The 72,089-nt window shown below is 41.5% G+C and overlaps 2 long non-coding RNA genes and 1 pseudogene across 2 annotated transcripts; 1 reads left to right on the forward strand and 2 right to left on the reverse strand.

Moving 5' to 3' along the window:
* LOC106508867 lies at nucleotides 985–12,560 on the forward strand. The gene is made up of 5 exons (XR_001305956.2): nucleotides 985–1,075; nucleotides 1,165–1,451; nucleotides 1,635–2,304; nucleotides 2,434–2,492; nucleotides 12,007–12,560. It is a non-coding gene; the product is annotated as an uncharacterized LOC106508867 (long non-coding RNA).
* Nucleotides 14,889–36,406, reverse strand: LOC102161201. Its single transcript, XR_002343275.1, has 5 exons — nucleotides 36,193–36,406; nucleotides 33,106–33,256; nucleotides 27,672–27,831; nucleotides 20,914–21,095; nucleotides 14,889–15,203 (listed from the first exon to the last, which is right to left on the reverse strand). It is a non-coding gene; the product is annotated as an uncharacterized LOC102161201 (long non-coding RNA).
* Nucleotides 16,661–19,840, reverse strand: LOC110260279 (annotated as a pseudogene).

Raw genomic sequence — 72,089 nt, forward strand, 5'->3', positions numbered from 1 at the left:
TGAATTCTTTGTGGTTATGGTGTGTCCTGCACACACAATCTAATTTCATCCTTATGATCACCCCCAGAATAGCTGGTAGTATCAACTTCACAGATGAAAAAAGCAAAAGTGTCAAGAAATTAATTACCCTATATCACATAGCTGACAAGAGACAGAACCCAGAAGTAAACCTGGTCTCCAGACCCCAAACCTGAAGTCCGACATCCAGATTTTTCCCACTTTGTAGTGATTCGTGTTCCAAATATGCTGCTGTCTAAACATTATGTTGTACTGTCTCAATGTCAGGGAATCCTTTTTGTTTTTTTCTTGTTCAAGTACTTGACATGCGAAAGTTCCTGGGCCAGGGATTGAATCCAAGCCAAAGCTATGACCTACACCATAGTTTCATCAGCACTCAATCCTTAATCCACTGTGCCGGGCCAGGGATAGATCCTGTGCCACCAAGAGACAATGCTGAGTCCTCACCCACTGCACCACCAGGAATCTTGGTGCATTGGGTTAAGAGAATCTTGAAGGCCTCATGCCCCTTCTTCATAAGATGTGCCCAGAAATGACAGAACCCTAAAACAACCTCCATTCTGTCCCCAACTTCTGTTCTTATGTGTAAAAGTGTTATGATGTGGCCAAGGAAGCTTTCACTCTCTAGACATGAAGAACTTGGTGTGGACACATGCTTTGCACATATTGGCTTAAATTCATGACCCTGATATTTCTATCCTCTGCAACTGGCTAAGAACCATTTTCCAGGGTTGAGAATTGCCTGGCGCTAGCAGGCTTCTTCTTTTCTTCTCTTCTGTAAGGCTCAAAGTCCTCTCTCTCTTCTAGATCTTTTCTAAAAGACATGATTAAGCCTTCTCTGATTTTCCCAGGCAGAGCATGAACTCTCCTTACCCTGTGAACTTATCCCCTTCTACAAACTTCTCTCAACCTTCAGAAAACATTGCTTCATCTGTCTTGCTCAGCAGAATGTGAGGTACAAGAGCACATGACTGTATCTTAATCGGGGTATAGCCCTAGTGTCCAAAGACAATAGGAACCCCTGGAAAACCCCATAAGTGATACTTGCTCTTTACAGGTAGGTAACCAATATTTTGTTTAATGTTTTCTAAACCTTACTTCCTAAGCAATTTATTTCATACCTCTTACCTAACATTACTCTGACAGCAGAAGTCTGTGTCCAGAGGGTCAAGAGGCCCAAATCGACACAACCTACTTGCCACGTAAGTTCGTATTCTGACATTTTTTTTTTTTCTTTTTTTGCTGCATCTGCAGCCTGTGCCACAGCGGTGACCCAAGCCACTGAAGTGTCAGTGCTGAGTCCTTAACCACTTGGCCACCAGAGAGCTCCTCTGACTTCTTGGTTATCTTTTTGTTTCCATTTTGCTCTGCCTACTCCATAATCCAATGTACACAATATTGTGACAGATGAGATCATCTGGAATGATATGTAGGTAAATACATTTCTTATCTATTTTCTTAAATATGAATTTATTTTCAGGTGTAAAAATATTACCAACTGACTAAACTGTTGTTTCATGGATGTCATCACTAAAAATTAAAACACATCAATTTTACGTTAAATAAATTTTTATAAAAACAAAGGTAATAAGTATTTAAGGCGTTTCCCACTGCAGCTCAACGGCATTGGCAACATCCCTGGAGAGGTGGAATGCAGGTTGGATCCCCAGCCTGGTACAGTGGATTAAGGATCCAGCACTGCAGCAGCTGCAGCTCAGATCTGATTCTCCATATGCCACAGGGTGGCCAAAAAAGGAAAAAAAAATTTAAACTCATCCCTTCCTGATGGGTCCCCTGCCTTTCGATGCCATTCATGTCGTGAGTTTGTCTGTGTCCGTGTCTGCATCTGCATGGGGAAAATGCTGTGTGCCAGTGGTTACCGTTGCACAACTATCTCCAAACCCATCTTCAGTGACAGAAATCTTGAAATTGGCCATGGTGGGAGTTTGACAAATGCAACAAATCAGGGCTTGGTTTATTGTTTGTTGATGGTCACCCTCAACTTCAGAAAATGATGAATAAAATGTCTACAATGCAGATGGAACTTAAAATTGTTTTATAATATAAATCACACATTTTTCTTCACAGAGCCAGTTGTTAAGCATTTACCAGCACAACACAGGGTAAACCTCTCTAATAAAGAGGCTTTGATTAATAAAGTGAGGAAGAGATTGCAGATGAGAAAGAGCCTTGAAGATGTCCTGGGGAAGAGTTTTGGAGTCAGGAGAAGCAGAAAGTGCAAGCCGGTGTGGCTATAACCAAGGAGAAATACTTGAGATCAGAGAGGTAAACAAAGCCAGCTCTTGTGGCACATTTTAGATCAATACAAGCCTGACTTTTTAATCTGGGAGAGATGGGAAACCCCTGGAGAGTTCTGAGTGGAGAAGTAACCTGATTTGACTGAAATCTTATCAGGCTGCTGTAGTGGCGATGGAGAACAGACTGCCAGCGGGAAACAGAAGCAGAAATATCAGGTAATGCACAGTAGTCCAAGGGAGAGGTGATGTTGGCTTTCACCTTGGTGGCAAGGGAGATGTTAAAAAAAATGGTCAGCTCTGGGGAGTTCCCTTTGTGGCTCAGTGGGTTAAGAACCTGAAGCTGTCTCTGAGGATGCACGATCCCTGGCCTAATATCCATGAGGATGCAGGTTCTATTCCTGGCCTCAATCAGTGGGTTAAGGATCAGGCATTGCAGCAAACTGCAGTGTAGGTCACAGATGCAGCTCTGATCTGGCCTTGCTGTTGCTGTGGCGCAGGCCAGCAGCTGCAGCTCCGATTCAACCCCTAGCCTGGGAACTTCCGTATGCCACTGGTACAACTGGAAAAAAGAAAAAGAAAGTTCAGCTTTTAGATATATTTTGATGAGAGAGTTAACAGGACTTGCTGAAAGGTTGGAAATTGGAGATGAGAGAAAGGAAAGTCTGGGACAACTTAAGGTTCAGGACGAGGCAACCGGAGGATGAGCTGGTGTTCACCGACTGAAGGGGACAGGATGATGTTTATCAAGACTGTAGGTTAATGTACAGCACAAATGAACTTTCCACAAAAAAGAAACCCATGGACTTGGAGAACAGACTTGTGGTTGCCAAATGGAAGTGGGAGGGAGTGGGATAGACTGTGAGTCTGGGGTTGATAGATGCAAATAATTGCATTTGGAGTGGATAAGCAGTAGGATCCTGCTGTATAACACAGGGAACTATATCCATCACTTGTGATGAAACATGATGGAGGATAATGTGAGAAAAATAATGTGTGTATATATGAATGACTGGGTCACTTTGCTATACAGTAGAAATTGACAGAACACTGTAAATCAACTGTAATGGAAGAAATAAAAATCATTTTAAAAAAGGCATGAGACAGACTGAGATCATGGTCATGCAGAGAGAGAGTTTACATAAGGAAGGAGATAAAGGGTTATGGTCTGGGGTTGAGCTCCCTAGTGCCCCAATACTAAAAGATCTAGGGGTAGTTCTCATTGTGGCTCAGCAGAATCAAATCTATCATCCATGATGATGCAGATTCGATCCCTGGCCTCACTCAGTGGGTCAAGAATCCAGCATTTCCATTAGCTGTGCTGTAGGCCAGCAGCTTCAGCTCCGATTCAACCCCTAGTCTGGGAACCTCCATGTGTCACAGGTGCTGCCCTAAAAAGACAAAAAAAAAAAAAAAAAAAAAAAAATCTAGGACGTTTCCATTGTGGCTCAGGGGTAACAAGCCAGACTAGTACCCATGAGGATGTGGTTCGATCGATGGCCTCCCTCAGTGGGTTGGGGAGCTGGTGTTGCCATGAGCTATGCTGTAGTTCAAAGATGGGGTTCAGATCCCACATAGCTGTGGCTGTGGTATAAGCGGGCATCTGTAGCTCCAATTTGACCCCTAGCCTGGGAACTTCCATATGCCGCAGGGGTGGCCCTAAAAAGAAAAAAAACAAAAACAAAAACTAGGATATTAAAAGGAACAGAGGCTGAGAAGGTGAGCCTATAAAAACAGATCTGATTTATTTCTTTGTACTCTGGTTCTTTCCTACAAAGTCTTTGAGGCAGCAAACAAGGAAACCAAATAATAAGCTAGTAAAATTGCAATAGAAAGAAGTCTGTGTCACAAAGGAAAGACTGAAAATATGCAAACTGGGAGAAACAACAGCAGAATTACTATGAACTTCATGTTTGGTTCTGAGTTTCTTAGAAGTTGCAGCAAAAAGGAAACACAGTCAGTGTATGCGTTTGCTAGGGGTGCCATAAAAAACAAAAATTGAGTGGCTTAAAGAACAGAAGTGTATTGTCTCACAGTTGCAGAGGCTGGAAGTTCAAGATCAAGGTGTTGGCAGGTTTGGTTTCTCCTGAGGTCTCTCCTCTTGGCTGGCAGACAGCCACACTTTCACTGTGGCCTCACAGGGCCTCTCCTAGGTGTGTGTGCATCCCTGCTCTTTCTCTTCTTAAAAGGACGGCAATCCTATTGGATTAGGGCCCCACCCTTTTGACCTCATTTAGCCATAGTAACTGTTTAAACTTCCCATCTCCAAATGTATTTGTATGGAGGATTAGAAATTCAATTTTGGGGGAACACAATTCAGTCCATAGGATATGATAAATTCATTTGGGTAATTAAAAAAAAAATTCAGTCCATAAGAATCAATGACGCTATTTTTTACTAACAAAATTCTTAAAAAATAGACTCTTTAAGTCAACACTATTATAGGATGCTTGGTTTGCTCAAATATTACTTTTTTTTCTTTTTCATTTTTGGCTACCCCAAGGCATATGGAGTTCTAGGGCCAGGGATCAGATCTGAGCTGTAGTCTTGACCTAAGCTGCAGCAAAGCCAGATCCTTCACCTACTTGTGCCAGGCAGTGGATCAAACCTGCGACCCAGCACTCCCAAAACACAACTGATCTGTTGCACAGCAGAAATTCTTATTAAAATATTACTTTTAATGACTTTATTGAAGGTACATGTGAAGATAGGTCCAAAGAGAAGGTCTCCAGTTGAGCAGAGAAGCTGGGAACAGAGTGCACCCCAGGGTGGTGTCTCCAGAATTGCAAATGTCCCCTGCCCTTACTCTGCTTTTATTGCATCTTTAGGCTTTGATTCTGGAGAAAAGAAACAGGTAGTCAAGCAGGAATATTGTATAGAATCCTTACTAAAAAGAGTTCCCAATATGGTGCAAGGGGATTGGTCGCATCTGTGGAGCACTATGACACAGGTTTGATCCCCGCACAGCGCAGTGGGTTTAAGGATCCAGTGTTGCTGCAGCTGTGGTGTAGGTCACAACTGTGACTCAAGTCTGAACTACATATGCCATGGGGTGGCCAAAAAAAAAAAAAAAGGAATCTTACTAAAGTCCAAGTCATTGAAAGGCAATGCTGTAAACATCACTAGTAAAAAGAAAAAGTCAAAGGCCTGAAAAAAGTGTGTGGACCAGGACTGTCAACATTCAAGATAATAATGGGGCATCACAAAGCCTTTCAAGAAAATTAGCTATGGAAAACATGACCCCTTTATATGGTCAAGGAGATGTGTAAGTATTTATTTTTACTTTAATCTGAAAAAATAAGTATATAAAGATTCTAGAGACCTGTGACTTCTCATGGTTTACTGGAGCATTTTATCCTCGTCTGCTAGCTTGACTGGATAAGCTGGAAGCCTTCAAAATAAAAAGTGTCTTATTTATTTCAGAGGAGAGGGGAATACAGAAATATCGCTGTAGACTCTGCCCACTTTGAGGTCATCTTAACTAGGAGCACGAGAAGAAGTGTCAACTGTGCATGGTGGGCAATTTACCTGGGAACTTTTTGTTTATTTATTTATTTGCTTTTTAGGACTGCACCTACGGCATATGGAGGTTCCCAGGCTAGGGGTCAAATCGGAGTTGTACCCGCCAGCCTATGCCACAGCCACAGCAACACAGGATCTGAGCCTCGTCTGGGACCTACACCACAGCTCATGGCAATGCCTGATTCTTAACCCACTGAGCAAGGCCAGGCATCGAACCTGCAACCTCATGGTTGGGGACTTTTTGAAGATAACAGTTAATTGAAGATCCCAATCAAAATGATGACCTGAGGATTTACATTTATTTTACTAACTGTGTTATGTGCCCCATAATACTAGTTTCATGGAATGCTCTGTGCAAAAAAAGATTTCCACATCAAAGAGATTGAAAAGATGCTGCATACTATACCACATCTGTTATATATATAATATAGTAGATATTATAGCATATCTATTTTAATACTGCATCTGCTATAACTTCACTGTTTCTTTTTTTCTTTTAATGATTTTTATTTTTTTCCATTATAGCTGGTTTACAGTGTTCTGTCAATTTTCTACTGTGTGAGGTGCCCAGTCACACATACAATTTCACTATTTCTATTAGCACATTTATTCTTTTATAATATTCTTCAGTTAAAAATGTAAAAGGCTTTTAACTTTGTTTAAAACATCAAATTGACTTGACCAAGGATAATTTTTTACTTTTTTTATGACACCTATTAGTATCTTTTTTTTTTTTTAATGGCTGCATCTGCAGCATATGGAAGTTCCTAGTCCAGGGATTGAATTAGAGCCACAGCTGCAACCTACTCCACAGCTGTGGCAACCCTGGATCCTTTAACCCACTGGGCCACCTGAGCCACTGCAGTCAGGTTCTTAACCCATGGTGTCGCAGCAGAAACTCCTACTTATTCATATCTTGATGAACTAAAATGTTTTAGAATAGTGACAATTTTTTCAGCACAACCAACCATATATACATTTTTCAACTCATGACACCTTCACCTCAGTATAACAAAATCTTCACAAAATAATACCAAAAATATGACTTTTTCCTACTTATTTTTTCAAACATAAATAACAATCATACTAAATTGATTTCATGACAAACTATTTTAGCTCACAGTTTAGGAAACACCACTTTTGATGATGCTGCTCAATGTAGGGAAGATGAATGAAAAGATGTAATGACTATACAGAATGTAATAATAAGTTCCACCCCAGTTCTTTCAGTTAGTTGATCCACCCTTGTGACCACACACTTACTGCCCACTAAAGCAGGCCCAGACCACTCTTTGATGTTTTCCTTATTGCTTCTCAGACTTTCCCACCAAAACATCCTTTATAATCTTTATAAGATCAAAGGAGAGAGAATGTGTACACAACCCTGCATGGCTGTAGCATAGCCCAAAGCAACCACTGGCAAAAGTAAATTGTCCTTGAAGCCTTAGGTTTTAAGACTTAAGTCTTAGTCTTAAAAATTCATGCAAAATTTGCATTTGACTCTATAATGTAAATGATGAAATGGAAACTATCACTAAACACAACTGACATTCCAGCAAAGTGCTCCAGGAAGGTTTTCTCTGTGGATTTTTCCTGTGGTGCCACTAAGAGGTTTTTTTTGTCATGCTGTTCTAACATTTGATCTTCATCACTTATTCTTCCCCCAGTCCCACCCCAATTTGATCCAGGATTGTTTGTTTCTACATCTTTCTAATCCTCAAATTCTAACAATTTCATTTCTTGCCTCTGCAACCATAAATTTAGCAATCCTTCTGATTCCCCTCCTTGCATTTTTTTTAATCTTTGTATTCCTTTACGGTTTTTGTTTTTGTTTTCTTTTGGGGGCCATACCTGCAGCATATGAAAGTTCCCAGACTAGGGGTCAAATTAGAGCTGCACCTGAGGTCTACACTATAGCCACAGCACCACTGGATCTGAGCCACATCCGTGATCTACACTGCATCTCGTGGCAATGCAGGATACTTAATCCACTGAGCAAGGCCAGGGATCAAACTCATATCCTCATGGATACTAGTCAGATTCTTAATCTGCTGAGCCATGATGGGAACTCCTACTTTAGGGTTTTTGGTGGTACACCATCTTAACAATTTTTATGTCCAATGAGAAGCCTTACCCTAGTTTCTGCCTAAAGAAATCCCACCTCAAATTCCAACCCTTTGGTCCACACTGAACTTAGTCTGGCTTGGCCCCATCTTGGTGGCAAAATTATTCAAAAATAGAAATGAGGGGAGTTCCTGCTGTGGCACAGAGGGTTAGGGATCCAGCATTGCCACAGCTGTGGGGTAGGTCACAGCTGTGGCTCAGATTCGATCCCTGACCCAGGAACTTCCACACACTGTGGGTGCAGCCAAAAAAGAAAAAAGAAATGGGGAATGGGAAGCAGATAAAGAAATGTTATCAAGATTCCAAAATTCCTCAGGACAAAATGGACTGGATTTTATTGATGCTTGCAGTACTTTGACATTGAATGACAAATAGGCAGCAATCAGGGCTGTCACACTCATGTATCAGCAGGAGGAACCTCCGTGAGCTCCCTGAAGAGATTCAAGGATCACTCCATGAGCTTTCTGATACTAGTGCCAGATTATACACACATCAGCAATCCACTGTTTTGGGAGAAGCCTCTTATTCTACCAACTGAAGGCAAAAAGGCAGCTCCCTCCCTGAAAATTATGCTCTATTCCAGGCTATGCTTAAACAGTTTGGACATTCCTGCCAGTCAGGGTGTGGTAAATAATGGAATCTGTCAGTTCAGCAAGGGGTAAGTCTGCAATTAGCTGCCTCCAGGAAAGGAAGTTTGGCACACTGTCCTGAACTCAATTCAGGGAGGCCACAAGAGGACGTCTCCTTTAAAAAGTCTCTGACCCACTGCCATTGTGGCCCATGCTTGGGTTCAGCTGGACCAACATCTCAGCTGCACTAGCCCTGCTCTCCTGACCTTACCATATACCTCATAGACATAAAATTGTCTAGGAAAAACAGATCACAACAGATTTTAGATCTATTTTTAGATCCTCATGACTATGAAACAGGTAAAAATAGCTCTTGGCCAATGTGGTTGAGAAGTCATTGCTCTTTTTCTTTCTTTCTTTTTTTTTTTTTTTTTGTCTTTTGTCTTTTAAGGGCCACATGCTCGGCATATGGAGCTTCCCAGGCTAGGGGTCCAATCGGAGTTGTAGCCACTGGCCTACGCCAGAGCCACAGCAACGCCAGATTCGAGCCACATCTGTGGCCTACACCACAACTCACAGCAACGCCAGATCCTTAACCCACTGAGCGAGTCCAGGGATCGAGCCCACAACCTCATGTTTCCTAGTCAGATTCGTTAACTACTCAGCCATGATGGGAACTCCAGTCATTGCTCTTCCAGAGTCCGGGTCGTCCTCATTTCACCTATTCCCACCTGTATCTGCCACAGGGAATTTGTTTCATGCAAGTCCTTCTTGGGATGTCACCTCCCTGTTTGAGATTCATTCTATCTCTAGAAAACTGTCCTTGCTTAGTGTTAGTTATAAATAACATTATTCATGGTAATTATGTAACAAGGCCAGGGCCTAGAATTCTGTCTCACAATCCCCCAGGTTCAGAAACAGATACATCCTCTGAACCCAAGATCCCCAGAGGACAGCCCTCAAGCCATGTATTGGCTACAGTGTGCTGTGTTAGACCTGCACATTTGTTCAGAATTTGACTTGGTCACCAATGTTTGGAAATCAGAAGGTTTTTATCCAAATGTTCAATTTTTCATGGAAAATCAGAAGAACTGATAGAGCTTGGCCAGTATTCTGACATTTCTATTTGACATATCTGGAGCTAAGGGGGGACATCTCCTTCCAGTGCTGCCTTCTTTCCCCATTTTGACCCAATAATCACCACTTTCTCTTTGCTCTCTCACTCACAATCCAAGTGTGAACTTCCATTTATTAGTATATTTGCACTGCTGATTTCCTTAGAATTCAAAAGTATTTTTTTGCATTTATGAATATATCAAAAGTAGGAGTTCCCATTATGGCTCAGCAGTAACAAAACTGACTAGTACCCATGAGGACTCGGGTTCAATTCCTGGCCCCATTCAGTGGGGTAACGATCCGGCAACACCATGAGCTGTATTGTAGGTCAAAGACGCAGCTCAAATCTGGCTTTGCTGTGGCTGTGGCATAGACGGGTGGCTATAGCTCTGATTTGACCCCTAGCCTGGGAACTTCCATATGCCAAGGGTACGTCCCCCACACACACACAAAAAAAGGGGAGAAAAATGAGTTCCCCGTTGTGGTGCAGTGGGTTAGGAATCTGACTGTAGGGGTTCAAGTCACTACAGTGGTGCAGGTTCGATCCCAGTCCTGGTGGCACAGTGGGTTAAAGGATCTGGTGTTGCTACAGCTATGGAGTTGGTCGTAGCTGTGGCTCAAACTCAGTCTTTGGCCCCGGAACTTCCACATGCCAAGGGCGCAGCCAAAAAAAAAGTGGGGCAATAAAAGATAGACTTCCTCTCAGGTTTTGTGAAAAATTAGATAGGACTATATGTTGGGGTGACAATAACAAATTATCCCTACAAGTTTAATGTGCAAAGTGTGTTTTAAATTGAAGGCATTCAACTTAAGACCTCATTATAAAACAAATTGGTATAAGAACTATGACCTATACAAGGAAAAAACAAGTGTGGTAAAATAAATAATAATCAAGAGCACTGAGGTGTCGGGGCTTGTTTGGGGCGTGGTAAATCTGCTGTGAGTGGGTTTATAAAGCTGGCTGTGTTCATTGATATAGCTCACCATAGCCCCCTACACCGGAACTTTCTACCTTTATCCCCATCCCACCCACTGGCTCTTGAATTTGCAACTTTTGTCCTAAAGGAGTAAATCTACAGGAGTTCCCATCGTGGCCCAGCAGTAATGAACCTGACTGGTATCCATGAGGATGTGGGTTTGATCCCTGGCCTTGCTCAGTAGGTTAAGGATCCTGAGTTGCTGTGGATCCAACATACCTGTCATCTGAAAATACTATAATAACATGATATTTTTCTTGTTAATAGTAATTACAAATCATGGTGGCTTGATATGTATATACATTCAGGTGCCAGATAAAAGCTCAATGGCTTAATGGTGAAACAAAAAATGAGATATTTATTCCAAACAAGTTGGTGCTGAATTTTGTCTCCCACCTTAGACCAACACAGAGTTACATGGAAATGAGAACTAAAAAGAACTAAAACACATTTCTAACATTTGGGCTGATACTTCAAACTTGATACAGAGTATTGCAGATAGGAGATAGGCTTGATGGATATGGCAGGAACACATTTCTAACATTTGGGCTAATGGTAGTGAAACAAATCCCTCGACCACAGATTAGGCAAGAAGGAGGAGGGAGTTCCCGTCGTGGCACAGTGGCTAACGAATCCGACTAGGAACCATGAGGTTGCGGGTTTGGTCCCTGCCCTTGCTCAGTGGGTTAACGATCCCGCGTTGCTGTGGCTCTGGCATAGGCCAGTGGCTACAGCTCCAATTCGACCCCTAGCCTGGGAACCTCCATATGCTGCGGGAGCGGCCCAAAGAAATAGCAAAAAGACAAAAAAAAAAAAAAAAAAAAAAAAAAAGAAGAAGAAGAAGAAGAAGGAGGAGGAGGAGGAAGAAGTGGCAGTGCAGGTGGCTGGGCTAAATAGGGAGTTCCTTTGTGGCTCAGCAGTTTAAGGATCTGGAGTTGTCACTGCAGTGGCTCAGGTCACTACTGTAGCACAGATTCTATCCCTGAATTGCTAATTTTCCACATTCACTGGGCACAGCCAAAAAAATAAAATAATAATAATGTCGGAAAATATTTTGAGCAGATCAGCATTTACTCAGACTTGTGATGGCAGCAGGTCCCACTCAGGACAGTCTTCCCAGAGCACTGTGAGCACAGGCTGTTGAAGGACTGGCAGCCCCAGGGGTCAGGGGGCACCCATCAAACAGCCCTCCCCTGGAGGAGGAGAGGGCAGGGGTCCACAGCAAAGTTTAAGCAGGTAGAGTATAGACCCCTTCAGTCAAACATCACTCAGCTGGAGAGCAGAGTGAAGGTAAAGGACATTATTATGTAAAATACTTTTCTCTGTTATTTGTAATAAAAACACCAGAGACAGAGGCTTAAGGAGGTTCTTAAGAGGCTTGACCATTCAGGTGGTTAATCCAAACATCTGCATCCTGTCTGTCAGGGTGGCTGGGTCTTCCACCGCATGGCTGCTGGATTCCAAGGGTCATTATCTTAAGAGGAAGCATCTAAAGAGCCAGACAGCAAATATTCCAAGAGACGAGGAAGAAGATTCAAGACTTCTGATCTAGCGCTTGAAGTCACTCAGTGTTACTGAAACTGAATTTTATTGGCCAAGGAAATCACTAAGACCAACTCGGAATCAATGGATCCCATCTTTCTATGAAAGGAGTATCAAAGAATTTGCCATCATCTTTAATCCACCATGAATACCTTTCCAGCATTCTTCTGTAAATCTGCTATAATTAATTCTTCTACCTTTCATGTGTTACTCGTTCCTACCTAAATTTGGAAATTAACATCCTTTACCAAAGCTTTAGATTTTAATGGAAACTCTTCTTTGGTAGTCAAGCCTAGAGGTATAGAAAAGCTTCTCTATGTTTTGTTTGTTTCTAACATTCCATGTAATGTTTTGCGATACCAAAATCTTCAGAAGCAATATTTCTCATCCACAATTTGTGACAGAAATGTTATTTTTGAGTTAAAATTTAATATATAAAATTTCAGGAGTTCCTGTCATGGCACAGGGAAAATGAACCCGACTAGGAACCATGAGGGTTCAATCCCTGGCCTCACTCAGTGGGTTAAGGACCCAGCCTTGCTGTGAGCTGTGGTGTCGATCGCAGACGCAGCTCAGATCTGGCGTTGCTGGGGCTGTGGCATAGAACAGCAGCTACAGCTCCAATTCGACCCCTATCCTGGGAACCTCCATATGCTGCGGGTGTGGCCCTAAAAAGACAAAATAGAGAGAAAGAATTTCAGTTAATCTTCCTTGAAGAAATAATTCTAAACAAAGTTTTTTAAGCTTGGAAATCAGGAAAGACAGGCAATAGACTTCTCTTTGTTACACGCTGTTCTAGTACACTTGGTATTATATAGTCTGTTCCTAATTAATCACAAATTACCTTTGCACAATAAAAATTCATAACATCACTTTTAATCAAATTCTTTTTCTTTTTTTCACCTGTAAGATGATGTTTCTGATCTCTAAAAGATATTCTTATTCTCCCCAGTGTGATGAAATTGCTGTATATTCTTTCCTCATGGCTAATAAGACATTTAAAATCCACACCCCAAATCAGACGCCTTTTTTTTTTTTTTTTTTGTCTTTTTGCCTTTTCTTGAACCACTCCCATGGCATATGGAGGTTCCCAGGCTAGGGGTCTAATCGGAGCTGTAACCACAGACCAGAGCCAGAGCCAGAGGCCGTATTGAGAGGAATTAGAGCTTAACAGGGAAATGGAGGGTTTCTTTGAAATATGCCTTGGCGACATTGACCCAGACTGTGAAAGTTAAAAAGTATTTTTCATCATGAAAGATCTTGTTCTATTTTTTTAATCCCCCCCCTTTTTTTTGGCAGAATGGGGGTGTAGGGTGATTTTTTTTTTAAAGAATCAGTTAGTTTCTGTTTCTTCTTTAGTTTCTTCAATGTAAATTTCTTTTCCCTATGATACTGTCATATTCCTCCTCCTTTCTCCTCTTTCCTCCTTCTTCCTCCCCCTCCCCTTCCTCTTCCTCATTCTGCTCTATATGCTTTTTATATTCCTTTTCCCTTTTTTAGTATTCTGTACGCTTGAATTGGATTTATATTGATGAAAAATCAAAGTAAAAGAGGGAAACCTAAATATGAAACTCTGTATATCTTTCACTGTAAGAATTTATAGAATCAGGAGTTCCCGTCGTGGCTCAGTAGTTAACGAATACGACTAGGAACCATGAGGTTGCAGTTTCAATCCCTGACCTCACTCAGTGGGTTAAGGATCCAGCGTTGCCATGAGCTGTGGTGTAGGTTGCAGACACGGCTCGGATCCTGTGTTGCTATGACTCTGGCATAGGCCAGAGGCTACATGTCCAATTCAACCCCTAGCCTGGGAACCTCCATATGCCGCAGGAGCGGCCCCAAAAAAAGGCAAAAAGACAAAAAAAAAAAAAAAAAAAAAAAGAATTTATAGAATCAAGTGCATGGTTCTTCAATGAAATTTCCTAAATTAGAAGTGTTTCAGGAGTTCTTGTTGTGGCTCAGCAGTGCTGAACCAGACCACTATCCATGAGGTTGTAAGTTCAATCCCTGGTCCCATTCAGTGGGTTAAGGATCCAGCATTGCCATGAACTGCAGTGTAGATCGCAGATTCAGCTCAGATTTGCCCTTGCTGTGGCGTGACGTAGGCCAGCAGCTGCAGCTCCAATCTGACCCCTAGCCTGGGAAATTCCATATGCTATACCTGCAGTCTTAAATGGAAAAAAAAGGGGGAGAGGGTTTTCAGCTTAGTACACAGCCCTTTAAATTAAACTAAAAGGCTATTTTAAAGCAAAGAGGGGGGATTTTAAATGTTAATAAAGTATTAAGCTAAAAGAGATATAAAATATGTAGTAGGTAATTGGCAAATCCATGGTGACAGAAAGTAGATTAGTGGTTGTGAAGGATCAGGGGAGGGTCATAGGGAATGACAATTGGTGCAGGTTTCTTTTGGAGGTGATGAAAATGTTCTGGTAATAAAGTTCAACTCTCATTTTCCTAATACTCCTATTGGCCTTAGGACCTCTTCTTATTCTGAAGAAATCCTAAATTTCCATCATCGACCTTAAATATTACAGTTATGTTCCACCATCCTTGTGGGGTTGTGAGAGATAAGCAAGAAAAAATTGTTCTAAGGGACAAAGAGACAAAAATCATCCTGAGCTGAAAGTGCTGCCTCATCACCCCCATGGATGGCTCATTCTAGTCACACAGATGATCATAGTTAACTCTATTCTAAATACTCAAGAACTTAAACTTAGTCCAGTTGCCAAAATGTGGCTTCTGTCTGCTGGTGCTGAATAGAAACACAGAGAGAGAGTTTTGGGCCAAGGAGAAAAAAATAGCTTTTATTGCTTTGTCAGGCAAAGGAGGCCACAGCAGGCTAAAGCTCTAAAGACTGTGTCCTCCTTTGGGAGAGAATAGGAGCTGGTTTTATAGTTTGGGAGTAGAAAATAGGGCTAAGGGAAAATAGGGCTAAGGATCAGGGTAGGTGCAAGCTTGCATTCTTCTCCAAAGTTGATGTTTAGCGGCCTCCAGGACTGGGTCTGGTGTTTCTTCTTCTTTCTGAATTGAGGAAGCTTCATCAGGTAGTTAGCATCTTCCATTTGTTGGGTGTTTTAGTTCTGTAGAGAGCTCAGAGATATTGTTATGTATGTTCCTTGAGAAGGAACCGGGACCCTGCCCCAAGGCTGCACTATTGTTTCTTGAATGTTCCTCCCTTGTCTCTGCATCCCCTCCCTTCCCAATTAGCAACTGTCTGAACCTGCCCTTTGGAACTCAGGAAAGGAACTTATGGAGGCTAAATGAGGCCTATTTCCTACACACAAGATATGGGGGACAGAGAAATGTTTTTGTGCCCATGATCCCCACAGGGCCCTGCTCAATTTCATTTTCTTTCTCCCCCCCCCCCCCCCGCTCCTCCACACACCCCATGGGTACTTCTTTATTAGAAAAGAAATTAACCATTCAGACTAGAGACTGTGGAAAGGAATTAACTTGACCCTGTAATTCTAGAACAAACTGCACAATAAAGAATTCTTAAGTTTTCATAGAGTGGGGTAGGGGGGAGGACAGAGAGAAAATCATTTAGAACAGTTTTTCCCAAATTTGACTACTTTCACAGACATATTCTTGGGGGAGGGGGTTACACCTTTTCTATGATAACATTTAAATCTAAACCAATTAACACACACCTATTCAGGATGCCCTGGATGACCATCAAGACCACAAGACCACAGCACCTGCTCTTATAAGTCTGACCCCTGTAGCACCAAATGAAGATCAGCCTTGCTTCACTTCCTCAAATTGGGTGCTCAGACCCTTCACAGCATTGTAGAACATTTCCTATGAGTTCTGTAAGTTGTCAAGGACACTGGTTCACAGCAGTTGATTCTCAAAGTAGGATGAGGTAGGGTGGGGATGGAGGCCAGGGAGACACATGAAGTGTGAAAGGCACATTGAAACTACCTATTAATTTCATAACACAAGTTCTATAAAGTCAAACTCAACAAAATAATTTTCAGGCAGTAGCAGAAACCCAACTATATATTCACATGAGTGGGCCTGGGATAAACTTAACTGAGAAACACTGGCAGAGACATGGAGGAGCCCTGGCACATGAAGAGCAGTTAGGAAGAACACATGCCTAGCATGTGCGTAAGGAACATATTTGGGGTCAATAGCGAATCCCAAGCCATAACTTCTCATGGGCTTTTGGACCAAAAGGACCAATCCACAAGAAACCCAAGACATCCATCAAAATTCTCAGACCTGTTTGGGGCAAGTAGATTCACTTTTAATACTGAGTCAGAAGAAGAAAAAGCTGGTTTTGCACCCCAAAATCCCCCTCTCCAATATTTGGGTTAACATGTTTCCGAATTTATTTATTTATTTAGTTAGTTAGTTAGTTAGTTTTATTTATTTTTTGTCTTTTTAGGGCCTCACCTGCAGCATATGGAGCTTCCCATGCTAGGGGTCAAATCGGAGCTATAGCCCCTGGCCTATGCCACGGCTACAGCACTGCAGGATCCAAGCCGCTTCTGCAACCTACAGCACAGCTCACAGCAACACCGATTCTTAACCCACTGAGCAAGGCCAGGGATTGAACCTGTGTCCTCATGAATGCTAGTCAGATTCATTTCCACTGAGCCACAATGGGAACTCCCATGTTTCAGAATTTTAAGTAAACAATTGCTGCAGCTGGGTGAATGTAGCACCAGGTCCATCCACCAGAACGTGCTGTCATTATCTGTCATTATTATAGCTCTCGAGGAGGATATCTGCCTGGGGTCGGCTCTGTAATTATCTCACAGCTCCAGTCTGCTTCAGGTGAGTCAACAGCTCGCATCTCTTGTGCATGCTCACTAAATGGGTGCATCCACCTATGCACTCTTTACCCAAGGTACCATTCTGGTTCCCATGAGCTGTTTCAAATAGTCTTGAATCTTGCTGGTGTCACTGGTGGCTGTGATGTCGACAAATTCCAAAAGCCCTTGTATGAAGGGCAAGTGGCAGAGAAGGTCCCGACTCCTTCTGCAGTAGGGCAGGTGGCTTGATGATCACTACCACTTTCCCAGGCTGGATTTTGCTGCTCACAAATGCTTGAGCCATGCTGACAGGTCGCTGCCTCCCAGAGAGGAAACCTCAATTGCAGGTATGCTTTGGTGTAAAACCTCAATTTCATTGTCATGAATACCTTCTTTCCTGTGTCCTATATAAATAAAATGAGGACCTAATTTTGAAATGATTTCCCTTTGTGAGGAAAATTGAGTTCTATAAGCATCTTCTCCTTGAGCTTGTTTCAAGGCCTTGTGCTTTCTTTTGTATTTAGGAAGATGAGGTTGAGGGGATATTGCTTATTTTCCATGATTAAGTTCCATAATCTCTTTATAACTCACAGTTTTGAAGTCCCAATAGATCAATTGGTGTCCTAAGCTGGACATAGCTGTTTTCTTCTCTGAGAGTCTTCAATATGAAAGTGAAAATATGTGAGAAGATTGCAGCTAAAGAAAGGAAGAGGAGAAAGAATCAGAGGGGGAGGAGGAGGAGAAAGAGGAGGAAGGGCGAGAAGAGGAGAGGAAGAGGGAGGAGGAAGAGGAAAGCGGAAGAAGAGAGAAGGGGGAGGGGAGGCTTGTAGAAAGCTGGAGCTGAGATATGGAATCTGAACTTGAAGGCTGGTGGAGCACATCCTTGAGATTGGGAGCATCCTAACAATTTTTCAGTGGGAGAAAGCCCATGCCTCAGAGTCCTAGAAGATCAAAGAAGCATGTTGAATTTACACCCTACTTCAGAATCAGAAAAACCTCCATCTATGTCTCTTTTTTTGACTTATTCCTCTCTGGGAAGTTTCTGACTACCTCCTATGAGGAAGCTCCTACCTAATACCTTCCTTAGACCAGCTCTGTACCACCCTTAGCTGGTCCCCTTGGGATGGCCACACAAACCCAAGCAACTCTGTTCTGTCCCTTCTTTCTATAGCCACGTTATTACCATGTGGGTAGTGGTCCAATGGCCTTCCACTTACAAGGAAATGCTCTTCCTTCAAGTCCACAGGGCTCCTTCCCAACCACAAGTTGGCTTCTCTAGGAAGCTCACTCTGAAACAGACTTCTGATCACTAGTATTTATGAGAGGTATTCTTGGAATCAGTTGTGGAAAGGAGGGAAAGGATATGAGGCAGGGTTAGCCACCTCAGCCAGCCCCAGGGGGAGACTCTGAACCAGAAATCCCCTGTCAAGTAGGTCTTGTTTGGGCTTTTATATCCCTACTTTGATGAGTTACTTATAGTCCACCCTCAGGAAGGATGCAACCTTGAGAGGCCATCTGGAAAGTTCCAAAGACTTTCTGGTGACAGGTCTCCAGCACAGACTGAAAGTCCCTCCTTGAAGGCACATGACTCCCGGGTAGCACATGAGTGCCTTCTCCATTTCATGCAGACTCTTCATGAAAGTAACCTCCTCAGAGAGGAGGACCATTCTCTATAAAACACTCCCATTCTTAGCCCCCAGATGCTGAGGGCATCAGCAGGGTTGGTTTCTTCTGAGGCTCCTCTCCTGGCCATGGAGATATTCATCTTCTCCCTGACTTCACATGCTCTTCTGATATGTCTGTGTCCAAATTTCCTCTTCTTATAAGGATACCAGTTGGATAAGGGTGGGCCCCAATGACCCTAATGATCTCATTTTAAGTTAATTACCTCTGTAAAGACTTTATCTCCAAATAGAGTCACATTCTGAAGTACTAGCAGTAGGGCTTCAAAATTCATAATATGAATTTGGGATTGGGGGGGACACATTTCAGCCCATAACACGCAACTAACTAGGTTTCAAGGTTAGCTAAATAGGTGTTAAAATTAATTTACATACCACAAGTTCACCCTGAAACCAATGACCATTGGCCCACATAGAAAATTCCAGAAGACCGCCAAGATATAGAAGTAATTGAGGGCATAGAAATAGAGGGACTAGATGGACTTACAGGAGTGCTTTCAATATTTTGGCAAGTGGACAGGCTTAGTCTAAATTCAGATTGGCACACAAACCAGCATTCTATACTTAGGCACATACTAAAAGACAATTTACTCCCAAGACATGGTATTGAAGAATGACTAGGCCCCAAGGTGAATCACTCCTAGACCAGTTGTCAGTAATACTGTAATAGAGAAGCATAAACCCAACTCCATATTGGATCTATTCCTTTAGTGCTTTTGCCCCACCCAAGATATTTGGAAGTTCCCAGGTCAGGGATCGAATCCCAGTCCCACTGGTGACCTACGTCAAATCCTTAACCCACTGTTTCACAGTGGGAACTCCCATTCCTTTAGTTCTAACCTTTGTGCTCTGTTGCCTGTGCTTAGTCATGATAGCTCTGCACCTTTGTAAAAGAATGTTGCCTAGAGCCTGAAATGTACAGGATAGCCTTTTCTCAAGGCTCTGACCTTTAAAGGTATAACACCTTTCCATTCATACAGAGATAAAAAGATGCAGAATAGAGAATAACATGTCTTGTTGGAAGTTTATAAGAACATTGTGACCAGACCTATATGGACAGCTGCCAGGTGCCTGTAAACTTCAGGCACCAAGAAGTTTACAACAAGCCACACCTCCTCTCTTTTTAGTATAAAAGAAGCCTGAATCCTAACTTGGGTTAGGATGGTTCTTTGGGGGAGTTCCCGTTGTGGCTCAGTGGTTAACAAACCCGACTAGCATCCGTGAGGACGCAGGTTTGATCCCTGGCCTCACTCTATGGGTTAAGGATCTGGTGTTGCTGTGAGTTGTGGTGTAGGTCGCAGACGTGGCTTGGACCTTGTGTGACTGTGGCTGTGGTGTAGTCTGGCAGCAGTAGCTCCGATTCGACCCCAGTTTGGGAACTTTGGTCTTTTAAAATCTTGTTTCTTACTGTGTGACCTTTAGCAGGCAGCCTGGCTATCCCAAGCCCACTGAATATGACTCCCTGGGGATGGAACCGGTAGTCTAGTTTTGCAACAGGCCCTCAAGGGGGTTCTTCCTTCTTCTTCTTCTTCTTCTTCTTCTTCTCCTTCTCCTTCTCCTTCTCCTTCTCCTTCTCCTTCTCCTCCTCCTCCTCCTCCTCCTCCTCCTCCTCCTCCTCCTTCTTCTCCTTCTTCTCCTCCTCCTCCTCCTCCTCTTTCTCCTCCTCCTCCCCCTCCTCCTCCTCCTCCTCCTCCCCCTCCCCCTCCCCCTCCCCCTCCTCCTCCTCCTCCTCCTCCCCCTCCCCCTCCCCCTCCCCCTCCTCCTCCATCTTCTTTTTCTTTTTGTCTTTTTAGGGTTGCACCCACAGCATGTAGAGGTTCCCAGGCTAGGGGTCAAATCAGAGCTACAGCTCCAGCCTACGCCACAGCCACAGGAACAAAGGATCCGAGCCATGTCTGTGACCTAAACCACAGCTTATAGCAAGGCCAGATCCCTGGCCCACTGAGCAGGCCAGGGATTGAAACTTCATCCTCATGAACACTAGCCAGGTTCATTACCACTGAACCACAATTGGAACTCCAAGTAGTTCTTTGTTTATCTTTCTTTCCTTCTTTCTTTCTTTCCTTCTTTCTTCTTTCTTTTTCAGCCACATACTTGGCATATGGAAGTTCCCAGGCCAGGGAGCAAATCTGGGTTGCCGCTGTGACCTCATGGCAGCTGTGGCAACGTCAGATCCTTAACCCACTGCACCATAGCAGGAGCTCCACCAGGTGACTCCTACATGCAATAAAACTTCAACATCTCCTCCTCTTACTAAAGTCTATCACATGACTAAAGTGAAAAGGATAGGTTAGAGTGGGAATTGACCTCACAAGCAAGGTACTCCTAGTTTGAGAAGGTCTTACCTGTCCTGCTGGGACCGCTTGCCAGACCCTGTGGATGCAGCCAATAGGAAGACAATGAGCCCACAGGATTTGTACAGTTTGTGACACTTGGCAGAGCAGAGGGCATGAGCTTCATCTTCACTTTGGTTCCTCCTGCCCCTCAAGTTTCATGCCCAGGATGCAAAAGTAGGCCCAGATAGACACTGCATTCAGAGTTATGATAGTTGCGTCATAGCAAGCAATTCACGTTTAGAAAAACCCCAGTCTATTAAAGGAGCTGCTAGTAAACCTGTCCATCCACTCCTACAGAGAGAGATATAATCTTTATTACCCTGATCAGGAAACAAATCTGCCTTCTGACTCAGAGGGCGATATTATTTTTATCACCATGGACTATCTCCAAGGAGGGAGGGAAACTAGCTTCATTCTCCTGGAGCATGAGCAAATCTGCTCCCTGCCTGGATGTGCAAATCTCCCTGAAGAAAGCTGTCAATGCTCTTTGCTCGGAAGGCATCCAGATATGCCAGGATTATCTTTCAACACTACGTCTTCATATGTTTTGCTTTGATGACTCAAAAGTTAGCCTGGGTGTTAGGAGAACTCAAGCTTGTCTTCTTGCATTGACTCCAGAAGGTAAATCTTTCTTAAAATTATTATTTTGTATAATCATGAACCCAGGCTTCAAACTTTTTTAGTAGTGCATCCTATATCTCAAGGAGAATCCTGTATGCAGCTTCATTACATAAAACAGATGGAAGCACTATGACTCTCTCAGAGATGAGGTGGAGGTGATGCTGTCATGAGCAGAGACTTCTCCTCAGCCCCTTTCCCTCCATCTCCCTGAGTTAGGGAGTTCCCGCTGTGGTGCAGTGGAATCGAATCTGACTAGCATCCATGAGGACGCAGGTTTGATCCCTGGCCTCATTCAGGGAGTCAGGGATTCAGCATTGCCATGAGCTATGGTGTAGGTTGCAGACATGGCTCAGACCCTGTGTTGCTGTGGCTGTGGTGTAGGCCGGCAGCCATAGCTCTGATTCAACCCCTAGCCTGGGAACTTCCAAATGCCTTGGGTGCAGCCCTATAAAAAAGCAAAAACAAAGACAAACACCATAAGTTAGATTCTGGCCCAACTTGGCCTCTGGGCAATCTCAAACCTCATATTCCTCAAAACACAGTTCTAAACCATCACTGTGCTCAAAGAGTTAGTGCAGTTTTATAATTACTAGCCCTCCATAGCAAGCTGGTAGGTTATCATGCAGTAAGAGAAAGGGTTACACAGACACCAGTAAACAAAGAATGGTTCTTTCTGGCAGCAGCGGAGACAGGGGAAGGCTGGTAGTTTATTTTATGTGCCACAGCAGGAACTCCTTGAAGATAAATTTTCTCTTTCAATTTTGAACCAGGAGAAGACAGCATGTAAACGCAGCACATACCCAAATGAGTAAAATTATATTTAACTTTTTGCTAAAAATCATTGAGATAATAGTGATAGACAACTAAACAAAAAAGCATACATCTTTGGATCATTTTTAAAACATCACAAACTCAGGAGTGAAAATAGGTTATAAAATCAATTCCTAGAACAGTTAAACCTAAATGAATACTCTTGCCCTACAAAATTAATTTTTCACATAGGTTATTCACTAATTACATTCTGTTAAAGGTAGAGCTTTATTTGCCATATTTATACAATTGAAAGTTCTGCTGTAGGTATGCCTAAATAGTCAGGACAAGGATCTCTTTTTAACTCAAAAACTAATTAAGTCCATATATTCTTTTAAAATATAAAAAAAAATCAAGAAAATGCTATCTGTCCTACAGTCCCTTTTGCTCATAGACTGGTCACTGGGTCTTACTTCAGTGAAAAACCGTGAAGTGACACTTTACTCTTTTGAATGTATTCTGTTAATATAGGAAAAGAAAATTACTCCAACACATGTACAGAAGATTTGATCAAACATAAAGTATTTGGTTTGAAGTCTTTCCACAGCTGCTTGGGAGCACTGGTTCACTGATGCCTGTAGAGCAAACTGCCTCTGTCTCTCTTCCAGTTAGACAACAATCCTACAGCCTTCCCATCCGCTTTCACTGGTATCTGTGTGAGGTTGAGAGTATGGGTAGTTGTAGGAGAGTTAAGAAAGAGGGGCTGTTTCCAAATAAGAAGGTATGATTCCCTCACAAACTAAGAAAACAAATTTATGGTTACCAAAGGGGAAAGGTTGGGGAGAGGGATAAATTAGGAATTTGGGGTTAACAGATACCCACTAGTGTATATGAAATAGATAATCAACAAGGACCTACTGCATAGCACAGGGAACTCTATTCACTATTCTTTAATAACCTATATGGGAAAAGAATCTGAAAATTACACTTATAACTGAATCACTTTGCTGTATACCTGAAACTAACACAACATTGTAAATCAGCTATACTTCAGCATAAGAAAATTAAAAAAAAATGGTATGATTTCTACCTCTGCAAGCTAAGGGACCACTTCTTAGGCTGCTGGCAGATGTTAAGATAAGGTGTACAACTGTTATGATTTCTAGTCAAGCTGAAGATACAGGGGAAGAAAATCCTTCCTTCCAGTCATGGAGCCTAACATTTAACCACACCCCAACCAGAGTTGGAACTCTGTTACATGATGGAGCACACCATCCACTTCTCTGACAGGAATGCTCTAAAGGTGTGCCCCTGGCTGTGAACTGAGAGTCCAACAAGACCCCCAGCCCGCTGGGTCCACTGCAGGGCTGGCACTATTAACTAGCAACTCATACCTAACTGCACTACCAACTAGCAGTTAGTTATTACTTAAGCAGGAGGCACTAGGTCTTCTCCTCAAAGCACATCCAACCTAAATTTTAAAAGAGTCCAGGAGTTTCCCTATGGTCCATCGAGTTAAAGATCCGGTTTTGCCACAGCTGCAACTGCAGCTCGGATTTGACACCTGGCCCAGGAATTTTCACATACTGTGGGTGTGGCCAAAAAACAAAAAACAAAAAAAAGTAAAAATAAAAAAGAAACAATGGATTTGAGAAAGTTTTCCTCTTTTTCATCCAAATCTAGACCAATTATTATTCTTAAAATCTGAATGACCAGAAGACATAAAAGAGGAGTTAGAGTCTTTTAACGCATCATAAATAAGGAAGAACTTCCCAGGCACAGTACAGGGATTCCTTCCTAACTCAGCAGATATGTTCCCAAGGGATCGCCCATAATCTGCATTTCTACAAGTGTTGTGTGCAAGTGTGGACTCACGGTAAAAGACTGTGTTTTATTGCCATTCCATTTCAACTCCAAATTAGTGTCGAATGATTTAGCATCCTCTCACTCTTTTCCCTCATTCGGCCTCACCTTCTCCTCCATAACCAAATATGTTTAAACTTCCTACAATATCTATTTAGTAAATGTGGGCATGTGCATAACTTCCCTAAAGCAGGGAGACACCTATTTCTGCATTGAAAATGGGCCTGTTAAGTTCAAAGTGATCGTAGTAATGGAGTTCCCATCGTGGCTTAGTGGTTAACGAATCTGACGAGGGTCCATGAGGACATGGGTTCGATCGATCCCTGACCTTGCTCAGTGGGTTTAGGATCCAGTGTTGCTGTGAACTGTGGTCGCAGAGGCGGCTCAGATCCCTCGTTGCCATGGCTGTGGCGAAGGCTGGCAACTGCAGCTCCGATTAGACCCCTAGCCTGGGAACCTCCATATGCTGTGGGTGCAGTCCTAAAAAGACAAAAGACAAAGTGATCTTAGTAAATGTGTTGCCAGCCATCCCCTCCTTGCAGGCAGCTGGTGTATGAGCTTATGTCACCTCTAACTTATTAGCTTGGGACAAGGTAATTGCATCGTTTCCACAAAATAGAACATGTTCATAGTAACTACATGCTAATTCCTTTGAACACAACAGTAATTATATGGTAACTTTGCATCTCTCAACAATTGTGTGATTAACTGGTGGTGCGTAAGTTTTAAGCCATGTGTGAGCTCAGCATCAAGGTAGACAGTTCTGACAGGGTTCATACATCAAAGGACACAGTATTATCTCACTCTGTTCCCCAGGAACTTTGCTTCTTTTTTAATGCTAATGGGTTTGCCCAGGGTCTGCTGAGGAAGGAGGGCTGCAGTAACAGTCCTGAAGATTCACCGGGACCCCACAGAAGCAGCAAATCTTTTCAGGGCACTGAACGTCCTCAGGGAAGGCCTTATCAGTGAGTGGCCCAGTAAATACACCTCTACGAAAAGTTCAGTAAACACAGAGATGTAGTGGCTTGAGTTTTACATCTAAATACAACTTGAGGAGTTCCCATCGTGGCTCAGTAGAAAAAAATCTGACTAGTATCGGTGAGGACACAGTTCGATTCCTGGCCTCACTCAGTGGTGTAGGTCAGAGAGGCAGCTGGCATCTGGCATTGCTGTGACTGTGGCATAGGCCGGCAGCTACAGCTCTGATTTGACCCCTAGCCTGGGAACCTCCATATGCCATGGGTGCAGCCCTAAAAAGGCAAAAATACATACAACTTTAAAATCACACTTCAGGCTGAGTACTTCTGAGAAATGATTACACTTTTAAAGATGTTTGAAGCTATGTGGGCTTAAGGATCCATCTCACAAAGACAAGAAGAGTCATTTTTTTCTGAAGTGCTGACTTGTCTTTGAACATCATGTGTTTACAGAGTAGTCCTCTCTGGGTCATGTTTACAGAAGTGAACCCTTTGGTTTTCAATTAACATCCCTCTGTTGTCTAATTAATGGTCTCCTCTTTCCTCCCCCAAACCCTTCGTCAGCTCCTCTACTTTTGATGAGAGAATATACCGAATGCATTCATTATTTTCCCCTGAATATCTGCTTTGATTCGTTGCTTCAAGAGAAATCACTCTGGGGAGAGTGAGGTCAAAAGGAGTCTCTGTGGGTTTAAAATAAAAAGTGTTTTCATTAGAAAACTAAGGGGAAGTAAGGAAAATGCAAACATGTAGAAAGCAATGATTTCAAAAAGCACAGGTTTCATACCCAAGTTGAACAAAATGCAATCAATTGTCTGGCTTAGCATATAGGCTCTAAAGCCCTTTTTTCCCCTCTTTCCCCCAGCTCCCCAGGTTAGATGGGAGAAGTGTTCCTGAAATTTCAACCCTGGTTGTTTGGCATTGGCACCTCTATGGGACTCTGCAGGTTTTCACTTGAGTAACAGTTTCTGGCATTTAATCCAGGTATGAAAGTTTTCAAGCCATCCCCCTGAACATGGAGGCACTGTCTGCTCGAGATGTCATGTGGTGGCTACCCTGGCCTTGAGGAGCCCACTCCTCGGACTTGGCCTGCAGGGTGACAAGGGCCCCGAGCCATCCCTTCTGCCCTCTGATCAGGAGCTGCTGGCCTGACGTGTCTGAGCCGAGGAAGGCTAATTCCTTCTGATTCAGGTATCAGTTCTTTGATGATTCATTTTCAAGTGGCTCCTGGGAATGATTTCAGAAGTTCTATAAACTTTGCTTTGTAAAACTAAAATTGCTTTCTGAGGCCAATTTCATGTCCAACAATGGAAAAGATGAGTCATCACAGCTCAGGCTCCCTTGGAGCAGGGAAATAGAAGGATCCTTGGATCCTTGGATCCTTCTATTTACCCCAAAGCAACAGCCTATAACAGTTTATCATTACAAGTCTTATATATTCACTAAGTCTCAGTGTAAAATATGTACAGTTAGCAGAATACATATGCATATATGTGTACTCCATATGGAAGCAATGGAAGAGTAAAAGATTCAAAGAAATGAAGATAAAAATAGTGGAATAGTGGAACATATTTTCTTATGGTTCAAATTTCTTTTTCTCTTTTCTTTCCTTTTTTCTTTTTGGCTGCACCCCCAGCATGCAGGAAGTTCCCAGGCCAGGGTTTGAACCTGTGCCACAGTAGCGACCCAAGCCACACCCGTGACAATGCTGGATCCTTAACCCAATGAGCCATAGCACTCCTCTACGGTTCAGATTTCTGATTTTAATTATAGATTCACATTTGAAGTTATTTGAGAATTGGCATGCCACCAATTATTGAAAAGCCCACCACCCAATTTTTTTTTCTCCCACCATCCAATTTTCTAAAGAGAAATAGCATTTGAAATATTTTAAATCATTCTCTTTTATTTCTTTGTTTTTGGGGGTTTTGTTTTATTTTATTTTCCTGGGTTTTTTTGTTCGCTTTCTTTTTGTTTTGTTGTTGTTGTTATTTTTGACCCTGTCCAAAGCATGTTGAAGTTACCGGCCCAGGGATAGAAGCTAAGCCATAGCAGCAACTCAAGCCACTGCGGTGACAACACCAGGCCCTTAACCCGCTGCACTACAATGGGAACTCCACATGCAAATTTTTAAAGCAGTAAAAGATTGCACAGAGGTTTGCTAAGTGGGAAACTCACAGTAATACCTTATGACTCCTCTTGTATTAGTTTATGTGGCTATTCAATCCATCCTATTTTTGAGCATTTTACACATATATAAATCCTTTCCTCAATCTTTACCAATGGCAGGCTGTGTTTTCTATTTTGGGACTCTGCCATAGCAGCTAGTACAATGACACATTCATAGTAAGTGATTTATAGATATTTGTAGAGTGAACGAATGAGGGAATTATAGCCAATTAAGACAGTTTTATATATGGCTGTGTGGACTGGCCCTATGCAAGGGAGTGGCAATAGCTTATGTGAGATAGCAAAGGCCTAAATAAGATAGATGAGAAGGAATGGAGAGAGCCAGGAAATGGGTTATAAAAGTAGCAGCATTTATGGAGTACTTACTATTTGAAGTACTTAGAAGGAGTAACCCCGACTCTTCACAACAATCCTATGAGGTAGGTACTATTATTATCCCCACTTCAGAGATGAAACATAGAGATAATTGAACAAGAGCCAGGCAGGAGGTCGTATCAAGAACTCACACAGTTTGTTCTGTCCTTGCCTGCATGGAAGATCCAAGGGTATTTTGAGTGTTCACGTGGATGTTAAGAGCAAAGAACAATGATTCAAGGGTGACAACAAAAATTCTTGATTGGAATGTTAGGAAATTACAGCATTGTCTAACACTGAGAGAAAGCTGAAATGGAAAAGTACAGAGGCAAAAGGAGCACTGGTGCTATTTTTCTATTATTATTATTATTATTATTATTATTATTATTATTATTATTCCCTCAGCATGGGGAAGTTCCCGGGCCAGGGGCTGAACCTGCCCTACAGCAGTGACTCAAGATGGCAGTGACAATGCTGGATCCTCAACTGGCTGCCCCACAAAAGAACTCTGCAGTTGTGCTGTTTTTGCCACATTCAGCTTAAGTGGGGTTCATAACATTCCCAGGAAGTCATCTTAAGAAAGGACTGGTACAGAAGACCGACCTGGGGACCACAGTGTTGATGGGAAGGGAATTTACCAAGAAAAACCAATGACAGCAGCAGACTTTATATAGCCTTTTTTTCTATTTTGTGTTTAGTGAGATAATTAATGTACTTTCTACATCGGTGACTGAATCTGAACATTCTTTTCCCATGGACAAAATTATTTGACAAATTCTCTTATTGTTCTTCACAGTTCTACAAAGTTATGTTCCTAGGTTTGGAGAGAGAAATGCTGAGACTCAGATTTTAGGGACTCAGTGTTGGTCTCTCCTCTACTGAGAGGTCTGACCTGGCTCCTTCTCATCAGACAGAGTTCAGCTCAAGGAAATCCAGCTGGAGCAGCCTTCCCAATCTGGCAGCATGAGCTGAAGCTCCCCCGGCCCCTCCACCCCCATCCGACCTCTTTATCTCATCCTATATTGGGTTTGGCAACAGAGCACCCACCCCTTGTGGCTTATCTCTACTTCTGGTTTATTTTCCATTTGGTCTCACCAGAATAAAAGCCCTATGCAAGCCGGGTCTGGAGTCAGCCTTGTTCTCTGATCTTCACCCACACAATGTCTGGCAAGTCGTAGGCATTCAGTCAAAGGTGTGTTGCAGAAATGAACAAAATCCCAATCCCCAATGCCTATAGTCTTATCAATAACAGTGGAATGTTGAAAAAGCACACAGTGGAGCTGAGTATTCCTGGGATTCCTCCCCTCCCACTGCTCTGGCTCATTTATGGGAGTTAAAATGAACAGTGAATGCAAGAAAACAGGAAGTAATCAGGGAACTTTAAGAGCTCTCTTGTGGCGCAGCATGTTAAGGATCACCACTGTCAACTGCCATGGTTGCCGCCATGGCACAGGTTAGGAACTGGCCCAGGAACTTCCACATGCCACAGGAATGGCCAAAAAAAAATGTAAATAAATAAACAAACAGATCAGTCAATATCAGCAATGAGGCAACACATAATACTATATTCTCAAAATATTAGTGATACAAATGTATAGTATACAATGTACAATAATAAAATATGCAATACTTAAAAAAAAAAATCAGGGGGAGTTCCTGTTATGGTGCAGGGTAAACGAATCCAACTAGGAACCATGAGGTTGAGAGTTCGATCCCTGGCCTTGCTCAGTGGGTGGGGATCTGGCATTGCCAGGAGCTGTGGTGTAGGTCGCAGATGCTGCTCAGATCCTGTGTTGCTGTGGCTGTGGTGTAGGCTGGCAGCTACAGCTCCAATTAGACCCCTAGGCTGGGAACCTCCATATGCCTAAGGTGCAGCCCTAAAAAGGAAAAAGAAAAAAAAAAGGGGGGGGAATTTTACAGAAAACTCTTCCAGACAGTGAAAAGTGGGTGTTTCAGATTGAGGAACATTGGCAAGATCGTAAGGGCAGCCAGATGTAGAAAGCAAACCATATAGCAGCAGTACACTTGAGTTTAATACATGTATTAATTTTTTTTGTATTTGTGACTTGCTTCTAATATATGCATTTTATTTATTGTCTGCTCCTACTGAAAACACATAATTTAACAAAAAAAAATTCACATTAAACATAACATCTTTAGATTGTCTTTCCAATATCCTCCATTCTTTTAAGAATTTTCTTTTTGGGAGTTCTCTTGTGGAGCAATAGGTTAAGGATCCGGCATTGTCACTGCAGCAGCTTTGGTCACTGATGTGGCATGAGTTCAATCCCTGGCCTCAGGAATTTCTACATGCTGTGGGCACGGCCAAAAAAAAAAAAAAAAGAAAGAAGAAGAATTTTCTTTTTGAAGCATAAAAGCTAAGTGCACTGCTTTGGGCACTTGCTTTTTCCGGGATTCCTCCGGCCACATGCAAAGATAAATCAGTTCTAGTTTAATTAGTGATTTGTCCATGCCTTATATATGACCCATAATGCACAGAATTCTCCTTTAAGCATTTGAATCATAATAATGTTCATGTTGATATATGGGCACGTGTGGCCTCCCATTGGAAGAGAAACTTGAGAATTTTTATAAAAACCCAGAGTACAATAAAAAGTAGAGTGTGGTCAGTGGATTCTGTGCCAGCCCTCCCAGGCCTACCACTGAGCCACTGAAGTACCCCAGACAAGAAACGCAGTGCAACACCCTGTACAATGGGGAGAAGAAGAACCCCTAGTCTGCAGAGTTGTGAGCATGAAATAAACATGCCTGGGAAATAATAAGAGCTCAACATTGTTATCATATTGCATAACATTAGTTCCCTGAAAAGCTGTCCAGCTGCTCTGAGTGGGACTTTACGGGCCTTTGAAATCCTCCTGATCCTCACAGTAGATTTGGAAGGTTGCAGAGAAACAGGCCTCTCTTTTCATGGCTTTTGAGGGAAATATATTTCCCTCCTGCTTCAGGTGCCTCCAAAATCTTCATCATTGCTGCTGCAGTTTCCAGTCCATCACCCCACGTATGGATGACTCTCTGAACACCACCTATAAGACCTCTGGTCATGGCTTTGGTGGTGTTAGAAGTCTCCACTTCCAGGACCCCTTTAGACTCTGTGCAATATGATCTATCTGACCCCCTCTTCACAGTGTCCCAGAGGTGGGCAGGGTAGCATGGAGGCTTGTATTTGGACTTAGCGGCAAAATGGGGTATCATTCTTGAAGTGATAGGGGCAAAGAGGAGATGATAGACAATAAAATAAATGTAGAATATATGAAAGTATAAATATTTATATGTATATATTCAATATATTTATAGTAAGTGTTAGTTTAATTAATATATTAAATTCATATTTAATTGCTATTATATTACTAGCCCATATTTTATGTGGCATTTTATATTAAATATATATTTGAAATTATAAACAAAATAAATGCAGCCAAGAAGTCATCATTTCTTTTTTCTTTTCTTTTTTTTTTTTTTTTTTTTACAGCCATACCTGCAGCATATGGAAGTTCCCAGGCTAGGAGTCAAATCGGAGCTGCAGCGGCCTGCCTGCTCCACAGCCACAGCTACTCTGGATCCAAGCCCACATCTGTGACCTACGAAGCAGCTTGTGGCAACCCCAGATCCTTAACCTACTGAGAGAAGCCAGGGATCGGACTGCTACTCATGGTTCCTAGTCAGATTGGTTGGATTGGTTTCCGCTGTGCCATGATGGAAACTCCAGAATGCATTATTTCTAACTGAGAAGAATGCCGGAGTTCCCGTAGTGGCGCAGTGGTTAACGAATCCGACTAGGAACCATGAGGTTGCGGGTTCGGTCCCTGCCCTTGCTCAGTGGGTTAACGATCCGGCATTGCCGTGAGCTGTGGTGTAGGTTGCAGACGCAGCTCAGATCCTGCGTTGCTGTGGCTCTGGCGTAGGCCAGTGGCTACAGCTCCAATTCAACCCCTAGCCTGGGAACCTCCATATGCCGAGGGAGCGGCCCAAAGAAATAGCAAAAAGACCAAAAAAAAAAAAAAAAAGAGAGAGAGAGAGAAGAATGCCATGGGCAGTTTTCTGTGATTGAGAATGAACATGGGAACTATGTGAGATTATGTGGTCAGGAAAGGCTTATTTGAAGAGATGGTATTTAGAGAGAGACCTCAAGAATAAGGAACCAGATGAGCAAAGAGTGAAAAGACTTCCATTGCAGGCAGGACAACATTTTCCCTTTCTTTCCTCTAATTGTGTTTTGTCTTTTGTCTTTTTTTTGTTGTTGTTGTTGTTGCTATTTCTTGGGCCGCTCCCGCGGCATATGGAGGTTCCCAGGCTAGGGGTTGAATCAGAGCTGTAGCCACCGGCCTACGCCAGAGCCACAGCAACGCAGGATCTGAGCTGCGTCTGCAACCTACACCACAGCTCACGGCAATGCCGGATCGTTAACCCACTGAGCAAGGGCAGGGACCGAACCCGCAACCTCATGGTTCCTAGTCGGATTCGTTAACCACTGCGCCACGACGGGAACTCCTCTAATTGTGTTTTGGTAATCAGCACAGATAACCTTTAGGTAAGGCATGTTGATTCTCTTGGAACCTCTCCCCTGCTACTCAAGAGATAGTAGAAGTTGATGTTAACCAATTATGGTAATTCTTGTCCCCTTCTCCAGTGATTGGTTTGGGGCTGGGTGTGAGACTATATTCTGGCAGGTAAGAACATCAGCAGATTTTGAGATTATGAAGAAGCAAATATACTATGTATGGCTGAATAGAAAAATATAAAAAGATGCATCCTTGATGAGCATGGTGAGTCATTGGATAGCCTTGAAATCTGCTGCAAGACTTCATCTAATGTGATATAAATAAAATGCTGTTTAAGTAATTGTTAGATTTTTCTATTATTTTCAGCTGGAGGACTAGGGTTTGATCTCTGGCCTTGCTCGGTGGCTCAGTGCGTTAAGGATCTGGCGTTGCCGTGAGCCGTGGTGTAGGTCACAGACGAAGCTGGGATCTGGCATTCCCATGACTCTGGTATAGGCTGGGACCCCCAGCCTAGGAATCTCCATATGCCGAGGGCGTGGCCCTAGAAAGACAAAAAAAAAAATTCCTAATACAGAAAAGTATCATCATAATCATATTTTTAAGAAGGTCATTCTTAAGGGGGATCCTCTGTTTGGGGATCTTTTAAGAAGATTCTAGTGGCTATGGAGAATTAGGTCAATAATGAAACATGATTAAATTTTCTGTGATGAGTTCAGGCTAGGTCACAAATTTGTAATCACACAGTCTTATCAGATGCAAAGAGAGACATCACCTTAAGACAAGAAGAAAGATTTCAGAAACTTATTGCCTTAGATGGAGATTATGTGTTGGAAAGTGTCGGCTCTTCTGAGAAAAAGAAGAGTTAGGTCTAGGTATAATTGTCACAGCAGACTTCATTCAGTCTTGTCTTTATGCCAATTGCTTACCTATTAGGGAAATAATTCTCAAAGTCCTTCTGTACTAAAGGTTATGGTATTTGATATTCTATGATTCATTCTCTTCTGTTTTATGTAATTTCTGTGAGACTGAAATTCAGATATGGGATACAAATAATACATTTCCACTTCAAAAACATGCCTGTAAAAAAAGAAGACAATATTTTCTGTTGATAAAGAGAATGAGGATCCTTTAGGGTAAAGATACAGCTAGAATGTGACAAGCAATCAGGACTTCGCATTTTTAAATACAATATATCAAGACATTATTCCCACACAAAAGTCATCAATGTTGCTGAAGCTTCAAAGGGAAAAATAAATAAATCCTGAACTTTGGGTCCAGTTAAATCCCATCTGACTAAACTCACAGCATAATTCTCACTTCTGAGAGATTTGAGTCAAACCAAGTTCCATAGCCCTGAAATTTTATGCTTCTCTCTTTAACAATACAGACCTAGCCAGAAAACTTCCATAGGATTTAAACAGTGAAGTACAAGCAGTAATGAGGAAATACCAACTGGAATAAGACCTATACTCTAATTTGCCAATGGGCAATCAATGAACTAATTAATCATGTCAGGTTTTTTGGGGGTTTTTTTGTTTGTTTGTTTTTTGTCCTTGTAGGGCCCCGCTCATGGCATATGGAGGTTCCCAGGCTAGAGGTCGAATCAGAGCTGTAGCTGCTGGACTATGACACAGCCACAGCCACGCCAGATCCAAGCCGTGTCTGCAACCTACACCACAGCTCACAGCAACATGGGATCCTTAACTCACTGACCAAAGCCAGGGATCGAACCTGCATCCTAACATCAGATTCTTTTCCGATGAACCACAACAGGAACTCCTGTCAGATTTTTTTTAAATCAACTGTCATCTATTTCATATTTTTGCCATGAGATAAATACTACAATGTATTTTCTGGAGTTTTGTCCAATATTACATATTTTTCCATATAAAATTGTTACATTTATCATTAATAAATGTTTTCTGCAGGCTTTTTTAATAATTAAGTATGGTATTACTTTTGGTATGGTTCCATTTAGAGCAATAAAGTCAACTTTAACCTGCCTAATTGGTAAGGTACACCTTCTGAATGAGTCTATAGGTAGAAACAACAGAAAGAGGCTCTGATTAATCTATACAAAGGAAATTTTTTTTAATTGCTATTTCCCCAATACAATTTTTTTTCTACTGTACAGCATGGTGACCCAGTTACACATACATGTATACATTCTTTATACAAAGGGAATTTACTGAAACATATCAGACTTCATTATTGGGCAGTAGGTCTAGAAAACTAGGCTTAGAACTGTGCAAAGCCAAGTTATTCCTGGTGGTCCAGGATCAGGGGGTGACAAGAATAGTGACATGGTGGCAAAGATCCAATACCTCACCCCTGGATTAGATAAATTCTTACCATTTTCCCTTTTTTAAAAATCTTTGACCCAAGACTTAAATTCCAGGAATAAGTAAGTGTCCGATTGACCTAGTTTCCATCACACCCTCAAATTTTGGTTAAGAAAGTATAAAGGGCCCTGGAGCCTAAGTCCACCAGGATGAATCCAAAATAATAATAATAATAATAATAATAATAATAATAATAATACAATTATTATCCCTTTAAAATAAATGTGGAGTTGTGAAAAAGGGGAAATAAATTCTGGGCAGTCACAAATTACAGATGTCCAATATCCTTAACCTTTTTTTTTTTCTTTTTTTTTTTAGGGCTGCACCTGAGGCATATGAAATTTCCTGGGCTAGGGGTCGAATCAAAGCTGCAGCTGCCAGCCACAGACACAGCCACAGCCAGATCCAAGCCACATCTTTGACCTACACCACAGCTCACAGCCACACCAGATCCCTAACCTGCTGAGTGAGGCCAGGGATTGAACCCGCATCCACATGAATACTAGTCGGGTTCTTACTGGGGAGCCACAACCTGAGGCACAGGATAAACTTCCTCTGCCCATTTCTGAATGGTGACACAATCAGCTGATTTGATGAGATAATGCCTTGTCATACATTATGGGGAAAAGTAGGGATGATATCATCTAAATGATAAGATCAGCTATGCCTCATTTCTCTTCTACATCACCACCTGGACAGTCCCCGCCATAGACGCAGCTTCTTTCTCTTCCTCGTTGTCCTGTATGATCCAGAATAGTAACTTCATCCCACTTGTTGACTCCCCTGTTGCTTCCTTGTTCCTGTTGATGACTTGCTTTTTCTACCTTATTAATATCTTACATCCCCCCGCCCCGACCCCCTACCACCACCAAGCATTATAAAGTGAGGTCAGGGAATGATATTACCATGCTTTTCCTTCTGTCTTTAGAACAGAAATCTTCTCATTATTTTATTTGTTTTCCTTTTTTTTCTTTTTTTAATTTTTTTTCCTCCTTTTTTTTTTTTCTCATTATTTTAAATGGGCATGGGGTGTCTCAGAAATCTTTGATCCAAGGACGGGATCAATTCTGTCCTTGATTCTAAGAATCCTCATTGCTGAAGTTGAATGCAGGCCTGATTTTATTTTTCATGTAATGACCCGAGGCATATCTTGTGCTTTTGTGTATGGTTTTATAGTTAAGTAAGTCTGCTTCATTCCAAGATTCTGATGGCTTTCTTGAGTGATTATTAAATGTAAGGGGTCTCCCTTAGCAGTTCCTGTTGTGGCTCAGTGGGTTAAGAACCTGACTCGTATCCACAAGGATACAGGTTCAATCTCTGGCCTTGCTCAGTGGATTAAGAATCCAGTGTTACTGTGAGCTGTGGCATAGATTACAGATGTGTCTCAGAGCCCGTTGTTACTGTGGCTACAGTGTAGGCCAGCAGCTCCAGCTCTGAGTCAACCCCCAGCCCAGGAACTCCCATATACTGCAGGCACAGCCCTAAAAAGGAAAAAACAAAAACAAAAACAAGTGATCTCCCAAAGTTCCCTAGGTTTCCTTCTCTATCTATGGTTCCCTACTGGGACTTCTACAACTACCTGTGTAACAATCCTACCCCATCCCTATCATTTCCAGTTGTTTAACAGCTTCACACACATCAAAGAGCGGGAGAAACACTTTAAGTACTTACATTATTTGGCAGAGTTGACAGTAGTATTTGAGAAATAATCAAATTTAACCTGTTGGGTAGATTTAAGAGAAAAGAAATAAAAATTTTGATGACATGTTAGAAAATGAATCATTTCCTGACTTGTGGCTAAGAGAGTTTTCTTTTCCAGTCTCTTTGTAGACAGGCTTGCATCTTTGATTGCTAGCCCAGTTATTGTCTAGATGGTTAAGTTAGAGATGCTCTCTGAGAAGAAGCGTACTTGAAAACCATTAAAAATAATGTGGGAGTTCCCACTGTGGTGCAGTTGGTTAAGAACCTGACATAGTGTCCTTGAAGATGTGGGTTGGATCCCTGGCCTTGATCAGTGGCCTAAGTATCTGATTGCAGCAGCTCAGATTGCTATGGGTGTGTGGGTTTGACCCCGGCCTGGTGTAGTGGGTTAAAGGGTACAGTGTTAAAAAACACCACAACAATGTTTGTGTCTAATCTGATCCTAGACTTCCTTCTGTGGTCCTTTCATCTCTGGGTAAGGCTGTAATGTATGGCAACCCACTTTCCCTAGCACTCATACATTGTGACAATTCGTGTGTAAACCAAGCCTACATTGCCTCTTCTTCTGTCACTTATTCATAGGGATCATCCCCTCTCCCACCCCACCCCCAACTCTCCCCTAGGAGTGAGTTCAGGGAGAGGCAGTGGTGAAACAGTGACAGGAGACATGAGAGTTTAAGATCCACGTACACAGAATTTATTCACACTTTCTGGACAAGTTCAGGCAGAGGCCAAGCTTTCATTTTTGTCATAAGTTGTCTGATATGCCACCTAAACTTATCACTCATTGTATCTGATAACAGCACGGTGGGCAGCTTTCATTGTGTAGTCAGCTGGAGTTCTGTGATCAGATGGCACAGTTACTACTAAAATCTCATAAAATATCTAAAGCCTAATTTTATATGAGACCGCATTCTTGTCATCTTCAATCCCTGTAGTTCCTAAGTTACATGGGCTTTGTTGGTTTCAAAGCCTGGCTCTCCAACCCTTCCACCAAACTGTGAGTACCTGAATCCTTCCAACAAATTCCCTCTGTTTATTTATTTTTTGGCTGTACCCACAGCATACAAAAGTTCCCAGGCCAAGGATCAAACCCATGCCATAGCACTGACACCTGATCCTTAACACTCTGAGCCACCAGGGAACTCCCAAATTCCTTTTATTTAAGTTTAGCAAAGTCTACCCTTGTTTCTTGCAAACAAAGAACCCTGATGGATAAAAACGGTGTACTGGTCAGGCAGATTTGACAAGTTAACTCCTCCATTCTTACCAACTGAATTATGTATTTCTGTATAACATATGTTATAACATGACATTATTTATTAATCTGCTAGGGAAAAACATAAAAAAACTGAGTTTTCCATTGTGCTGAAGACACAAAGTAGTTTGGATCCTTCAGCTCTTCAATAAAGCAAAGTAAAACACTTTGGTTAGTTAGTGGCAGACCTAGAAGAGGGCTCTTACAGCACAAGGCTCCACTACCCCCCAACTCTGTACAAAGGGAAAGCACAAAGCCTTGCTACTGAAGGAAAGTTCCACCCATTATTCTTTTTTTTTTAAATTTTTTATTATAGTTGATTTAGAGTGTTTCTGTCAATTTCTGCTGCACAGCAAAGTGACACAGTTATTCAAATCTATACATTCTTTTTCTCACGTTATCCTCCTTCATGTTCCATCACAAGTGATTAGATATACTTCCCTGTGCTATACAGCAGAATCTCATTGCTTATCTACTCTAAATGCAGTACACCCACCTTTCAAAACATGAAAATGTGAGACTTATTTTCTTGTGTGTGTTTTTTTCTTGTTACAGCCACACCTGCAGCATATGGAAGTTCCCAGACCAGGGGTCGCAATGGAGTCGCAGCTGTAGCTGCAGGCCTACGCCACAGCCATAGCAGTGCCAGATCCTCTTGTGTGTTTTTTTGTTTTGTTTTAGTTTTGGGTTTTTTTTCTTTTTTTTTTTTTTGGCTGTTCCCCTGGCATGCAGAAGTTCCCAGGCCAGGGATCAAACCCGAGCCACAGTAGTGACCTGTGCCACAGCAGTGACAATGCCGGATCCTTAACCTACTGAGCCAACAGGGAAATATGTGAGAGTTATAATTAATCAATATCATCAATGAAATGTAAATCCTTATTGCAATAACAATCTAATAAAGCAAATGTCAAAAAATAATATTGGAGAAATTTTATTTTTGAATTTTTAAAGGAAGAAAGAAAGAGCGAGCAACACACACTTGAATGTCTGTAAGACCTGCTCGAATTCACCCATCTAATACAGAAAAGGTAGCTCAGTCCATTATTGCTGCTTTCAACATTATAATAGTGACACAGTGTGTGTGTGTACTGCTTTAAATCACGCTTGTTTTGACAGGCTGTTTCTGAGTTCCACCTCATTTGCACTTTAGCCTCACTTCTGTGCCATGTAGACTTAAGCAGTTTGGACAACCCCACACGACCTCAGTTGCACCTCCCAGAGTTAAGGACAAAAATAAAAATTAATAAACAAATTACTCCCCCCTAAGGTCTAAATGTCACCTCGCCTGTTTCTATTATTTGACTACTTAAAAAAAAATTAGTTTTTTAAACTCTTCAAGTTTTAACTCCTTAATATGTAAAATTGGAATTTTCTTCCCCACATCTTACTCCTTGAAAGATAATCTCCTACCTCCAACCTTTATGGAGTACCTACTATGTGCCAGACACCGTCCTCAGATTGGGAATACAGAAATAAGTTAAACATAGTCTCTTCCCTCAAGAAGTTAATTATTTGGTGGAGAAGCTAGACAATTAAGCTGCTGATAGAAACATAATTGTGGTTGGTACAATAACTCTGTTCATGGCACTTTTTACCCAAGAGTAACTATCAGCTAATACTTAGCCTGCAGTTCATTCTACATTTCCATCCCTTTCCACAACATCTTAGATCCACAAGTTGAATCCAGTTGAAGCCCACCAGATCCTAATCCCCAATTCATGTCAAGCTTATATAAGCAGATAGCTTTTCTATCAGAATGTACAAAAACAAACACTAGGGACCACTTACCATACAAATTCTTCAGATGTAATTTCAAAGATTAGCATAAAAAAATATATACTCCTGTTTTATCTCTACCTTTCCATGAAGTGGCCATTAGTTCCTCAGAGACAACTATGGAAGTCTTTGAAATTGGCTCAACATTCCCTTGTAAACAGCATCTCAATTTTATTTGGGGCAGCAGTGTGTACTGCCCACAATACTTTGTGAGATAATTACTTTCCCAGACTCCTTTCCGAGTCAGAATAATAGCACATGCACTGTTCGGCCAGTGAAGCTTCATAGATATCTGCTAGGAGGATTCTGAGAGTTCTTTAATGTTTGTGAAAAGGACATGACTTCTTTTAACATTTCTTTCTTTTTTAAAATTTATATTTATTTATTTATTTTATTTATTTATTTATTTTGTCTATTGTCTTTTGAGGGCCGCACCTGCAGCATATGGAAGTTCCCAGGCTAGGGGTCCAATCAGAGCTGTAGCTGCTGGCCTAGGCCACAGCCACAGCAACGCCATATCTGAGCTGCATCTTCAAACTAAACCACAGCTCATGGCAACACTGGATCCTTAACCCACTGAGTGAGGCCAGGGATCAAACCAGCAACCTTGTGGTTCCTAGTTGGATTCATTACCCCTGCGCCATGGCCATAAAGGGAACTCCTTTCTTTCTTTTTTTTTTTTAATTTTTTTTTATTTTTAGGGCCACACTCTCAGCATATGGAAGTTCCCAGGCTAGGGGTTGAATCAGAGCTGTAGCTGCTGGCCTACACCACAGCCACAGCAATGCGGGATCCAAGCCGCGCCTGCAACCTACAGCACAGCTCATGGCAACACTGGATCCTTAACCCACTGAGCGAGGCCAGGCATCAAGCCCACATCCTCATAGATCCTAGTCGGGTTTGTTAACAGCTGAGCCATGAAGGGAACTCCTACCACTTCTTTCTGAACTGAAAGCAGATGAGATATTTGGTGCTGTGGCAGCATGAACAGTGAGGTGACAAAAAGAAAGACAGAAGCCAGCATGCAAAGAACACAGAGAAGAATTTGTTTCCTTGGGAATATTTTAGAGGAAATTTCTGTCTTACATGGAGAACTGTCTTGTGGTTGCCAAGCAGAGGGAGTGGGATAGACTAGGAATTTGGGGTTAATAAATGCAAGGTATTGCCTTTGGAGTGAATAAGCAATGAGATCCGGCTGTACAACACTGGAAATTATATCTAGTCACTTATGATGGAGCATGATAATGTGAAAAAAAAAGAATGTATACATGGGAGTTTCCATCGTGGCACAGCAGAAATGATTCTGTCTAGGAACCATGAGGTTGCGGGTTCGATCCCAGCCTTGCTCAGCGGGTTAAGGATCTGTCATTGCCATGAGCTGTGGTGTAGGTTGCAGACTCGGCATGGATCTTATGTTGCTGTGGCTGTGGCACAGGCCGGCAGCTGTAGCTCAGATTCAACCCTTAGCCTGGGAACCTCCATATCCATGAAGATGGCCCTAAAAAGCCAAAAAAAAAAAAAAAAAGAATATATATATGGAAGCGTGAATGGGTCACCTTGCCCTACAGTAGAAAATTGACAGAATGCTGTAAACTACCCATAATGGAAAAAGTAGAAATCATTAAAAATTTTTTAAAAATTTGTCCTAGGAGTTCCCATCATGGCACAGTGGTTAACAAATCAGACTAGGAACCATGAGGTTGCAGGTTCAATCCCTGCCCTTGCTCAGTGGGTTAAGGATCTGGCATTGTCATGAGCTGTGGTGAAGTTTGAAGATGCAGCTCGGATCCCACGTTGCTGTGGCTCTGGCATAGGCCAGTGGCTTCAGCTCTGATTAGACCTCCTAGCCTGGGAACCTCTATATGCCGCAGGAGCGGCCCTAGAAAAGGCAAAAAGACAAAAAAAAAAAAAATTCTGACCTAAATTTCTGTGAGGGAAACATTAAATGACCCAATGTTTTAAGCCACTTTTTTAAATGGCCACACCTGTGGCATATATAAGTTCCCAGGCTAGAGGTCAAATCCGAGCTGCAGCTGCCAGCCTACACCACAGCCACAGCAAGGCAGGATCTGAGCTGCATCTTCGACCTACTCTGCAGCTCACGGCAACGACAGATCCTTAACCCACTGAGCAAAGCCAAGGATTGAACTCATATCTTCATGGATACTAGTCAGGTTCTTAACCCACTGAGCCGCAACGGGAATTCCCTAAGCCACTTTTAAATGCCTATTGTTACTTGCTGCTGAAAGCTTTTCTACTGCAGATAAACGTCTGTCTTGCTCACCTCTCTAAGCCTTAGTACTGAGAACAGATGCTGACATGTAGTAAGTAGTCAAAAAATATTTGTTGAAAGAATAAAAAATAAATTGATTTTAGATCAGATACTAAGTATCAGACCTAAACTTGTGGATGGTAAATATATTTTATTTATTTTATATTGAGTTTTTATTTGGGGTTAATTTCTCCAAAAACAAAATATTCGAAGCAAATTTTGTTTGCCTTACACTATTTATTCCTTGCCAACAAAATCCCAGATTTGTTTATCCTGGTACACGTTTCTGAGAGAGAATGGTTCCTTTTCCAGTCCCAGGAAAATCTATCCTTTTGGTCGAAGCCAGTCATGGTAGTGTCACACCCTTTGTACAATGGGGCACATGAGACAGTTGTGGCCAATGGAGCTAGTTTTTCTGCAGATTTGGTAGATAGGTATTTGGCACCAATAATGTGGTGCATGGAAGGAAATGATCCTCTCCTCAGGTTTTCATGTGATGACAGGATCTGCAGCAACCACCTTGCAAAAAGAAGAGTGAAGCTGGAGGACTAAGCCACCGCACCAAGAATGGGAGGGAGCCTGGAGAAATGACAGAACATGGGTCCTTACTGGCATGATTGAGCCAATCCAGGAACCAAACTATCTCCATAGTCTTCGCCATTAGTAAAGATTCTGGGGGTAAAGAATCATTGGAACAGAGGATTTTGTCCTTACGCTAATGGGCTTTACAATTTTCAATAAGAAATATGCATCAATGATTACTTGTTTAAAAAACAAGTTAATAGCAAATAAAAGGATTAGTGGAAAATCTATTAAATAGATTTTTGTGTGTGTGTTCTAACTACATCATCTGGCCCCTGGCCCTATTCTTTTTTCTTTCTTTTTTTTGGTCTTTCGTCTTTTTTGGGCCACACCAGTGGCATAAGGAGGTTTCCAGACTAAAGGTTGAATCAGAGCTGTAGCTGCCAGCTTATGCCACAGCCATAGCAACACAGGATCCGAGCCACGTCTGCAGCCTACACCACAGTTCACAGCAACACCAGATCCTTGACCCACTGAGTGATCCTTGACCTAGGGATTAAACCTGAGCCCTCATGGATGCTAGTCAGATTCATTAACCACTGAGCCACAATGAAACTCCCCCGGCCTTATTCTTGCTTAAAACTTGCAAAGAACCAGACCAAAGTTAACAGTCAGTAAGAGGAAAACTCTGCTGAGCTCTGACTTGATTGTGTTCTGTGAATACTGCTCCCTCTGACTTCTTAGAATGTGTTTCTTCATTTTGAAGTACTTTTTCTACGTCTCTTTACACCTTGGCAAACTGCCAAATCCTTAAAGTTTGTCATTGGCCACACTCAGTGTCCCTGGTGTTGCCATGGCTAGTTTTAAGTAAAGGACTTCTGTGGAATATATATGATCTATTGTAATAGCACTTCTAAAAAGTACTGATACATTTACAGAGGTTCCTTAAGATGTTGAAAGTTTTAAGCCACAGAGCAACATGAAGTTGTGACATTGGTTAAAAATTGGCAATTACTTCTTTGTTAATTTATTCATTCACATTCACATGTTCTCCCTTAGTGCTAGGAAAGCAAAGAGCTAGGCAGGCATAAGGAAGATTTAAAACCCTCATAAGCTAAGCTAAGCAGAGACCAAGAACCTGAATAAAAACTGAAGCTTAAAAAAATAAAAAAGAACAAATAATGCTTCGTGGAATGGAAGGGAGGGAGGAAGGAAGGAAAGAAGGAAGGAAGACCTAGTTTATAATATGTTGTATGATTTAGATTTTTTTTTTTTTTTTTTTTTGTCTTTTGTCTTTTGTTGTTGTTGTTGTTGTTGTTGTTGTTGTTGTTGCTGCTACTTCTTGGGCCGCTCCCGCGGCATATGGAGGTTCCCAGGCTAGGGGTTGAATCGGAGCTGTAGCCACCGGCCTATGCCAGAGCCACAGCAAACGCAGGATCCGAGCCGCGTCTGCAACCTTCACCACAGCTCACGGCAACGCCGGATCGTTAACCCACTGAGCAAGGGCAGGGACCGAACCCGCAACCTCATGGTTCCTAGTCGGATTCGTTAACCACTGCGCCACGACGGGAACTCCTGATTTAGATTTTTACTCAAGTAAGATATTAGAGAATCAGGTTCAGGTTAATAATCCAAATGTAATAATGTTCAAATAACTTAGAAGTAGTATGATCTGATTTATTCTAATATGTGCTGTCTGATTTAAAAATATATTTTTGATGGAAAAATCCATCCTAATACAGTTGTTTTTTTCTATAGTAAATTATTCTTTATTGCCCCAATTGAAAACTTTAATTATTCCCTTGTTTGAAATATAAACTATCAATAGAATAGCAAAGATTTTTTTTTTTTTTTTTTTTTTTTTTTTTTGTCTTTTAGGGCTGCACCTGCTGCATATGGAGATTTCCAGGCTAGGGATCTAATTGGAGCTGTAGCCTCTGGCCTATGCCACAGCCACAGCCACACCAGATCCAAGCCGCGTCTATGACCTGTATCACAGCTCACGGCAACGTCAGATCCTTAGCCCTCTGAGCAAGGCCAGGGATCAAACCCTCACCCTCATGGATGCCAGTCAGATTTGTTTCCACTGAGCCATGACGGGAACTCCAAAAAGCATATTTTAATGAAGTTTAAACTTGTTGCAACCCCAAACAAGTAGAAGACTGGAAATAAGACTTTAATCTATCAGCCAGGCAATTTTCTAACCTGTCACTAAATTCTGCGAATCCTCCTTTCCAAAAGGTCAGCAGAAGTGAAGGCTTCATTGCACAAGTTGATACCAGTGCTATGCTCTTTGCCAAGAATGCTTGGTAAAATAAAGGATTCCATTGTTTCAACAGTTTGACCTAGCAACTTAGTCAGAAAGGTTTTCTTTATACTAATTTAGTGGAAGAAACAGAATAGTCAAATAACTGTTTTAAGGTAGAAACACTTCAAAGTAGTACTTAAGAGCTCTGAAGTTTGATAGACCTGGATTTGAATCTTGGCTCTACCAGTTATGAGATCTTAGTAAGTCAATATAACTTCTCTATGACTCAATTTCTCCATTTGTAAGATTGAGGATAATAATAGCTCAAACAGAATCTGCTGACCATCTCTCAATATCCATTCTCCCCTTTTTCCTTGGCAATAGAATCTTAATTTTCAGCTAGGCATACAAATGACTGAAAAATAACCTTTTACAATTAGGTGTGGTCATCTAATTTCGGGGATATATGAGGAAATGGTATGTGCAACTTCTGGGAAGTGTCTTTAAAGAAAAGGGGCGTGACCTCTTCATCCTTCCTTCCTCCTACAGCTGGAATATGGACATAATGGCAAGAGCTCTAACAGCCTCCTTTGTCCATGAGGTAACCTTGGGAAAGGAAGCTACCTGTGTCAGAAGTATAAGACAGGGAAGAGATTGAGCCATTGGCACCACTGTCATATCAACCTGGACTGACAACTTCTACAGACGTATCTCAGAGAAACCTGAGGTTCTGTTCCATAACACTGCAATAAAGCAAATATCACAATAAAGTGAGTCACAAAATTTTTGTTTGTTTGTTTCCCAATGCATATAAAAGTTATGTTTGGAGTTTCTACTGTGGTGTCACAGGATCAGTGGTGTCTCTGCAGTCCTGGGACATAGGTTCTGTCCTGTCATACATCTGTTCAGTTGTTTTCTTTTTTTTAAGGTCGCGGCCTCGGCATATGAAAGTTCCCAGGCTAGGGGTCCAGTAAGAAGGCAGCTGCCAACCTACACCACAGCTCAGGGCAACGGCGGATCCTTAACCCCCTGAGAGGGGCCAGGGATTGAACCTGCGAGCTCGTGGATGCTAGCCAGGTTTATCTGCTGAGCCACAACGGGGACTCCCTGTTCAGTAGTTTTCATTGCTAAGTGAGTTCAGGTCAGGTCAGATTTTGAATTTCTAAAAATACTTCCTCTCGCTTTCTGCGCTTGGATCAAGTTTATGGAGACATGGCTAAATGCACCAAGAAGGTCAGAATCATGGGTAAATATAGGACACATTACGGTGCCTCCCTCAGGAAAATGGAAGTCAGCACGCTGAGTACACCCGACCCTTCAGTGGCAAAACCAAGATGATGAGACAAGTTGTGGGCATCTGGCACCGTGGTTCCTGCATGAAACGGAAGCTGGTGGTGCCTGGACCTACACCACCACTTCTGCCATCATAGGAAGCCTGTCATCCGAAGAATGAAGAATGGAAGGACCAGTAGAAGAGCCACTATTTGACATGTTGCTAGCTTATAATAAATGGGTTAATTTATGTACCAAAAAAAAATTCTTCCTCTTTTCATAGCTTTTTGGATTTCGTAATTGCAGATAAGAGCTATAGACTTGTACTGTGTCCTGTCTTACCAGGTGAGGGAAATACTAATGATAAACTGATTTACCAGAACTGACTTTCCACTAACAGTGAAGACCCTGTGCCAAGTGTGTTCCACATACTTGGCACAAGCTTGTTTCCTGCTTTGTTTGTGACTCAATTACAGTTCATTATGTGATTCAGTTGAATTAATAAGTAGGCCATGAAAATGAAATACAAGTCAGCCTACTAAACCCCAAGGAAGTCGTTAAGTAATTCATGTGCCACAGTTTTAATTCAATGTTAAAGCTATAGTTAACTTTCAACTTTTACACTTAACTTGCAAATAACCAATTGAGAAAATCGGAAGCTACTATAAGTAGATTAGTAGCCTCAGAAACTCAATCATCAGTGTACCATTAAGGTTCATCCTATTCAGATTAAAGACGTTTTGGGAGTTCCCCTAATGGCTCAGTGGAAACGAATATGACTAGCATCAATGAGGACACAGGTTCAATCTCTGGCCTTGCTCAGTGGGTTAAGAATCTGGTGGTGTAGGTTGCAGACAAGGTTTGGATCTGGCGTTGCTGTGGCTGTGGCATAGGACAGCAGCAACAGCTCTGATTTCACCCCTAGCCTAGGAACCTCCATATGTTGCTAGTGCGGCCCTAAAAAGCTCCCCCCCCCAAAAAAAAGGACATTTGCTACCATACTTTTTTTTTGCTACTATACTTTACTTTAACAAATGAACTCAAAATAAACATTCAACACATTAAAATTCAGCAAGCAATCATCCTTTCCCTGTAACTATATCAACCTGTTGGGTGATTAAATGTGTCATCATCTGTCATCTGTTCAGGAAATTCTATACTTGGATCCACCATATTTTAACATTACAGACAAATTTGCAAGTAAGCATATACCTATCAAATAAAAATTAAACACTGGACCTCTTACTTCATTATACTCTAAAATCCACCGATACTTCTCTCTCCTCTTTGATGTACATCTCACTATATCTTCAGCTTTCCTTGATTCTAACACTGGGAATGTTTTCCCATTAGATGTTTATGCAGTCCTTATTTTTAAATGTTGAAATAGTTGGTTTTGGTCTTCAGGTTTATCAACTCATATTGCTAAGAACTAGGACAAATAGTGAAACACAGAAAATAGAAGTAGACATCTGAAAAAGATTTTGGCACAACAATCATTCCCATACTATGTTTATGGTATCAAGGTCAAGGTGACAATGTTTACTGTTATCTTCTAGGTTTTCTCTTGTAAACGGGTGGTAAAGACACCATATAATTATACCATGTGCCATCAGGCATGTGTTAATGATAAACATTCAAAAAAATGATTAAGAAAAGAAAAAACATAGCAAATAATTTTTCAGTTATTGCACAGAAAATAATGTCTGAATTGTCATATCCTAACATAAAATAAATTGATGATAATTTTTATTTATTTATTTATTTATTTATTTTTGTCTTTTTGCCTTTTCTAGGGCCGCTCCCTGCGGCATATGGGGGTTCCCAGGCTAGGGGTCTAATCGGAGCTGTAGCTGCTGGCCTATGCCAGAGCCACAGCAAGGCAAGGCGGGATCCGAGCCTCGTCTGAAACCTACACCACAGCTTACAGTAAGGCCACATCCTTAACCCAATGAGCAAGGCCAGGGACAGAACCTGAAACCTCGTGGTTCCTAGTCAGATTCCCTAACCACTGAGCCACGATGGGAACTCCCGACAGTAATTTTTAAAATCAGCTCTCAATTCAGTTGTTTTGTTTTTTCCTCAATCTAATTCTTTCAGAAGAAATCACATTAGGAAGAGGCAGCCACCCAGTGTACAAATGCAAAAAAGTAGCTAATCCCTAAAAAAATCAAAAATATATAAACAACACCTGTAAAAAGGGTTAGTGATAGATGGCTAGTTGCCATAACTAAGTTTTACAAGTATTAAGTTATTTCTTTCCTAAAGAAGAAGAGTTTGAAAACAAATAGCATATATTTCAGAAACTGCCCCTTGACCTGTATAAATTGCAAAATAAACAGATGTACCTACCCCCTGGCTGCCTGCCCTGCAGTAACTTATTAACAGTTTAAATTATGCTCACCCACTCACTGGCCCTTTGTTGTCTTTTCCAGTGTCTGTATGCAGCATGAATTCTAAATAAACTTCAAGTGGAGTTCCCACAGTTGGTTAAGGATCTGGCTTTGTCACTTCAGTGGCTGGGGTCACTGCTATGGCACAGGTTCAACCCCTGGCCCAGGAAATTCCACATGCCACAAGCACACCAAAAATTTACAAATAAATTTCAGGCTAGTTTTCAACAAATAGGTAACTCTAAAATTTACCTACATGGAAATTTTATGGATCGCTTAGGGACAGACTTTTAGACCAATGGGAATCTTATGATAAAATTATTAATCCAATTTTCTGATTATTTAAGTGAAATAACTGATGGCCGAAGAGTACCGATTTGTTAAAGGGTACATACTCCTTAAGCAGCAAAGCCCAGACTCAAATCATGCTGTCTGACTCCCTCTCTCATGCTCTTTCACACTGGCTCCCTCAAATGATGTTTCAGGTATCCCTGTATCAGATCACATCACATGGTGAGAACGTTTTGTTAAGTAGGTGCCTAAGTCCTTTGTCTTGAATTTCCTTATCCCAACTCCACATTTAGTCCTCTCTGATCTTACAGGATTTTATATCACATTTTCTCCAAAGCATTTCAAGAGCAATACCGCAAACTATTGTTTCGGCTTTTATTTGAATATGGATGAGTAGTTTTCATAAGAAACCATATCCATGACGTGAAATCACCATCTATCTGCTTAAAAAAAATTCAAGTGAGAGAAAAAGATGATAAACAACAAAATAGTCCTTGGGGATTTTATTTCTTCTCTCTCTTTCTCTTTTTTTTTTTTAATACCTACACCCACGGCATATATAAGTTTCCAGGCTGGGAACTGAAACTGCTCCTCAGCAGTAAACTGAGCCACTGCAGTTGGATTCTTAACCCAATGCATCCCAGTGGGAATTCCCAAAAAATAGTCCTTAGAGCAGATAATTTTCACGGGAAGACTCTGGCTGAGATGTTGTCAAAGGCCAGAGTTCTTTACTACTCTCACCAAGACTCTTTCTATGATAAGTTTTAGATAAGCAAAGAGAGCAGTGGGAAACACTTTCTCTTTGAAGTAGAAAGGGGCTCTACAAATTGAGTATTCCCCCAAATTGTATTATTTGTAGTAGTCTAAAGAACACAATAATAGGAGTTCCCGTCGTGGCGCAGTGGTTAACGAATCCGACTAGAAACCATGAGGTTGCGGGTTCGGTCCCTGCCCTTGCTCAGTGGGTTAACCATCCGGCGTTGCCGTGAGCTGTGGTGTAGGTTGCAGACGCGGCTCGGATCCCGCGTTGCTGTGGCTCTGGCGTAGGCTGGTGGCTACAGCTCCGATTGGACCCCTAGCCTGGGAACCTCCATATGCCGCGGGAGCGGCCCAAGAAATAGCAAAAAGACAAAAAAAAAAAAAAAAAAGAACACAATAATAATATGGTGCAAAATAGTGTAATGGCCAGAAAACAAATATTGCTCGCATATTTACTTAGAATTGTTATTCCCTGAACAGTAGGGGCAATACCATAATGCTATTTGCTACAGTGGAAAAGTCAATGGATATGATCAATTACTATGCTCAGACAAAGAGGACAGACATGATCTCCTTTACAAGATTACAAATCATCAGAAAACAGCCATAGGAGTTCCCGTCATGGCTCAGTGGAAACAAATCTGACTTGATCCCTGGCCTTGCTCAGTGGGTTAAGTATCTGGCGTTGCCATGAGCTGTGGTGTAGGTCAAAGATGCAGCTCAGATCTGGTGTTGCTGTGGCTGTGGCATAGGCTGGCTGCTGCAGCTCCAATTTGACCTCTGGCCTGGGAACCTCCATATGCCAAGAGTACGGCCCTAAAAAGACAAAAAAGAAGAAAAAAGAAAACAAGCATAAAGTAAGGGTCCAGGGTGTTTATTATATTGCACTTTTCATATGAGCTTTCCCAGGCATTATACAAAATATAATGCTTATGAATGAAATCCCATATCAATCTGCAATAAGCCTCTCAAACCAGGGCCAAGGCATTTTACCTGCCTAGAGCATTCTGTATCTGAATTTTTAGCTGATTACTTACTCCTAGCATAATAATGCTTTGTTGTCATTCACAAGTGTCCAAGATATAGTCATAGAACAGGAGTTCCCTGGTGGCTCAGAGGGTTAAGGACCCAGCATTGTCTCTGCAGCAGCTCTGATCATTGCTATGGCAAGTGTTTGATCCCTGGCCCAAGAACTTCTACATGCTGCAGAGGCAGCAAAAAAAAAAAAAAAAAAAAAAAAAAAAAAAGTATACAAGTTCATGTGAAAAGATAGATTTTTCTTTTCCTAGTACTAAGTTATAGAAGAAATTATATATGAATACCAAAAACAGATGTTGAATATCATAATGGACAGAACGTTCCATTGTAGTTTTTGCAGATACTGCAGAGGCGTTCTTCATATTAACATTTGTCAAAATGGAAAAAAATTAAGGAGCAAAAATTGAGGAAGCAAAATGAGTGTAATTGTCTCAGAAAACTAAAACAGTGGAGTAGAGCATTTTCCAATCCCTTGTTCTAACTTGATTCAGAGATTTGGCTTAGAAAAACTAGAGCAGTTCTTTTTTCTTCTTTTTATTTCTTTTCTTTTTTCTTTCTTTCTTTCTTTTCTTTTCTTTTTTTCTTTTTTTTTTTTTTTTTTATAGCAACTGCCGCATGTGGAAGTTCCTGGGCCAGGGATTGAGCCTGCATCAAAGTTGCAACCTGCGTCACGGCAAAGTCAGATCCTTAACCTGCTGCACCACGTGGAAACTTCCTAGGACAGCATTTCTGTAAATTTGACTTGAAGATCCCCAGAATCAGATTGTTCAAAGTACCTTTTCCAAGATAAGGATTTCTGGACCACCCTCTAAAACTACTGATTCAGAGTTTCAGGTATAGATCTCAGTAACTACAAGTGTAAATAAGTTAGCCTGGTGACTTATATACATGAGGTTCTGGTTATTAATAATCTCTCAGGGAGTTCCCACTGCAGTTCAGCAGTAACAAACCCAACTAGTATTCATGAGGAAGCGAGTTTGATCCCTGGCCTTGCTCAGTGGATTAAGGATCTGGTGTTGCAGTGAGCTGTGGTGTAGGTTACAGACCCAGCTCTATCCCTTGATGCTGTAGCTGTGGATAGGCAGGCATCTGTAGCTCTGATTCAAAGTTGGGAACTTCCATATGCCGAAGGTGTGCCCCCCGCAAAAAAAAAGAGAGAGAGAGAATGAAAAAAAGAAAATAATATTAACTACCATTCCAGTTCCATGAGGTTCAAGCTATTAGTCACTGCTCAGTGTGTTAAAGATCCGACTTTGCCATGAGCTGTGGTGTAGGTTGCAGATGCGGCTCGGATCTGGTGTTGCTGTGGCTGTTGGGTAGACTGGCAGCTACAGCTCTAATTTAACCCCTAGCCTGGAAACTTCCATATGCCAACAGGTGCCACCTTAAAAAAAAGAGAAAAAAGGCAACGACAAAGACCAAACCTTGACCTTTTATTTGAAGCCATTCATCATGTTACACCTACACAATTCTTCAAATTCATTTCAACCATCTTTTCTGTGTATGTCTGGCCGTGCCTGTAGCATTTGGAAGTTCCCAGGCCTGGAATCAAACCCTCATCACAGGAGCGACCTTAGCCTCTGTAGTGACTTCAGATCCCTAACCCATTGCACCACCAGGGAACTTCCTCAACATCTTTCTTAAGGGACTGCTCCATCCTGAGCTGGTGCTTCCCTGACACACATTATGTGTAGATTCTTGCCTCCCTGGTCCAGCCCACGCAATTTTCTCTGTTGAGAGTCTTCACTGAATATACACATACCTAGAGCAGTGCACATAATGGGAACACAACACATGTTGGAACTGGCTGCCATTAACTTCATTTTATGTTAAGCCTTCCTCGGGATTATTCTGGTTTAAACTGCCATAGCAGTTACTTCATGTACATAGTTTATACACAGTAAATATTACCTTGTGAATTGTTTGTATGTATCCAAACTTCCTCCTAGATTATAAATGCTTTAAAAATCAAGTCCCCCAGTGCCTCACAGACCTTGCCTGAAATAGTAACCAATGCCTGTTTGTTGAGTGAATAAATGACCTATGAATGGTCATCTACTTTTTTTTTTGTCATTCCTCTATTATATTGTAAATATCTCAAGTTATTTTGCAAATGTAGAGGATACAAATAATATCCATATGCCTTATGTCTACAGTGTTATAAAAATATTTTTTTCATTTGTCTGGATCTGGGTAAGACTTTCCATACATTAATTGTCTAAATATTGGTGCTGACTCTGTGGAACCATTTTCCATTTTAACTACAGAAACCAAGGCTCTGAGAATTTGAGTGACCTTGTCCAAGGTCACAGAATGAGACAGTGCTATTCCTGGAAGTTGACAAGTGCCCCTTTCACACACATTACACAGTCTCCGGGGAAGTCAGGAAGCAGACGGTGATGATACGGTGATGAGCTCACCTGACAGACTGTCCTTCCTCCTCTGCAGAGACTCCCTTCAACATTAGGAATCACAGGAGAAGAGTGACTCAGGATTCCCAGCAGCAGCGCCAGACCATGTGCTAAGACTCTAAGCACAAGTGTCACGGTCAGGCCACAGATTTCTGCTGGAATTAGACAAGCATCCTCGTGTTTATGAAAGGAACCCGATGGGCAATTGAAGAATCCCCAGCCACCCCCTCAACCCAGCCAGGAACATGGCCCTGGGAGAAGGAAGGCAGGCAGCAGAGAGGTAAGTGTGGCTTCCCTAGGTCCAGCTCCTTCCCATCTCAAAGCTGAGTAGTCTCTGAGGGACCTAGACCTGTATATTGGTTCATAAGGTCTAGTGAGCCACCGACTTTCTTACTGGCCCACAACATTCCAAAGCATTAGCCACAGAGAGGGGCATAATGCAGATGGCCTGAGCCACTGCCTCTATTTTCTGATCCTGTTGAGCTCTTGGAAAAGTAAGATTCACATACCCCTTTGGTGGCACACTCCACAGAGACTTGTAGTAAAGAACATGTGTTTATAGAAATATTTGTTAATAACTCTTGAGAGTATTCAGATAATTTCAACAGGTACCCAGTCTCTGGTCTCAAAAAATATTATATAATATCTACTTTCCCCTCTGTATAATATTTGATACATAAGATGGCCATATTATAAGACAAACATTATACTACAACAATGATCAAACCTGGTAAAACTGAATTTATACATCAGTTCAAGTAGCTAATGTCTCTCAAACTTCTAAGCAGAAAAGTTGCCCACAGTGTGTCCCATTCTCACCCTGCCTCTCCTCCAACCACCTGCCTCTCCTGCCTTTCCCTAACCATCTGATCTTCTCTTTTTACCTCTCTCCCTTCTAATTCTTCCCCCTTCCTTTCCTTTTGTGCCATAGGGGCTTAACTTTTGAAGCTATTGCTTTGCTTGATTCACTTTCCCTGAAGACTGGTCTGAGGAGCCAATGCTGTTCACATAAAATAAAAATTAGAGGAGTTCCCTCATAGCTCAGTGGCTTCAGGAGGCCACATTTTCACTGCTGTGGCTCTGGTTACTGCTGTGGCATGGGTTTTGATCCCTGGCCCAAGGACTTCAACATGCCTCAGGCTCCACCGAAAAAAAAAAAAAGAAAAGAAAAGAAAACTAAGTTTCCTCAACTAAAGCTGGTGGGAAGAATTATGAATTTTATTGCATGGCCCGTGGTCCCTGAGTTCATGCAGTCAGCAGAGAACTAGGTACAGTTTTTCCAAGTGATCCATCATCCACCAACACCCTGTATTGGTAAAATATGCATTTAAGAGGAGTTGGCAGGAACTCTCAGAGGGCTAAAAATTATAAATTAAGTGTAAAAATATGTCTACAGTTACTGGTAAATTAGTATTTTCACTATTAGAGAATATGATACTTTGCCATTATAATTATGTAATTTTACCATTATGCTTTTTACCATTATGTAGATGCTTTTATAGTATTATGAGCAATATTTCATTTCCTGATAAAAAGAAAATTAGAATCCTGAAAATTCACAGTTGCTGGAGATAGGCAAGAATAATAACAGTATAGATTCCTAAAAATGAGCAGAAAGAAAAGCAATCCAAGCAAACTGGCAGAGGGAAGTGAAATTGGAACAAGGCAAAATGCTGTAATGATGAAATGCAATTCTTAAGCCATGAAGTTGATTTACTTAACACTCTTTCTTATTCACTGGAGTCTGAGAGAGTATCTCAAGGTAAGAAAAAGATACAGGTGCAACGTTGTAAAGAGGAGGGCTGCGAAACGTAGCTACAGAGAAATCTCATCTAAGAGTACAAAGGCCAATCAGATGTATATGGTGTTGGCAGCCAAAGATGGTTTGCCCTGCCTTGTATTCCCAGGTCTACAGTTTAAATGGATGGTAAAAGAAAGAAAGAGAGAGAGAGAGAGGAAGGAAGAAAGGAAGGAAGGAGAAGGAGTTTCCACTGTGGCTGTGGCTCAGTGGGTTAGGAACCCCACTAGTATCCACGAGGATGCAGGTTTGATCCTGGCCTTGCTCAGTGGGTTAAAGGGTCCAGCATAGGCCTCAGACACAGCTGATATCTGGTGTTGCTGTGGCTGTGGCATAGGCCGGTGGCTTTAGCTCCAACTCTACCCCTCGCCTGGGAACTTTCATATTCCATAGGTGTGGACTCTAAAACATAATCATAATAAATAAATGGTCCAAGAGGATGCTCCAGCCTCGAAGACTCAGGCACCTAGACACAAATGGCACCTCACACAGCCACACGGGCTATTTACCACACAACTCTGGGGGTGCCATTCACATAGACTATTATGTGAAAAGGGCCCCTGACTTTGTGAGATGTGGAGACTCTTTAGGGTAAACCACTGGGATCATATAGAATAAGACAAGAAAGCAGGATATAAATTTGAATATAAAGTGTGACTTTTTTTTCAAGTAAAACATAGAGTTAGAAAAATGACCAGAAGGAACTACATTAAAATAATAAAATTTCTGGAAATATGCATGAATTCTTTTTCCTTATGCCTAGTTTTCTATATTTTCACATTGAATAAATTAGCAGCTTTTTAATAAATTAATAGCATTTAATAAATTAGTGGCTGAAAACATCCAAATTGATGCTATATACAGTTTCAGTGTTATAAAATGTCAAAGATGTAATGATTAGAATGGTTTCTGTACAGATAGAAAATCCTTTAGAAAATTGAGCATTATTTTTCTACATGTGTTCACATTTTAAACTATTTTGCATTTTAAACTACTCAATAAAATACAAGGATTGGCTTTGCTTTTGAAACCCCTGATTTTATTATAAATGCAGTGAGCTTGTACACTGCCCATCCTGAGGCAAAACCGCCCCTGTGAGGTTCTCTCTGTGCTGCCAATTTCTTGGGCTGGCATGTCTAGACCTCATACCTAGAAAAGAAAAAAAAAAAGAAAAGAAAAAAATAGACCTCATACCTGACAGCAGGAACTGGACCATGTGATTCCTGGTCCACAGCCAATGGAGATAGGGACCATCCACCCCTAAACCAATCACACACAGAAGGAGATGATTTCAGGGTGGATCCTGGACCAGGAGTCATTACATCATTGCTACACACTGGGAAATGAGGGGTATCAAGGGCCACTACAGGATTTGGGAAGCTCAGAATTCACACAATCTGGGGGTTCTCTTTAGATAAAACTTTTTTTTTTTTTTTTTGGCCACCTCTGTGGTATGTGGAAGTTCCAGGGCCAGGGTTCAAACCAACACTACATCAAAGCAACCTGAGCTGCTGAAGTGACAATGCCAGATCCTTAACTACTAATGCCAGATCCAGGGAAATATGAAACTATTTTAGAAATACAAATTTATTAAGAAAATGAACATGTATTTACAACTAAAAAATTATAAATTTTAAAGATCCAAAATGCCATAGACATCACAACATTCAGAAAAGAAAATATAACGTTTTTATTAATTGACATCCTGACACATCCCTTTATACTTTTTTTCTACAATTTTTTTGGCCACATTTTCTTTGCCTCTTCATGTGACAATTGGTTAATAGTTAAAGAAAACAAAAAAAAAGAATTGTCTTTCCTTTAGCATATATAATTTGAAATTCTCTTCATTATAGAACATTTCAAAAACTTTTTTTTTTCTGTCTTTTTAGGGCCGCACCCGCGGCATATGGAAGCTCCCAGGCTAGGGGTGTAATCAGAGCTGTTGCTGACGGCCTACACCACAGCCACAGCCACAGCCACAGCCACAACCACGCGGGATCTGAGCCAAGTCTGCAACCTACAGCACAGCTCACAGCAACGCCGGATCCTTAACCCACTGAGCAAGGCCAGGGATCGAACCTGTAACCTCATGATTCCTAGTCAGATTTGTTTCTACTGCACCATGATGGGAACTCCTTAAAAACTTTCTTTTAGCATCATATTTTGTTATCAGTGGTATCCTACAAATTTTCAGGAGTGTTATCAAATTTAGGTAGAAGGCTATCACGTTGTTTTATTCACATATGACCATAAAATTAGAAAAATTTCCCACAGTCTAGCTTCTGGATTCGTATATCACAAATATCAAACCTCCCCCTGCTACCCACATAACTGCCAGCACCAGGGGCTCCAGAATATTCATAGCTTCATACATCCACTGTGCTGGATGTTAGGACTATTTCTGGAAACCATTTCTATACCAGAGCATCTAATTGTACATAAGAGTAATTGCAAACCAGGTAAATATATGCCATTAAACCCAAACAAAAATATTCCCTATACCCCATTCCCTTCATTGGATCTCAAAATTGCATCTGGGCACATCACCCAACTGAAAGGCAAGTGTAAATGGAGGGGAAGTTGGACAAAGAAACAAAAATCTGTCCCAGCTGATCAGAGTTAAAAAATCCCACTGTTATAAATTTTACAAAACATATGACCATATTAAATCAGTATTCGGATCTCATGAGTCTGCATTCTATTTGTGAGCAGGCTATCATAAAAATATTGCCTTGGAAAAAAATTAAATAGTGCACAGTAGTTTTTCTGTTATGATGTTAGAATTATACCTACTTATTAATTAGCCAATGATTTGTTAATGTATTACATTCCTGAAGTGAGGCTATATCCCACGGCCTGAGGGAGGAGGGATAGATACAGATATGTATCATCAGATTCTGCCTTTGAAGAACTGCTGACCATCAAAATCTATAGGCTGGGAGGTCCAGCTATGGTGCAGTGGGAATCGACTGCAGAGTTTGGGTCACTGCAGAGGTGTGGATTCCATCCCTGTCCCAACACAGTGGGTTAAGGGATCCTGTGTTGCCGCAACTATGGCATAGGTCACAGTTGTGGCTTGGATGCAGAAACTTCCATATGCTGTAGGTGAGGCCATTAAAAAAAAAATAGTCAAACATGCTTTTATATATATATATACACATTCTTTTCTTCCTATTATCTTCCATCGTATTCTACCGCAAGAGCCTGGATAGAGTTCCCTGTGCTATATAGTAGGACCTCATTGCTTATCCATTCTAAATGTAATAGTTTGCATCTACACGCACTCCCCCTCTCCCTTGGCAACCACAAGTCTGCTCTCCATGTCTGTGAGTCTGTTTCTGTTCTGTAGATAGGTTCATTTATGCCACATTTAAGTTCCACATAAAAGTGATATCATATGTTATTTATCTTTCTCTTTCTGACTTACTTCACTTAGTATGAGAATCTCTAATTGCATCCATGTTGCTGCAAATGGTATTATTTTGTTCTTTTTATGTGTGAGTAGTATTCCATTGTACATTCGTACCATAGCTTCTTAAACATTCATCTGCTGATGGACATTTAGGTGTTTCAGTGTCTCGGCTTTTGTGAATAGTGCTGCTATAAACATATGGGTGCCTGTATCTTTTTGAATTGTAGTTTTGTCTAGAAGAAATTTTTTACTTCACCAACCAAATGTAGAAAATTCTGTAACAAAGATTTTTTTTTAATACAGAAATCACCATCCATTACAAATGGAATACACTTCATAATTACAGAATACGTAATAACTTTTTAAAACATGCTTGGTTTTGGAGGTGGTTTAACAACAGTGTGATTGAAAAGAAACAGAAAATAATATTTTCCCATTACATCTGGGACCATGAAATCTCTCCTGGATCTAATTCCAGTGCTTTTGCATCTAATAGATTTCTATCTATCACTTTTTTTTTTCCTGAGTGGAAGGATGGCCAGAGCAGTGACATGGAGGCCCCAAAATTGGGGTTTGTTGAGGTCGGTTCAACCAGTGCTTATAAAACATTTATATATACCATTGCACCGAGTGTTACAGGCAATAAGATACACAAATAGTATGTGGTATCTGTGGGTAAAAGAGGATTTAGAAGGATTAAAAACACAACAGGAGTTCCTGTTGTGGCTCAGCACATTAAGTACCTGACTAGTGTCCATAAGGATGCAGGTTCGATCCCTGGCCTCTCTCAGTGGCTTAAGAATCCAGCGTTGCCACAAGCTGCAGTGTAAGTCACAGATGCAACTTGGATCTTTTGTTGCTGTGGCAGTGGTGTAGGTTCCAGCAGCAGCTCCAATTTGACCCCAGCCTGAAAACTTCCATATGCCGCAGGTGTAGCCCAAAAAATAAAAAAAGATTTAAAAAAACCCACAACAATAATGCAATTTCTTCCTTAATTGAACAGTAAACAAATTTCACTTATTCCGTACCTGAGTGGCATTTGTCAATTATATCATAACCTTATGATTTTTCTAAGGATAGTATCATGAGACAAATTGAATGTTGATACAAATAAAGAAATATGAAAATAAATGTTATGCCCAGTACAATGTCACAGATGCCTTAGAGTAGCTTTGATGAGTTAGTCAGCAGGTCTGTACCCCACAGATATCAAAGGATCAGAAACCTGACAGCCTTCCAGAAGGTTATGACTAGTTAAAAATCAATACATATGTTTATTTTTGGCACAGGCCATTTTATTACTCTGCTTTGTTGACATTTGAAAGCCAATCATAAAAATTTAAGGATATCTCATTAACTGTCCGAAAGAGGGAAATATTTCAAAGAATTACATTAAAACAATAGAATCAGAAAACATCTGGGAGTTCCCACTGTGGCTGTGGCACAGTAGGTTAAGAATTTGACCGCAGCGGCTCAGGTTGCTATGGAAGCTCAGGTTCGATCCCCAGCCCAGTGCAGTGGGTTAAAGGATCTAGCATTGCTGCAACTGCAGCTCAGATTTAATCCCTGGCCTGGGAACTTCCATATGCCATGACTGTGGCCATAAGCAAAACAGAAAACAAAAAACAAAAAACAAAAAAACAAAAGGAAAGAAAAAAAAAAAAAGAATCCAGGAACCCCATGGGAAACAAATCACCATTTACATTTTATCCACATGATTTTATGCAATTTTAAAGATAATTTAGGAATGATCTGCAATGTTTCTACATATATATTAGCTATGTTTTATCATCAAGGACAAATATTCTTTTTTTTTTGCGGGGGAGGAGGGGGGTACAACCTCGGCATGTGGAGGTTCCCAGGCTAGGGGTCCAATCAGAGCTGTAGCCGCTGGTCTTTGCTGCAGCAACGCAGGATCCAAGCTGCGTCTGCAACCTACACCACAGCTCACAGCAATGCCGGATCCTTAACCCATTGAGTAAGGCCAGGGATCGAACCTGCATCCTCATGAATGTTACTCAGATTTGTTAACCACTGATCAATGATAGGAACTCCAAGACAAATATTCTAAAGAAATTTCCTGCTCTATATAAGTATCACTTAAAGGAAGTAAAACATAATTATTATTTATGAGGTAAGGTTTTAACATTATTTCTTTAATACTAATAAATTTAAGGTTTAGGGGTATAAAACCTTAGCAGTACAGGCCTTTTTTTGGCAATGCCCTGCCGCATATGGAAGTTCCTGAGCCAGAGATTGAACCCAAGTCATAATAACCACCCAAGCTGCTACAGTGACAATGCTGGAATATTTAACGAGAGAACTCCTACAAGGCCTCAAGGCCTTTTTGTGGCATTCCAGACTTTTTTTTTTTTTTTTTTTTTTTTGTCTTTTTAGGGTCACACCTGCAGCCTATGGAAGTTCCCAGGCTAGGGGTCGAATCAGCTGTAGCTGATGGCCTACGCCATGCCACAGCAACTTGGGATCCGAGCCACATCTGCCACCTACACCACAGCTCATGGCAATCCCAGGTCCTTGACCCACTGAGCAAGGCCAGAGATTGAATCCAGTTGTCATGGATATTAGTCAGGTTTGTTTCCTCTGTGCCACAATCAGAACTCCAAGTCCTCCAGATTTTAAATTCTCCTCTGAGCTAACTCTCTGTGACCGCAATTGTCAGGGTTAGTGTCACTACTTAAGGTGGAATTTTTTTTTTTTTTTACTCGATTTCCACATAATTACAAAAGGCCACAATCAAATGAGTTAGAGACAGTACCTTTAGTGGGGGAGGAGGGAATGGGAGTAGGGGTCAAAATGTAAGTAAGGTAAAAAGTTTAAAAATAAACTAAAATGAGAGGATTTTTTATGGACTAACGATGATAATAAAATGGCATGAGTTAAGGAGAATAATGTTCTTAATCATTCTAAAGTTTAAAAAGAGTTTTAAAAGGAGGGTGGCAGCATTTTCTGGAAAGAACAAAATTCACCTAACTCAGTGGTTTTCAAGTTTTCACTAGAGCAGTGGTTCTCAAAGTGTGGTCCCTGGACCAGCAGCCTCAGCATCTCCTGGGAACTTGTTAGACATGCAAATTATCAGGACGGATCCCAGACCTACTGAACCAGAAACTCTGGGTGGGGCCCAGTAATCAAATATTAACAAAGCCCTACAATTGATGCCAATACCTGATAGAGATGGAGAATCAGATTAGTAAAACTTGGAAGCTTCAAGAACTACCAATGCCCAGGCCAGCCAGTCCCAGATCAATTAAATCAGAATCTGAGCTGAGGATGGGGCCTCAGCTCAGTATGTTTTTCAACACTCCTCAGATGCTTCCCATGTTGGACAGACAATCATTTCCTTAAAGAGCCTCTTTTCACCTGAAAGAGAGAAGACAACTGGCTGAGCTCCAAATTTAACCTTCCTTCAACAGGACTAATTAAACCTTGAACTGGTTTGTTTTACTTTACTCTCAATAAGAGATTTTCTTTCTTTCTTTCTTTCTTTCTTCTTTCTTTCTTTCTTTCTTTCTTTCTTTCTTTCTTTCTTTTCTTTCTTTCTTTTTCTTTTCTTCTTTTTATGCCCACATCTGTAGCATATGGAAGTTCCTGGGCTAGGGGTCAAATAGGAGCTGCAGCTACAAGCCTATACCATAGCCACAGCAACACCAGAACAAAGCTTGTGGCAACACTGGATCCTTAATCCACTGAGGGAGGCTAGGAATTGAACCTACATCCTCAGAGAGACAGCATCAGGTTCTTTTTCTTTCTTTCTTTCTTTCTTTTTTTTTTTTTTTTTTTTTTTTGGCTGACTCTCAGCATATGGAATTCCTGGGCCAGGAATAGAGCCAAGCCATAGTTGGGACCTAGGCCACAACTGCAGCAATGATGGATCCTTAACCCACTGTGCCAGGCTGGGGATTGAACCTGCATCTCTACACTCCCAAGCCTCAGCCAATCCACCAGAGCAGGAATTCCAGCATCAGGGTCTTAACCCACTGAGCCACAATTGGAACGCCAAGATTTCCTTCAGAGAAGTATGAAACCGCAGGTTGAATGCAGTTGGGACTGATAAATTCTATTTAAATCTATTAACACCTTTGTGAGTAGATCCAAACTCTGAAGGAAAAGGGACCCTAGGCTTAATTTTTGTGCACTGGGTGTGGGGGTGTGTGGACTGACCATCCTGATCCATGGGGTACACTGAGGATACCTCAACCTCTGAGAATAGGGAGAAAAGGCCAGGCTCCAGTGAAGGGAGGGGAGGAGAGTCTTGCCATCAGACTACAGGCAGGCCCAGGCAAGGGTTTACAACAACAGAAAGTGGGTATGGTGTCACAGACAAATCTCACCTTCAGCAATCTGAATTTACCTGAGGCCACCTTTGTACAGCCAAATGGAGATTAGTCAGACATATAGATAAGTTATCTCTGAAACTGTTCTGTGAAATAGTGGGGAAACTTTAAAACATTTGCTGACATTAAGTGTACATACATATTTCCAGGAACTTGCTTATCTTGGCAGATGGTACACAATCATCATCATTAAAGGTTCTTTGGAATGTGAGACAGGGTGTTTACCCACAGGTTCTTCAAGAGACACTGTTTCCCAGGTGTCCCTGAGGAGCTAACATCAAGGTAAAGAGACAGAAACCCAGGACCGTTCTTCTGTGGATTTATCTTCATCAAGATGTCCAGAAACTGTACTGGAAGTTTAGCAAACATTGTTAAAGGGATTTCCATTCTTCCTAAGAAAGATAAGCATGCAAAAATTGAGAAGAATTTAGTGATGGAATTATAAAAGATGAATGATGCCTATTCTGATTTAAAAGAAATCAGAACTTATTTAACTTTCAGTTAAAGACACTTAGCAATGTAATTATATGTCCAGTATTTATGTTGTAGAGTTGTACCAAATAATTAATAAGATTTTCTCGCTGTAACAGAACAGTATCAGTGACATCTCTGGAGTCCTAGGATGCAGGTTCAATCCTCAGTGCCCAGCACAGTGGGTTAGGGAACCAGTGTTGCCACAGCTATAGCATAGGTCACAACTGCAGCTCCCTGGCCTGGGAACTCCATATGATGCAGGGCAGGAAGGAAAAAAAAAAAAGATTCTGAAATTTGGTTCAGACATAAAATACTACAGATACAAGGAATTAATCTGAAAAAATAAAAATTGAAAAGAATAGCTGGTGGTCTCAACAGAATAAGAAATATTCTTTTATTTCCAGCTGGGAGTCTCAAATAAGAAAAATTTCTTATTTTCAAGATAGCATCAAAACGTGCTTTAGGGGAGTTCCTGTCGTGGTTCAGTGGAAACAATTCGGACTAGTATCTGTGAGGACACAGGTTCAATCCCTGGCCTCGATCAGTGGGGTAAGGATCTGGCATTGCCATGAGCTGTGGTGTAGGTTGAAGATGCAGCTCAGATCCCACATTGCTGTGGCTGTGGCGTAGGCCAGCGGCTACTCTGATTCGACCCCTAGCCTGGAAACCTCCATATGCTGCAGGTGTGGCCCTTAAAAAAGACCCAAAAAAAATGTGCTTTAGTTTTTCCCTACAACAATAGTACAAAATTTTCATCTGCCCCAAAATCATCTGAGAGGCTTGTTAAAACCTAGATTATTGGTCCTCACCCTCAGAGTTTCTGAGTCCAGAGATCTGGAGTGCAGGCTGATTTTGTACTTCTAACAAGTTCTCTGGTGATGTTGATGCTGTTGCTCTGGGGACCACACTTTGCGAAGCACTGACTTGGAATACTGAGTAGGTTCCAGCACATAGAATTTGTTTAACACTACATTCCACAGGAGTTCCTGTTGTGGCTCAGCAGATTAAAAATACAACATAGTGTCCATGATGATGTGGGTTCAATTCCTGGCCTTGCTCAGTGGGTTAAGGACCTAGTGTTATTGTGGCTGTGGTATAGGCTGGCAGCTGTATATAATCTATAAAAATTGTGGCTCAGCAATAACAAACCCAACTAGTATCCATGAGGATGAGGGTTCAATCCCTGGCATCACTCAGTGAGTTAAGGATCCAGCATTGCCATGAGCTATGGTGTAGGTTGCAGATGAGGCTTTGATCTGATGTTGCTTCGGCTATGCTGTAGGCCGCTGGCTATAGCTCCTATTCAACCACTAGCTTGGGAACTTTCATATGCCCTGAGTTTGGCTCTAAAAAGACCAAAAAAAAAAAGAAGATTTGAATCACTGTGTTGTACACCTGAAACAAATGTGATATTATAAATTGACTATACTTCCATTTTTTAATTTAAAAATTAAAAAATTAAAAACATCACATCGTACATCTTAAATATATACAATTTTATTTATACCTCAATAAAGCTGAAAATTTTTTTTCATTCAATTATTTAAAAAGCAGGGGCAGGAGTTCCTGTCGTGGTGCAGCAAAAACAATCCAACTAGAAACCATGAGGTTGTAGGTTCAATCCCTGGCCTCACTCAGTGGTTTAAGGATCCGGTATTGCCATGAGCTGTGGTGTAGGTCACAGACATGCCTGGATTATGCACTGCTGTGACTGTGGCATAGGCCAACAGCTGTAGCTCTGATTAGACCCCCTAGGCTGGGAACCTCTGTATGCCACGGGTGTGGCCCTAAAAAGCAAAAAAAAAAAAGGGGGGGTTACACATAGATAACCTACAGTGATTGCTTTTTGACTCTATTGAGTGGATCCAAAATAGAGGTCTTTGTGGGCCCCTCTCTAGAATGCTGTTAGAAGAGGTGTGGAGAAAAAAAAAAAAAGAAAGAAGAGGTGTGACAAAAAGTTCCTGATGAGATAACCTAATCAGGGAAGAAAGGTTTGCCCACTGCTTCAGATGTATAAAAGGAGTTGAGAGAGGCTCCAGCAATGAATTCGACCACTTGAGAATGAAGATACAAGAGTGAACCTTTCTTGGGATAACCGACCCTGCCCCAGGAGAACAGGCCAGAGAGGGTGAGTGGACCACACTCACCCATGTGTGAAAGGCTACAAAGTCCAAAGAGTGAAATTGGGGGTGCAGATGGGGATGGGGAATTTGCTTTTGAACATATCTATAGTGTTTGATTTTTAGAACTGTGTGCATGATTTCTTTTTCTATTAAAAAAAAATTTCAATTTGTTAAGAAGCCTTCTGGCTCCTTCATCTCCAGATTACATATGATCATATTTTACAATCCAAATACCAGTAGATCAAATATTTGGCATCAGACCTATCCCAGATAACTGGAGCAACTACAGTCATGAAACATATTTTGATCACCAAAGGATTTTCAAGAGTTTCCATTGTGGCTCAGCAGGTTAAGAACCTGATTAGTATCCATTCAGGATTTGGGTTGGATCCCTGGCCTCACTCAATGGGTTAAGGATCCAGATTTGTAGCAAGCTGCAGTGTAGGTCTAAGATGCAGCTCAGATCTGGCATTGCTGTGGCTGTGGTATAGGCCAGTGGCTATAGATCTGATTTGACCCCTAGTCAAGGGTGTGGCCCTAAAAAAAAGACAAATATGTATATATGTATATATATATAAAATCACAAACTTGCTTTAGGTTTGCATGTTAAGTATTTTCTCAGGGCATGGCTTCTGCCTGCCTTATAGTGCACAAAGGGGAGATGATACCAGAGGGGAAGTTAAGTCTAGAATTCTCTGTGTGAAGGCTCTGCCAAAGGGATCAGCATGTCACTATCACTTTAGGAGAGTCTGTACTAGATCAATAATTTATTTCTAAGTCACTGATACTACTTGTCAGTTCTTTGGTCTTGTTTATTCACTTCAAGGAATAAAAAGTAAGATTATTCTAAACAGTAATGTAGAACTGAGTTATTAATAGTCTTTGAGAAGTGCTCAGCAACAACTGCCAAAAAGAGCTAGTAAACAATTTGTCTTTGATACTATCCAAGATAAACCAGCCTGTTATCGTCATGACTCTTGTGATTTCACCTTCTAATCTCATTGTCTGCTGCTAGATCCTGTTGCTTGGGTTCTGTGTCCTACCAAACACCAGTACAGTCCTCCAAACATCCTTAAATCAAGCATGAAACAATAATACCACAAAATATACTAGTTGCTCCTAAACTACCTACTATGTGCCAAGCACTGCGTTAGGCACAGGGAAATTAATAGAACATGGCCTGGAGTGACTACTACGGGGCAGCAGGTTAATGATCTGGTGTTGCCGATGCCGTGACATGGGTCATAAAAGAATCAATTGTAGAATTTAAGGGGAAGTAGAAAGAGAACTTTCCAGGTTATAGAACTGCAGACCGTGGTGGCCTGAGAAAGCATGGCATACATTTTGGAGATCACAATTGGTTTCAAAGACTAGAAGACAACATTAGAGAAGGAGGTCAGGCTGAGGAGGCAAAGGCGTGATGTGGAGGGTCTTAAATGTCTTGCTAATTTGTGTAGACTTTCTCTAAAAGTTAAAAGAGGGCCATTGGAAGATTTCAAGTAGGAGAATAACAAGATCAGATGTGCATTTTTTTTTGTCTTTTTGCTATTTCTTGGGCCGCTCCCGCAGCATATGGAGGTTTCCAGGCTAGGGGTCGAATGGGAGCTATAGCCACAGGCCTATGCCAGAGCCAAAGCAACTCGGGATCCGAGCCGCATCTGCAACCTACACCACAGTTCACGGCAACGCTGGATCGTTAACCCACTGAGCAAGGGCAGGGATCAAACCCGCAACCTCATGGTTCCTAGTTGGATTCGTTAACCACTGCGCCACAACGGGAACTCCCAGATGTGCATTTTTTTTAAGAAAATGAATATTAAAAAAAAATACAGGATGGGGGAGTTCCTGATGTGGCTCAGCAGGTTAAGAACCCGACTAATCTCCATGAGGATGAGGATTCGATCCTTGGCCTCACTCAGTGGGTTAAGGAATCTGGTGTTGCTGTGGCTGTGGCATAGGCTGGCAGCTGCAGCTCCAATGTGACCAGCCCCTAGCCTGGGAACTTCCATATGCTTCAGGTGCAGCCTTACAAAGAAAAAATAATAATAATAAATTAAATGGCGACAATACTAGAAGTCATTGAATCAAGCTGTTTTGGTACAACTTAGTAAATATTGTTAAAGGCATGAATGAAGGAATGATGGGAGAAAAAATAAATGAAGGAAGGAAAACTGACAGTAAAAAGTGGAGAAAGGAGTTCCCCTTGTGGCTCAGCAGCAACAAATCCGACTAGCATCCATGAAGATGCAGGTTAGATTCCCGGCCTCCGCTCAGTGGGTCTGGGATCCTGGTGTTACCATGAGCTGTGGTGTAGGTCACAGACAGGCTCGGTTCCTGTGTTGCTGTGGCTGTGGTGTAAGCCGGTACAACCCCTAGCCTGGGAACTTCCATATGCTATGAATGCAGCCCCAAAGAGCAAAAAAAAAAAAGAATATAGCAGAGAAGGAGTAAGAAATATCCTTAAAAATACCAACATCTCTAGAGTAGGAAGAGAGAAGGAGGCACAAGAAGAGTGGATGAAACAAGAGAGTTTCAAGAAAGAAATCAAGAATGAGTTTCCCCAGAGTTCCCGTCGTGGCTCAGTGGTAACAAATCTGACTAGTATCCATGAAGACTCAAGTTTGATCCCTGGCCTTGCTCAGTAGATTAAGGATCTGGCCTTGCTGTGAGCTTACCTTTGCAAACATGGCTCGGATCCCAAGTTGCTGTGGATGTGGAGTAGGCTGGCCGCTACAGATCCTATCTGACCCCTAGCCTGGGAATCTCCATATGCTGCAGGTGTGGCCCTAATAAGACAAAAAATTTAAAAAGTAAAAAAACTTTTAAAAAATGAGTTTCCTGGAGTTCCCACTGTGGTGCAGTGGGTTAAACACCTGACTGCAGTGGCTTGGGTTACTGCAGAGACGAGGATTCAATCCCTGGCCTGGTGCAGTGGGTTAAAGGACCTGGCATTGCCACATCTATAGCACAGGTTGCAGCTGGATTTTAGATTCAATCCCTGGCCCAGGAATTTCCATATGCTGTGGGTGCAGCCAAAAAAAAAAAAAAAAAGAATGAGTTTCTTCATCTGCCAAGCAGGTTGTCAGAGAATGCTCATAAAATGTTTATCACGAAGCCTGCATATAAAGTAGGATGATGAGCTTTGTACAGGACATATCCAAGGCAGTAAGAGTCTATGGCAGTGTGGAGGACAGATGATTTTGCTCACCTGTGTTCCCTCTCTCCCTTTTGGAAAGACCACTAGAGAGATGGGCCATAGATAATTGATATTCACCAAGTCCTTTAGTGGGAAAGTAGCTAGTTTAATTTCATTGAAATCAGTTCATCCTTACAAATAACATGCTGATGAAGAAAAATATTCTGTAACTCCTCTGTAGATAAATACTTCTCTGTAACAAATTTTTAAAGCCACTGAAAATTAATTAAAAGGATCATGATGACATTTGTGAACATCAGGGACTTATATGGAGTTGTTTCAGGAAGCGATAGTGCCTAAGACTCTTCAACAGAGTTCCATTCCACCATTACCTGTAAAAACAGTGAATTTACTTTACGCAATGAAAACTACATATAAAGCAAAGGGCTTAAAGGGCAGTAAAAAGCAATTTGAGTTAAAAAAGAAGTTTCCCAGGAGTTCCCGTTGTGGTTCAGCAGAAACAAATCTGACTAGGAACCATAAGGTTGTGGATTTGATCCTTGGCCTCGCTCAGTGGGTTAAGGATCCGGCATTGCTGTCAGCTGTGGTGCAGGTCACAGACAAGGCTCGAATCTGGCCGTTGCTGTGGCTGTGGCATAAGCCAGCAGTTGTAGCTCTGATTTAGACCCCTAGCCTGGGAATCTCCATATGCCGCAGGAGCGGCCCTGGAAAGGCAACAAAAAAAAAAAAAAAAAAAAATGTGTAGGTCACAGAATCAGCTTGGATCCCATGTTGCTGTGGCTGTGGAGTAGGCCGGCAGCTGTAGCTCTGATTCGACCTTTTAGCCTGGGAACCTCCATATGCTGCTGATGTGGCCCTAAAAAGAAAAAAAAAAAAAAGTAAATTATGATGGGATTAATTTTCTGGGAACATGGACTAGAAACAAGATAGCTGTGATGTTTTGAAAGCTGGAGTCAAGTTAGATAAACTAGTGCCTCTGTCTCTACTGCAGAGATGACAAGGTCATAGATCTATCAGAACCTCTTCTTGGACAAATCCTAACTACAAATTTATAAATGCCACACAAATACCCCTTCCTCTACTTCCAGATAGTTATCATACAAATAAATGTTTCAAATATCTTCCATGAAGTAACATTCCAGACATTCATTTTCTGAAAATATTCCCTGAAATTCTGAAAATATTAAAAATATTGGATATAGAGTTCCCTTGTGGTACAGCAGGTTAAAGATCTGGTGTGTCATCTCAGCAGCTTGGGCCGCTTGTATTTTTTTTTTTTTTTTTTTTTTTTTTAAGCAGCACGTGGAAGTTCCCAGACCAGGGATTAAATGAGTGAAATAGCAGTGACCTGAGCCACTACAGTGACAACACCCAATTCTTAATCTACTGAGCCACAAGCAAACTCCAAATTAGGCTTGTATTTTAAAGTATTCTAAAATTTTCATTTTCAAGAAATTCACTTTTATTAAAAAATACTGCTAGGGAGTTCCTGCTGTGGAGCGGGTTAAGGATCCAGCATAGGTCGCAGCTGTGGCTGGGATTCCATCCCTGGCCTGGGCACTTTCATATGCTGCAGGTACAGCCAAAAAAAATAAAATAAAATAAAAGGATACTGGATATGGCTTAATTCCCTTTAAGCATTTATTTGATAGTCCCCACCCCCAACATTATATAAGAGTAGCATTTTGGGAAAGAAAATAGAAAATAGAGAAATTTGTAAAGAAAAAAAATATTCATCACATCATCTAATGATACCCACAAAGTACTTAAATGCTAGGGTTTTTTTGGGGGCCCCCTGCACCCACAGTTTATTGAAGTTCCAGGCTAGGAGTCAGATCAGAGCTGCATCGACCAGCCTATGCCACAGACACAGCAATGCCAGATCTGAGCCATATCTTCAACCTACACCACAGCTTTCTGCAGCAACAATGGATCCTTAACCCACTGAGCAGGATCCTGCATCCTCATGAATACTAAAGGGAACTCCTTAAATGTCTGTTGACGTTTTGGTTTATTTTTCTAATTTTAACTTGTATTTTTGCATCATTCCGTAATTCTACAAATTATATAACTTGGATCCTATTTTTTCATTTAATATTACAAAGTATTTCTCTGTGTTATAGTCATTATTAAAGATGCCATTATGTAGATGATTCATATGTAGATATCTCAAGTGATCCCACCTACTGTGCAGTTTTTTGGTTTTTGTTTTGGGGTTTTTTTTTTTTTTTTTTTTTCTGTCTTCTTAGGGCTGCACCCAAAGCATATGGAAGTTCCCAGGCTAGGGGTTGAATCAGAGCTGTAGCTGCCAGTCTATGTCGAAGCCACAGCAATGCAAGATCCTAGCCACATCTGCGACCTACACCACAGCTCTCTTGGCAACACCAGATCCTTAACCCACCGAGCAAAGCCAGGGATTGAACCCCAATCCTCATGGATGCTATTCAGATTCACTTCTTCTGAGCCACGATGGGAATTCCCTATGCATTGTTTTTTTAATCAATTTCTGTCTCAGAGTCTGATTTTTCTAACAAGTTCAAGAAAAAATGCAAATGTGTTTGGCATAGACTGGGAAACAATAAGAATGGAAGTATTAGCTTTTCTTACTATTATAGTTATCAGGAGTTTGATTGTTCTATGAAAACTTTAACATACAATTTTTAGGCATTCTCATTGCCCAAACCCGGGCTCATAAACCGAGTGTCCCAACCCAGAGGATTTGATGAGGAATTTTACAGCACTCATCCAAGGGCAGGATTGCTGATAAGGATCAGGGTGTATGCAGGGCCCGTATTCCTTTAATCTGGCTGAGGAGGGTCTCCTAATGAGCTTCTATGGTTCAAGGTTATCAAACTGTGACCTTCTCTCTGAAATGAAGAATGCTTTATCAAGTAGTTAACATCTTCCATTTGTTGGGGGTTTTAGTTCTGCAGAAAAGCTCAGAGATATTATGTGTATCTGTGTCCAGGAGCCTCATAGGATCCTGCTCAGTTCCATTCCCACTCCTCTATATTCCTAAATTCTCAAAAATAGTGCCTTTTAGAGTTCCTGTTGTGGCACAGTGGTTAATGAATCTGACTAGGAACCATGAGGTTGCGGGTTCGATCCCTGGCCTCACTCAGTGGGTTAACGATCTGGCATTGCCGTGAGCAGTGGTGTAGGCTGCAGACGTGGCTCGGATCCCACATTGCTGTGGCTCTGTAGTAGGCCGGTGGCCACAGCTCCAATTGGACCCCTAGCCTGGGAACTTCCATATGCCATGAGAGCGGCCCAAGAAATGGCAAAAAGACATAAATAAATAAATAAATAAATACATAAATAACTGTTAAAAAAAAATAGTGCCTTTCACCAAGTATAATTTGAGGACCTTTGTTTATTTTATGCTTTATTTCCGATTGGACCCCTAGCCTGGGAACTTCCATATGCCGCGAGAGCGGCTCAAGAAATGGCAAAGACATAAATAAATAAATAAATAAATAAATAAATAAATAGCTGTTTAAAAAAAATAGTGCCTTTCACCAAGTATAATTTGAGGACGTTTGTTTATTTTATGCTTCTGGTTTATTTCCTACAAATATATTGCTAATGAAAATGATTATGTGAGTTATGGAACTTTATGCCTGTGTGCCTATAAAATTCAGCACCATAGCATATATTAGGCTTTAATAATGGCCTTATATCTTTGCTTGGACACTGTCAACAATTTATGAAAGCTGAATGGCATGTTGTGATTCAAGTCTTCTCAATTCTATTTCTGCATCTCTGATCTACTCATTTCTACTGTTCTCATCATTGTCTACATTGTCACTATCCACCATTTAGTAGGACAGGACACCTCAAGTCTTAACCTCCTCCCAATTCTATTGTAGGTTTCCCTCCAATCCATTCCCCACAGAATAGTGTTGGGGAGATGGCTCAAATCGTCTGTGTCGGAAAATGAGACACATGAACACGGGGCGATCTCAACAAGGCTCTTTACTTCTGCTGAAGGGTGCGGGTACTCAAAAAGCGCACGCAAAGAAGAGAAGACCCTCCCTATTTATCCCGAACACAGGTGATGTACCACCTGTCCCCTTCCCATTTGTCAGGTCAGGGTACACATTCTTCTTGGTTGGCTAATTTGAAACATTGTTACTGGGAGAGGAGGGAAAGAGGACAGGGTTGCAGGAAGGTGCTTCAGTGGAAACCAGAGCAAAATGGAGTAACCAAGATTTCCTTTGATAGAAAAGACAGTATGTTATTTTCCACGATGAGAAAAATGATTTTCTTAAACTATTTTATTTCCCGTTCAGCAGCTGTTGCTCATTT

The sequence above is a fragment of the Sus scrofa genome, chromosome 1 (genome assembly GCF_000003025.6).
Source record: "Sus scrofa isolate TJ Tabasco breed Duroc chromosome 1, Sscrofa11.1, whole genome shotgun sequence".
In the NCBI taxonomy this organism is placed as follows: Eukaryota; Metazoa; Chordata; class Mammalia; order Artiodactyla; family Suidae; genus Sus; species Sus scrofa.